The 53,169-nt window shown below is 55.8% G+C and overlaps 1 protein-coding gene across 1 annotated transcript; it reads right to left on the bottom strand.

Moving 5' to 3' along the window:
• Window positions 1-2,639: 2,639 nt before the first annotated feature.
• On the bottom strand, window positions 2,640-43,216 carry WNT3A (Wnt family member 3A). The gene is made up of 4 exons (XM_044261805.1): window positions 43,138-43,216; window positions 29,207-29,448; window positions 8,431-8,696; window positions 2,640-3,119 (listed from the first exon to the last, which is right to left on the bottom strand). The coding sequence occupies exons 1-4, from the start codon at window positions 43,206-43,208 to the stop codon at window positions 2,640-2,642; spliced, it is 1,059 nt and encodes a 352-aa protein (XP_044117740.1). The 5' UTR covers window positions 43,209-43,216.
• Window positions 43,217-53,169: the final 9,953 nt, after the last annotated feature.

Here is a 53,169-nt window from a genome sequence, read left to right on the forward strand (position 1 = left end):
CCTCAGCGTCCTGGTCATCTTCCTCCCCTCCCCCATGGAGCCCAGCCTGTCCCCCCCACCCCTGACTCCTCAGCCCTCTCCCTCTCTGTAGGTTGGTCTGAGTGGATATCAGGGCAGAGCACAGAGCTGGGGCACTGAAGGGCAGAGAGAAGAGCAGGGACCCTGCACCTGGCTTGGAGAGGTGACGGTGCGGCCTCAGTTTCCAGAGGCTGCAGTCAACCCTGTATACTCCACATACCCCTGGATCACCATGGAGGGGCCGTGGGAGACTTCAGCCAGCAGGGCACCTTGCTTGTCCTGGGGGCTCTCCCTGCCCAGCCAAGAAAGGCAGGTAGGGGGCTCCCAAAGGCAGGGCTAGCCCATCCCCACCCTGAGGTCCTGAGCATGGTGCCCACCATACACTTAGAGCCTGCTGAGCCCTGCCAAGCCTTGCACACTAGTTATGCCCTGCCACAGAGGGAAGGCCAGGCAACCTGGCTCGGCTCTGACCACAGGCCTGAGCTGGATGAGAACAGGGAGGAGACCCTGTGAGATCCTGGCCTCACATGGTGGCTCTCTCCCAGCTACGGATGTCCCTGTGACCTTCATGCTGGATTCCATGACATGAGCTATGACTTCTGTTGGCCTTGGTCAGAGGAGGCCAGGCCCAGAAGAGCCCCCTGAGACCTAGGCTCTGTCTGCGCTGGCCAGCCCTGGGTTGAGGGGCTGTGTCTTACCTCCCAGCCAGGCCAGGCTCTTGGAAAACCCTGGGCAGGACCACGAGGGGGACCCCATCTCTGTCCTTGGTGACCCTCCCCCTTCCCCTGGACTTCTGGCCTCTGCGGGCCATAGCAGAGGCCCCAGGGGTCCTCCCGTCTTGGCCCATGGACATCGCCCCTCCCAGAGGGCCACCACCGATCCAGCCCCTGCACCTCACCAACCCCCTGCCAAAAATCCAGTACAATCCAGTCTTGTTTCATAGTTTCTTCTTTGTTTTTTACTTTCTCCCCAATTGTTTGTAACTCACAAGCTATGACTGCAATGATTTCTTTCATAGAAAGAAAAGGAAAACAACAACAACACAGCTGTTTGTCTTGCTCCAGTGTATGGTGGCTGTAGCAGCATTGGAAAACATTAAAATCACAAATGCAGAATTCCAGGCCGAGGGAGATGGTGTCCCCAGAGGTGTGCAGGTCATGGTGCCGCACCGTTTGCTCCCCCTGCCTGGGCAAGGGCCCTCCGGCCGGGGCTGGGAGACATTTCACAGTGGCAGAGGCTGGGCGAGGAGAGGTCTCTGCCTGGCAGCCCCCGGGGGGAGGTCCCTCCGCCTCCTGTTCCCAGGCAGGGTGGATGAGTCAGAAGGACAGGAGCCACCAGCCAGAGGCTCCTGGACACCACAGCCACAGCAGCAGGCCTGGCGGGGGGTGTCAGTCCTGGCCATGGGGGGTGGGAGGGTGACCACCCCTCTGGGGACTGAGGGGCCTTCGCCCGCAGCATGGGGGTGTACTCACCCTCCCCTCCCCAACAACCCAGCCCAAATCGAAGTGAGCCTCTGAGGCAGGGGGAGGGCAGGCCAGGCGGTGAGACTTTCCATCAGTGCCAAAGTAGAGATCTGGGCTGGTCAAACCGACGGTGGGGCCTGGGGGGTGCTGCGCCACAGGAAGAGGGCCCAGGGGTCCGAGGCCAGGGCGCACAGCAGCAGGGGCAGGGCCAGGCCTCTGGGTCCAGGCCCCTCTGCGGCTGGGCCCCACGTGCTTTCCCCAGGCAGGACTGGTTCAATCCTGTCCAGGTTCCTGGGACTGGGCGGGGTGACGGCTGTCTGGTTGGGCTCCTGGTTGGGGCTCCGGCAGACGCCTGGCTGACGGAGGGGTGCCACAAGGCCTCCAGACCCCTTAACTGTCCCGGAGCATCCGACTTGGAGGTTGGATCACAGGGCCCAGAAGAAGGGCTGGGAGGAGATAGGCCAGCCTGCCGCGTCTCTGCTCCGCGCAGGCCAAGTGGCTTGAAATCTCACAGGTGTGCTGGTGGGGAGTAGGACGGCCGCTGGGAACTCCGCCCCCAGAGATGACCCCGCCCCACGCGGAAGCCCCACACACGGAACCCCGCCCTCCATCCAGAAGCCCCGCACCCGTGTAGAACCCCAGGGCCCTACCACAGGGGACTCTCCTCCCTTACAGGAGTGCCAGTCCTGGAACCCCGCCCCCAGGGAGAAGCCCCGCCCCATTCAAGGAAGAAACCAGAACCAGTCTAAGGACACGGTCCCCATACAGGTACTCCTCCCGCCACCCCCGCCCTACTAGGGAGGAGCCCACCCCTATCCAGGAACCCCACCCGGAGGCCCGCCCCCAGAGAGGAGCCCCGCCCCATCGAGGAAGAAATCAGCGCTTTCAGGGCGGACCCGGGTGCCCCACTTGGGGGCCCCGCCCCTGTCAGGAGGACCCCCCGCCCCCGTCCAGGGAGGATTCCCGCCCCTGTCCCGGGAGGAGACCCTACCCCGTCCAGGACCCCAGCTGGGGACCCCTGTCCCTGTCCCGTAGGAGCCTCTAACCCGTCCGGGACCTAGCTAGGGACCCCGCCCCCATCCCGGGAGGAGCCCCGTCCCCGCCCAGGACTCCCGCTGCGCACCCCGCAGCCGTCGGGGCGGCCCCGCGCAGGGCGCGCTACTTGCATGTGTGCACGTCGTAGACGCGCGCGCACTCCTGGCAGCTCACGTAGCAGCACCAGTGGAAGACGCAGTGGCACTTCTCGCGGCGCCGTTCGGTGCGCGCGTTGTGGCCTCGGCCGCAGCACAGCAGGTCGCAGCCGTCGATGCCGTGCGAGCTCACGTTGCACGTGCGGTCGCGCGTGCCAAACGAGCCGGTCTCGGGGTTGGGCTCGCAGAAGTTGGGCGAGGCCTCGTAGTACACCAGATCGCGCTCCGTGGGCACCTTGAAGTAGGTGTAGCGCGGCCGCAGGGTTTCCACCCAGCCGCGCGACTCGCGGTGCTTCTCCACGACCATCTCCGAGGCACTGTCGTACTTGTCCTTGAGGAAGTCGCCGATGGCACGGAAGTCGGGCTGCGACCACCAGCAGGTCTTCACCTCACAGCTGCCCGACAGCCCGTGGCACTTGCACTTGAGATGCATGTGGCTGGCGATGGCCTGCAGAAGCATGCCGGGGGGCGTCAGGGCGGGCCCCACGCACCCCCCTCTCTGGCTCTCACCATCCGTGCAGGGGCCTGCTCCCCAGGGGTGCGCTCCCTGCCTGCACCGCCCCACCCCCCGCCCCATGTGCTCCTGGCAAGCCCAAGGCAACCTGTCTCCTCCATAAAGGCCCTTCTCCGCGGGTTCCCGGTGCCGCCTCTTCTCTGCGCTGCAGGTGCTCTTGTGGGTCCGCACCCTGGCTGACACCAGATCCCCGGAGGGCAGGGCCTGGGAGCCTCCCCTGTCTCCTGGCTGGGTCTATACAGGCAGCCTGTACGACTGCGTGAAGGAAGGAAGGGACAGTGACAGTAACTGATGGTCTGGTCTGGGCATGCAGGAGGGTGACATTAATGCTGACTGGGAGAGCCTGACACCACAGCCCAGAGGATATGTACCTGGTGGCAAGGCCAGGGGCTGACCCGTACCTGAGCACGACTAATGGGAGTGGCTTGAGCAGCCCACCTTCAGGGTCTGGGAAGCTGGGTTTATGGGGCTGGACGAGAATTCCAAGAGGAGGGAGGTAGTGTGGAGGGAGGAGGCTGGGGGACTCTGGGGCCCTGAGGGCCAACAGCTGAGGGATACATTTTTTCCCTCCTCTATTGGAGGGAAGGGGTGGGGTTGGGGGAGAAGGGGCGTGTAACTCAAACCTACCTGTCCACCATTGCTTGGACCACTGTGGTGGATGCCTGCCACCCATGAGCCCTGGAGATCCTCAGGCAAGAGGATGTAAACTACCTCCTTCACCAGTTCAATAGTGATGGTGATCACTACTGCAATGATACCATGTTGGTTGGTAGATCCGCCTTGATAAAATTTAATGTTAAAGCTAATACCACCCGTTTCCTCCTTCATTGTGGCTACGGGGAACTGTACAGCCAAGTGCGTGAGTCCCATTATACTCCTGCTGGCCGGTGTACAGTGGGCTCTACATCCAAACCCTGCCTCTCTCCTGTTTCTTTTACATGTCCCTCTCATACTGGCCCTTTCTGGGCATCAGTACTATCTGGCATCCCTTCCCCCAGTTCATCTCCATCTCATATCTATGTTCTTCTCTTCTCCAGAGGACAGACCTCTTCAGTGTCTTCAGGTCGACTTTTATCAAAATTACATATGCTTATACCTTGAGGAGTCCAAGAGTCCCTGAGACTCGCTCCCACACCCACTTGTGCACAGCACCTTCCTGACCAGCCAAGGCAACACCGTGCCTCTTGCATGTCCAATGGAATGTTTGTCTGGCTGCTTCTTGAGCATTGGGGGCTCCAGCAATGTGTCCCCTCTCACCATGGAGGGTGGGAAGTCAGCTCCTCACCATCACCCACCGCTCCAGCACACAACTGCCCAGCCCCCTCCACCCTAAAGTGGAAGCATAATCCAGCTAGAGTGATATCCAGGACTGGCGGTATTGGGACTGTGTTAAAGTCATACCCAGCCAAACCCCACGACAGGGTAGGATTCCTTTCTTTTTCTACAGAATTTTATTGTTGCTGTTTTTTACATACTTATTACAGATTCAGACTCAAACCCTCCCTAAATCATCTGAATATCCTCTTTGAGATGTTCAAATAGGCGGCATATACTGCGATTTCAGCTTCTTGGAAATATCTTTTTCAGAGGCTATCTGGTATATTTTGTGAAGTGTGCATGCCCAAACGTGCTGCATATTCTGTGATTTCAGCTTCTTGAAGACATCTTTTTCAGAGGCTATCTGGTAGATTTTGTGAAATGTGCATGCCTGAAAACATATCTTTTCTATGTAAAAAGTGGACAAGAGGGTTGAGCTGGATATAAAATTCTTGGTTGAGAGTCTTATTTTCTTTAGGACTCTGGAAGCATGGCTCCATCTTTCTTCCAGCCTCCATTGCTATTCTTGGGAGCTTGAATGCCACTTTGATTCCTGATCCTTTCCATGAAACCCACAGCATGGAGGGCTTCCCTGTGAATTTCAAGGTGTGATAGGTCTTGATATGGGTCTCTTCTCTCACGTGCCAGGGTCACTTACTGGGTCTGTTTGGTCTGAAACTTGTGATTCTCAGTCCTGGGAATGTTCCTGCCTTCTTTGCCAACATTCTCTTCTTCGTGTTCATCATTGTCTCTCTTGGAAAGATCCTCCTTGTTTTCCATTCTTTTCCTATTTTCCATCTCTTTGTCTTTTTCCTTCTGTTCCATGGACGCGTGTCTCAAGTATCTGCCAACCTTTGTGTGGGGAGTTTGGTTTCTGCTATTCTACTTTTATATACAGCAGCTTTTTTTTCTCTTAATAGCATTTTCTTTTAATTTAACACCCTATTTCATTTTTATGGAAAGAGTATTTTATCTCTCTGGGGATAGTGGCAGTTTTTATTTTCTTTCCCTTTTTTCAATCATTTAAAAAACATTTAAGTAATCTCTGTGCCCAGTTTGAAGCTCAAACTAATGACCCTGAGTCACACACTGTACAGCTGAACCAGCCAGGCACCTGGACTAGTGGCAGTATTTGAAGTTTTCATCTCTCCTTACAGTGTCTCTTTCTCACAAGTTCTGTTTTCGTTTGTTTTGGTCTTCACTTTTGTGGTTGTGAGCGGCTTTCCTCAGATGTCCTGGGATCCTTGGCTGGCTGCTCATATTTAAAAGGAGAACACTACACATCCTGTTGGGGGCTCATGTGCTTGGTGGGGGCTTATCAGCATAGGCCCTCATTGTAGAGTGACCTGGCCACTTTACTTCATGGGGGAACCCCAGGTCAGTTCATTTGAGTCTCTTCTTAGGTTGATCCAACCCCCAGGGGAGAGGGTCATCAAGATTCACTGTGGGATACAGAGACTAGGAAGAGAAAGATGTGTGCAGATGGAGACAACTTTCTCTCAGGAAACCTTACCTTCCCCAGGCTGTCCTTGGTGTCCCTCGGTCCAGACACACTGTGATTTGCCCTTCCTGGAGAACAGACCTCCAGACTTCCACCATGGTAAAGGGTAGGGACTTTTCCTGGTTGCAAGGAGTTGGACAGAAGATCTGGTGGGTTATAAACTGCTTTTAAAGTGGATTATCAGCCCATCTTCCCATGTTTAGCCCCATTATTGATCTCTAATTTTCAAGATACCTGATACTAGTAAGTCCTGGGTTGGTTCTCAGAGTTCTCCTCTATTGGTTTAAGATTCTACTTTCTCCTAAGACCCAAGTATTCATGGATTAGTTTATTAGTCTGAAAACTTTTGCTGCCACGTTAGTCCCTGGTTTCCATTGTCAGGTGTGATTTTGTTCTTATGTGTTGTAATATTCATTTGCTGTCATTTTAGTTGAGTTCCAGGGGTGCAGAGGGATGCTTCTGTTTTGGGATTCCTCATAGACCCTTCAGTCCTACAATGGCCATGTGATTCCTTCCCAATTACATTCTATGACTTACAGTTTCTGGTTCCCTGCTGAGACATTCACACTTGCAGTTTGGCTTTATAAACTTAAGGAAGCATATTTCTTTGTTTACAATCTGTGTCTCCTAATTCCAGTATCTGGAGTCCCTGTGGACTTGTCCCTGTGGGTTTTGCCAATGATCACTCATTGTATCACTAGCTCACGTGACAGGCTATCCTTGTTGATTATGTGCTGAATGCTGTGTTTGAGAAATTAGTTGTAGAAACATTTTTCTGACTTGAAAAAGGCGATCCTCCTCCAAAGAGGATTTGCCTGCCTTTTCCAGGTGTGTGGAAAACCCAGCAATTTGGGTACACCATAATCTGCTCTCAGATCCTGAGATTTTTCGAGCCTGCACATGTGATCAAGGGCTGGTCTCCTTCTGGTTTTCCTTTACTCCTCAGGGTCCCAGCCTAAACCGAGGCATGGTTTCCTAGAGATAGCACTCTTGGTGGGGCTGTTGGCTCTGGGAGGGTTAGGGTTAGGGTTAGTATATATGCTGTAAATGCAAAATTGGACAAAAGTTCACCATTTGCCAGCCATTGAACACCTGCTCCCCAGAAACTCCCATCGTGTTCTCTTCCAGCTGCATGGAGTCCCCTGTTCAGCCTCTGACACCCTTATACCCATCCTTTTATGAACCCAAGTTCTTTACTTTCATGTGGTCCACATTATTGCTACATGTTTCTTTCATTGTGAAAGATTTTTGGTCCTGTTTGGGAAACCGTTGCCTACTCCAAGGTCACAGAAATGTTCCCCTATGCTTTCTTCCTACCATGTTTCTTTGTTGGCTTTACCTTTGCCACCTGGGTTCATAATTGACCTTATATATGGTGTGAGGTAGGGGTCAAGGTTTTTTTTTTTTTTTTCCTTCCTACATACGGTGATCCAATGGGCCAGCACCCTTCACTGAAGACCCTATTTCTTGTCAGCACTGCAGTGTCGTCCCCGGGATAAGTCAGGTGACAGGCAGCCCATGCTTTTAACAGTACACATCCCACATTGCGTCCTGTATTTGTCCTGTTTCTGACAGAAAGATGAGTCAGTCTCCTCATCTTCTGTTGCTGGCAGTCAAGCATCTCAGTCCCCTGCGGTCCTGGGTCCTAAGGCCAGCCCCTCATTGTACTGCGGAATCTGCTCGGGCTCTCTGGGCTCCACCAAGTGCTCAGGGCTCCATCGGCTCCCTGTGACCTTCAGACGCCATCCTTCCTGCTGGGCCCCATGTTTCTTCTTCCTCTGCTCTCCTCTTGCTGTTCTACCAGATGACCTCACTCACAGGCAAGCACTGGGGCTGCCCCAAGGCTCCTGGCTTCCCTCCACCTAGGGAACTGTGTTCCTTTGCATACACTGTTTTCAGCACCACTGCCGATAGAAGGCTTTTTCTTGAGATGCCAGCCTGGGGTGTGGTCCCTCTGCGGTGCCCACGTCACTTTGTGTGTGCCCTTCCTTATCACACAATGTCCCACGCAGTGCCGTATGGACCTCGCTGTCTTTCTCCTGGGACATGCAGGCACTCCTGCAGGGCAGGCCTTGAGCCCACCACCCTGCCACCCTGTGGGACTACCCTCGACCCTGGTGCAGCAGCTGGACTGGGCCATTTCAGACAGCCCTGGCACAGGGGAGCAGCTCCCTAGCCTGGCCACCACCAACAGCCCTCCCTTCAGGGGACCAGGGCACATGTCCAGCTCAGAGAGCTTCTGGTTCCCCAGGACCTCAGGAATGTTGTCAGAAGGTGCACCCCCAGACCCCATTGTGTCTGTGCCCCTGCAGGACGCACAGGGCCTGGACAGATGACCCCTCTGCACCCGGAACATGCAGGCCAGGAGCCCCAGGACACTGCCCCACTCCACACACCCCCAGAACCCGCCAGGAGCTGCCATGGTACCTGGCGGCCGGCCTCGTTGTTGTGGCGGTTCATTGCGGAGCGGGCGTCTGGCCGGTTCTCCCGCGCATCGGCAAACTCCCGAGACACCATGCCGCCAAATTCGATGTCCTCACTGCAGCCGCCCCACTTCCAGCCCTCGCCCGGCAAGCCCTGGTGCCGGCTGCTGCAGCCACAGATGGCCGCCGAGCCCTCAGCGCACGAGCGTGTCACAGCGAAGGCCACGCCGGCAGAGGCGATGGCGTGCACAAAGGCAGACTCCCGCGTGGCTGTGGAGAGAGGCGACCAGGTTGGCAGGCCCAGCAGGGGTTGGGTGCTAGAGCCTGGCCCGTGGCGCCGCGGCCCCTTGCTGGGCTGGGCCTGGGCCCCCGGGGTGGGCGTGCATCCTGAACTCACAGTCACCGAGCGGCCAGGCAGGTCTGCCCCTGGTGCAGAACACCCATGGAGGAGGACGAGTATCAGGAGAAAGTCCCCGGGGGCCAGCCAGCCCAGGAGTCCAGGAGCAGTGCTGGACAGCCCTCCTTGAGACTCCGGCCATCTACGGGCCAGCTCCCAGCCAGTGCTGGCCAGGACATGCAGGATCTGAGCCCTGAGCACCGCTGGGGGCAAAGGGATTGGGGCTGCGCCTTGGACAGTGTGTGACCTCCTTTTACAAATGGACGTCTCCCCTGTGGCCAGGCCATGCGGCTAGGTATGTACCTGGGAGGACACCCAGGTGCTCGCGGGGCCCAGGAAGCAAATGGCACGGCCACTTTATTGGTAAGAGCCCCAGTGGGGAGGCTTCAAAATATCTCTCTGCAGGTCAATGAGTAGAGATCTGTGGCCTGGAAAAAGTCTGTCCTGGGGATGTGATGTGCAGTTCCCCAATCGAGGGGGACTTCTGGGGACCTCTGCTAACACATCTGTCTCACATGTTTGGAAGCTGCTGAGAGAATGGGGCTTCGGAACTCCCACCCCAAGACTGGCAACGGGAACCCTGCGGGGGGATGGATATCAACCAGACAGTGGTGACCATTGTGCAATGCCCACATGTACCAGACCCTCGCGTTGTGCACCGGGAACTGAGCGTCTTGGGTCAGCAGTAGTGCACTGCCAAAGGGAAACTGGAATTCGGCCCAGCAGGGACAGAATACAGAGCATGGTAGATACAACCAGTAAACCTCCTCCTTGGACCCCAGCAGTGCAGAGTGCATCTGACCCAGATGTCCAAGCCCAAAGCGTCTGGCAGCCTAATGGCCTGTTTGGGTGGCAGCTCTGGCCCATACACTGTGCACTGTGCCTCTCGTTCTGTCTGCACACCTTTCCCTTCTTCACCCCAGCTCCAGGAATGGCCACCTCTTCTGGGACCTGCTCCAGATCAGTGGCCTCCACAGCACTCAGTGCCCTGTACCAGCCCCCTGCACCCAGTCCTAGAAATGCTGAGGGCCTCAGCATCCAGGTTCCTCCAGACCCCAGGGGCTGGTCTGGAGGCTACCCAGGCCCCCAGAGGCAGGGGGAAACTGAGGCTGGGGAAGCGGTTTTGCAGAAGAGCAGTGGAGAAGGGCTGGAGCTCGGGAAGGAACTGGTGAGGTGGGCCAGGAGCGGACAGAGGCATGTGGGGGGCATTGAGGGAGGCCTGGAAGCACAGAGCATGTGGGGGCTCTGCAGAGGCTGGACCCCAGCCAGGCCTCCTCAGACTCTGTGAGTGCACTGCACCTGTGGGTCTGTACAAGCCTTCCATGCTGGGCATGGGGTGGGTGACCTGCATGTCCCCAGATTCCTCCTAGGCAGCAGCTGGGACAGTGCTGGGGCACCCAGTGGCTCCTGACACAGGGTGCAGCTGCCTCCCCATCCCCATTCTTGCCCGAGAACTTCTGTTTTGGGACGGGGATGAGTGGGTGATCTTCCTCCTGCGGAGGGAAGAGAGGCTGTGAGGAGCGGCTGTGGGCTCCTCCCCATGCCTCCTCAAGCTTGCGAGCTCCAAAGCCAAGGCAGGTAGAGAAGGGGAGTATCGAAACGGGCTCCAGTCAGTAGCATATACACACTTAGACTCACTCAACAACCAACACACCTGTCACCAAAAAGCGCACATTTACCATCCCGTGCCTCCCCCCACCACCCCCGCTCCCCTCAGCCCTTCCCTGAGTCCAGCCCTCAGCATCTGTCCCTGCACCATCAGAGGCTCCTGGAGGGAACCCAAGGCCCCAGCCTGCAGCTTCCCCCACCCACATGTCTGCACACACACACACACACACACACACACTCACAAATATACATGCACAGACAGGTGCACATATATGAACACGCATGCACACACCAACACACACGCATAGGCAGGTGCATGTGTGCAAACATGCGTGCACAGGTATGTGTACACACAGGCTGAGGGCACAGCCCTTTGCTTCATGACCACCTAGCCCTGCCTGGGCCCCTCTGAGTTCTTGGGGTTATGTCCTTGCTTGACCTGCACACAGGCCTGTCCCACCTGCTGCCCTCCCAGCTCTGGCAGCTGCTCCCTGTCCTCCAGCCACACTCAGCCCCTGTCCTCCCCTTAGGCAATTTGCAGCTGCTCCTCTGTTCATGTGCACCTGCCATTTCCCCTGTCTGCTCCTCAGGCTGGGGTCCAGGCCCTGGCATCTGGGTGTGGTCAGTGCCTGGACCGGGGAGTTCTTGCCTCTGTTCACTCCCGATTTGTCCCCTCCCCAGCCTGGAAGCTCCCTGAGGCGGGGACTGTGTCTTGTTCATCTTTCGTTTCCAGTGGCCCTGGGCTGGGACAGGATCTGCAGGATCTGAGCCCATGGGGCTGGCTCTCCACCCCTCCCTACTCAGCAGCCTTCACTGCCCCCTTTCTCAGAGGCCAGCAGGCAGCCACTCCCCCAGATGCCGGACCCCTTGCCTCACTTTGCTTCTGTCACACAACCCATCAGTTCTCAGGCAGGCATGGTCTAAGGCCTCCATGAATAAATGCCAGTGTGCCCTGAACACGGAGACCTTGTCCTTCTGTCCCTCCCTCCAGCAGAGCCCACCTTTATTTTGTCTTCCCAAGAGAATGTTCTTCTCCAGGTGGGCTTGGCTCCTTGCTTGCTCACCCTGCTAGAGTCCCGGCCTACAGCCTCCCCTACACTCCGTGCAGGGCCCTGCAGTTTCCTGGGGCAGACTGGCATGTCCTGGGCATGGCTGGAACCCAGTACCCACACCAGTGCCTTTCTCCCTGAAACCTCGGGCTGCGCACGCTGGCTGGAGCCCCTGATGGCCCTTCTTCAGGCCCTAAGTGCCTGATCCCAGACCAGGGGGCCAGAAGCACTCCTACTGGAGGAGGCTGCTTCTGCCTCTGCCCGCTTTCCCTCCTCTGAGATAAGGGGAGAGCCAGTGAGCCTGGGGCCTTGCTCCTTCCCCGAACAAGGGCTTGGCTGCTTATCAGGCTCCGCAGACAGGCCAGGGTGCTAGACACATTCAAGGGGAAGGGCGTGCTTGGGGTGGAGTGGAGGGGCGGGGCCTTGAACTTGGAGGAAGCAGAACTTGGTCCTGCCCTGTTCTGTCACCAGCTGGCTGTGTGACCCTGCCCAGGCCTCCCTCCCCCACAGGCCTCCATTTCCCCTTCTGCCCAGAGAGGAAAGGGCTCATCACACACGGAGTCCCAAAGGCCGAGGACACCTTGTCGCCTGCCTTCACCTTGCTCCAAAGGAAAAGAACCCTCTGAGGAGAGGCCATAGGACCCATGGCCAAAAAAGTGTGTGGCAGTTTGTTCTGGCAAAGGAAGTCTGCTTTCAATGGAGCACGCAGCCTCCACACAGGTTGGGAAGGCCGTGCCCTAGCGTGGCAGACACCTGGCCTGCCCTACCTTGCTGGAGGGGTCAGGGCTGTGGACACCCCAGGAGGAAGGTGGTGGATACCAACTGGCCTTGAGCAGATGCTCCAGGGACACCCATGGAGGCCCTCTCAACAAAGATTCAGGAAACATCAGGCAAACCCAAAAAGCCTGACCAAGCTCCTCCTAGTCTCGAAGGCATGAGAGGCATGGGCCAGGCGGACCTAGGACAGGATCCCAGACAGGTGGTAAGACGGGTGAATCTGGGCAAAGTCCAGAGTTCACACTGGCAGATCTTTGTTCTGACGGATGCGGCTGCATCTGGGGCTTGTCAGCCCTGGGGGTGGGGGGTGGGAGAGGAGATGGACTCGGTACCGTGCCTGCGATGTTTCTGTATGTCTACAGTTCTTGCAAAATACAACATGGAAGTACATGCTAGGGTCGTGCAGAAGGAAGACCCCCCAGTGTGTCCAGGTGATACCCTACAGTAGTGGGGCTTCTGATGTAGGGGTCTCTGGCAGCCTTCCTATGAGCAGGAATCACAGGGCATGCCAGAACACTTGTGGGTTGTGTGTATGTGCGTGCGCGCGGGTGCTTGGGTGGAGAACCCACAGCTTTTATGGGATTTCCACAGGGGGTTGAGATAAGAAGGTCATGATCTGACTGGCTGGGGCAGCCTCAGGCTTTAGAGGAGGTGGGACAGGGCTCCCCTGAGGCCATGGATGGGGAGGGCACAGTGGGGACTCAGACCAGGGTCTGGAGCCCTGGCAGCCGCCCCAGTCACAGCAAAGCTCTTAACCACCAACACCAGCTTTGTCAGAAGTTTCTGCTTCTATTTATACAACAGAGGCAGCCAGGGGGCGGGAGAGGAGCCCTGACACTGTGGGAAGGGAATCACATCTTTGAAATGAGATTGTAAACACCCATCGAGGTCACGGCAATGGACTCCAGCAGGTCAAGAGAGGAGGAGAGCATATGGGTGCCTGGGATAGAGTCAGCCAGAGCCCTTGGAGGTGCTCAGGACTGCCCTGCTGGCTCCAGGACATGTCTTCACACCTGTGAGATGGGCTTTGTCTCCCTGGGTCTCTGCACTCCAGAACTAGACCGATCTTGTCTCCAGACTTGGATGTCACAGGCTGGCCAAGTAACCGAGATCACTGGAGGACTGAACTAGGACTGCCAAGGGTTGTCACTTTTCTCTGAGAGGATAAGACACACGGAAAATGACTGTCACAATTTTGTAATTGAGGTTGGGGTTGGGAAAAGAAAGAAGAAAGGGAATTGGGTGACAAAGTCGTTTTGTGAGGTAAGCATCCTCCTTGGGGAAGGCCATCTTTGCCAGAAACTTGACATGGTTTCATTACCAACTATTTATTGAGATCCGCAAAGTATCAATAATCTATCCCTTCTTCCATTCATCTACCATCTTCCCATTTATCTTTCCATCCAACCATCCACCAACGATCTATACATCTACCATCTATTTATCATCTATCCATCCACCATCTCCCCATGCACCCATCCATGCATTCACCCATTCATCCATCTGTCCAACCATCCACCAATAATTTTTCCATCCACCTTCCATTTACCTATTCACCATCCATCCATCCACCATCCATTTATCCACTCACCATCCATTCATCTAGCCATCAAACCATCCATTCATCCATTTGTCCATCTATTCATTTGTCTATCCACCATCCATTTATCCATCCACCATCTTTCCACCCTTCCACCCATCCACATCCATTTATCCATCCACCCACCCATCCATCTACCCTTCCATCCAGCTACCCTTCCATCCATCCGTCCATCAACCCTTCCATCCATCTGTCCATCAACCATCCATCCATCATCCATCCACCCACCCACCCATCCATCCACCATCCATTTATCCACCCACCATCCATTCATCCATCCATCCATAAAACCATCCATCCATCCACCATTCATCCATCCACCCTTCCATCCATCCATCATCCATCCACCCACCCATTCATCCATCCATCCACAATCCATCCATCATCCACCCACCATCCATCCACCCTTCCACCCATTCATCCATCCATCCACCCACACCCACCCATCTATCCATTCATCCACACACCATCCATCCATCATCCATCCACCTACCATCTATCCATTCTTCCACCCATTCATCCATCCTTCCTTCCACCCATCCATCCATCCATCATCCATTTATTCACCCAACCATCTGTCCATCCATCCACCCACCATCCATCCATCCATCCATCCAGGATCTGAGAGTCTGGGCTCAGATCTAGGAATATGAGGTGGGTAAGATGTAACGTATCCATTCTCAAGAACATAGGTAAGAAATCTGCAAGACAATGGATTGCTGCTCTATCTGATGGAATTTCTAACAACTCAGGTTTTCAAAAGTTGAAGGAACTACCCATCTGATTGTCAATTACAGAGAATCTGGATGACCCACTCTCCAGTGGAAAGAATCCCTGTAGTGGAAATGAGGAGAGTGAACCAGGGGAATCCTGCCTCTAGCGAAAGAACTGCCTCCTTCCAGAACTTGAACTCTGCTGTTGTGCATCAGGTTCTCGGTTTTGAGCTGTGTCAGGACATCTGCCTTATAATTCATGAGAGATAGAGTAGGGGAAATAATGATACACAATGAAGCTTCCCAACCTGAACTTGGGCAGGATAGAATGGATGGATGGGTAGATGAATGGATTAGTGAGTGGCTGGCTGGCTAGCTGGGTGGCTGATTGGGTGGGTGGGGGTGTGGATGGGTATATAGATAGATGGATGTGTGGATGGGAAGATACATGGATGGATGGATGGTGGATCATGTGTAGATGGGTGGATAGATGTATATATGTACGGATGGATGGGTAAGTGGATGGGTGAGTGGATGAATGGATCAATGGATGATGGATGGTGGATAAATGAATGTGTACATGAATGGATGGGTGTATGGATGGGTGGATAGATGGGGGGATGGGCAGATGCGGGATAGATGGATGGATGGATGAATGGATAGATGATGGATGGTGGATAGGTGAACCTGTAGATGGGTGGATAGTTGGATGGATGGATGGTGGATAGATGAACATGTAGATGGGTGGACAGATGGGTGAGTGGGTGGGTGGATGGATGGATTGATCGGGGTAGAAGAGTGTGTCAATGGATGGATGGGTGAGTGGGTGGTGGGTAGGTGGGGATATATGGTGGATGGACGATGGATGGATGGATGGGTGGGTGGGTGGATACATGGTAGATGGATGGATGAGTAAAGTCTGGGACAGCTGAGGGAATCCTGACTAGCAAGAATGGGGTGTCTGGCAGAGGGCAGGGAGAGCAGTCCCACAGTGTTCCATCCCAGCTAGTCTAGTGGAACCTTAGGCGTCACCCATGAGATAGGCTTTGGCAGTAATTTTGCCTCCTTTCCGAACTTGAAAATTAGAGGGATCTTAACAAATTCCTGTTTCCAGATTTGAGTTTCATGGGCTTGTCAAGTACCAGAGATCATCTGAGGACTGAATTAGGATCACCAAGTGTTGTTACTTTTACTTTTTTTGTGGGAGAATAAGACATATAAAAAGAACTATCGTAATTTCAGAAAAAAAAAAAACCATTTAACGCACAAAAAAGATATATTTCCAGGGTACTTTGTGTTGAAGAAAGTTCATCTTTCACATTTCACCATGACGTTGGCAATTGGCAACTGTTAGTTGAGCACTGACTTTGTTCTTAGTGGACAGAAGCCTGCGGCTTCTGTTCTGGAGCTGACTGTCCTGCAGGGAGGTCATCCAGGAGGCTGTTTCAGCCTGGACCAACAGGTCACCCTGCCTTGGGTCTGGTGCATCTTTATCACTGCTGAGAGAACTGACCCAGACAGGAAGATGGGCACTCCTCTCTGCCTAGCACTGCCATGGGTCCTGCAGGCCCCCTTAGCCCCAGCATGCTCAGAGTGGGTCAGTGGCTGACCCACAGTTGACCCACAGTAGTGAATGCTGAGCCCAGACAAGGTCCAGGAGATGCTCCTGCACCCCCAACAAGGGGTCCTAAGACTCCACCAGGTATGTTTGGTGGCCTACCCTTCCTCTCCTGGGGGAGGACTGTGGGGTCCCACACTGGATGAGAAGGATGAGACTAAGGGGGTACTGGAGTGGCCTTTCTGAGAAACACGTGTGACCTCCAGCAGCAGAAGATCCTGGAAGGGGGCTGTGGTTTAGATATGACCACTGATCAAAGAGATGGAGTTCCTGGGTGGACCACTCTGAGAGCTCTGCAGAGAGGAGGGATAGGGGCTGCTCCATCAGCAGTCACCCCAGGCAGTGTATCACTGCATACAGAAGCTGGGCCCTGGGGCCACAGTTCTTGGAGGGACACCTATTTCTCCAAGGGGTCCCCAGATGATTCTGATGCAACCCTGAGCTGAACCCCCAGGTTCTACTATAGCCCAGGGCACCATGACTGGCAGACCCCCCCCCCCAAGATGGAGGCCAGACCCAGGAGACCCCCAAATGGTACCCACCAGGAGAGAGGAGGGAGCATGGGGAGGGGGAGAAGCGTCTCTGATACAACCTCCTTAAGATGGGTGTATGAGGGTCGTAGCATAGAGAACTTCCATAAATCCTCCATCAGAGTGAGAAGGGGGGGTTGATATGGGGAATCTCTGATACTTTACCCATCAGAGATACTTTACCCAGAGGGACCTGGGGGGCTAATATGGGGGCTCTGATTCCTCTCCCATCAGGAGGACACGGAGGGGGCTAATATGGGGGAGTTGACATCTCTCATAGCAGAAGGACAGAGAGGGGGCTAATATGGGGGATCTGATTCCCCTCCCATCAAAAGGACATCAGGGGGCTAAAATGGGGGAGCTGACACCTCTCACATCAGAAGGGCACTTCTTGCATCAGAAGAGCTGACACTTCTCGTATCAGAAGGACATAGAGTGATTATTATGGGGAGGTGAAATCTCCATATCAGTGGGGCATGGGAGCTGTGTTGGGGGATCTCTGTCATTGCCTCCTTCCTGCTAGTGTCTGCAGACCATTTGTTGGCCCCTACCTGATGGCTGGCCTCAGGCCCAAGCTTTAGGACTTGGGGGCCTGTCTCTAGTCAGCTGGTGGGAGGCAGAGACCTACACCCGTGCTGGGTAAGGGGCAAGCTCCCCTAAGAGCTGCAGGTCCAGTACCAGAACTTTTCTTGGCTGACCAGTGGCTGCAAAAGGACTGTCCCTCCACTGAACTTGCCTCTGTAAGGCACCTTGGGACCCCCTGCTCAGTCTCACCTCTGGGCAGTCTGACCTTGGGGCAAGATGTACATGACACTGAGGCGACTGCAGCCTCAGATCTGCAGAGGGTTGTCAAGGGCGGGGGTGGGGCACGCTCTCCTTCCTCTGTGGAGCCCCTTCTTTGGCCTCCATGGTATTGCGCGGTAACCACAGGGCCCTGGCCAGGGCGTGGGTTTCCAGTCTGCAGCCCGTTCTTCCCCAGCACCTTGCAAGGAGGCTGGCTGGACATTCGGGCTGTGGCTGCTGTGGCTGCCCTCCCCCAAGGCGTGTGGGAGTAAGTCCCCAGTCCTACAGGCCAGCCCTGCTGGCCCGGAGCCTTTCTGAGCAAAGAGCACGCTCCTGTGGCAGCTGCAGTGCCCAAGGCTGGATGGGCCTTCCGGGCTCTGGGCTCCTGCGGATACCAAGCCCCCAGGCTTCTCTGCGCGCCTGCCCACCGCTCCTAGAGCATCCTAGGGGTGCTCTCAGCATGCGGCAGCCCCGCACACACGCAACCCCGACGACAGGGTGGCCTCAGCCTCCCTGGGGCCTCCCATCGCACTCCCGCTGGGCAGGGAGGGGTGGAAGGAGGCGGCTGCAGAAGCAGGGGCAAAGACGAGAGCTGCGCAGCTCTCGCAGGGGCAGAGGCCCGCAGATGCTGGCCGGGGAGATGGGGAAGGCTCTTCCAGAACTTTCTGCAAGCTGGCGCTCCCTCCGCCCTCGGGGTCCCCAGCGCGGAGCTGCCGGAGGAAGGCCGAAGCCCGGGCCCGGGGCTCGGCCCCAGGAGGACGCCCGGCGTCTGCGGCCCCAGAGCTGGCAGAGTCCGGGAGGGGAGGCGGCGGTGGCGGCGTCGGTCCACCCCCGGCCGCGCCCCGCACAAAGGCGGAGCCCTGGGAGCGGAATGCCGCCCGCGCCCCGCGGCGGCCGCGGCCCCTGGCACCGCGCGGCCGGCGTCCCGGTCACCCGCTGGGGCTAATGAACCCGCCTTTGTGCGGCACTGTCACGCCGCGTTAGGCCCACAATGGCCCGCGATATTCTATATGAGCTTCCCCCTGGTCGGCGATTAGGCCGTGGCCCGCCAGTCATAGCAACCGGGAGGTATGCACTGCCGAGGGGCCTGCGGCGCGGGGGAGCGCGCTATTCACACGCGGCGGCGCGCGGCTCTCCCGAGGGCGTGTGAACCGCCCGCGGCCCCGCGCCTCCCCTGTGCTTAATCTTGTCCTGGTCGCCAGGACATTGTGCTCCGAGCCGGGAGCCGCGGGGCGCCGCCGGGGTCTCTCCTGGCCCCTTACACCCCCCCCCCCCACCTCCCCGCCAGGCAGAGTTAATGATAAGCGGGGAGGCCCGAGCCTGGCCGCGCCCCCCCAGCCGCCTGGAACCGACACACTTTCGGACGGGGGTCAGGGGTCGCAACCTGGATTCGGGACGCCGCTTCCCCCGGGGCCTGCGTCCCCTTCGCCGCCCTCCCAAGCCCCTTCGCCGGCCTGTGCCGTCCTGGCCCCCGCACACACAGGGCGCCTACAGACCACCCCCCGGGAGCCCGGCCCGGGAAGGGGCTCTTTCAGGAGCGTCCCAGTGCAGCGGGTCCCAGTGAACTCCTCCGCAGGGCAGGCCCTCAAGGGGACTGACCAAGGATAGTGGCAGGGGGCTGCAAAGGAAGGCCACTGTCTGGGGGAGGGCACAGCCCTGCTGAAAGCTTGATTGACACCAGCGAACCCCGCCCCAGAGACTCAGGGAGTCCTGCAGTAGGGACCAGCACTGGGACCCCAACTCAGCTGTCCAGTGGGGTGAGGTCCAGGAGTAGATCCCCCGCGAGGATTAGCCCATCTCTCTGCACGGGCAGTGAAACCCTCTCCCCACATACTGCGAGGGACACCTGCTCCCTGTTGCAGAGGGACAGGCCCAGCATCTCCCCAGCACTGAGACCCCACGGTAGTGGAGGGAGTACAGCCCTGTGGCTCCAGGGCTCTGAGGGAGTGGACAATGCAGGTTGGGGGTCAGGGCCTGCACTCAGTGCCCTGCCCTGCTGGGGTGCTACGGGGAGAGGCCGCATGGATCCACATCCCTCTTCCTGCGGCTACATGCTGCCCAAAAGCCCATGGGCCTAGACCTGGGCCACGGTGGCCCTTGAGCTCCCTCAGGGCCTGGCTGGGCCTTCTTCAGGCTGTCTGCTGGGGCCCGGAGCCCTGGGACCAGTCTTGCCTGCCCTGGGTCTTCCCCACCCCCTCACCTCCGGAACGGGGGGTGTCAAGAGGAGGTGTTGGCCTGCTCTTGGGGAAAGCAGGCCCTTCAGGTGCCTGGGGGCCTGCCTGGAGGGACAGATAGCTGCCATGCACTCCAAATTCTTCAAATGCTTTCTGCCCCATGATGCAAGTTACATCAGCCTGCTGCCTTTTGGAGCAAGGGCAGAGGGCCTTTCCTCCCAGCCTGGACTCACGTCTAGCGCCCAGCCCTGTGTTCTGCAGCGGCGGCTTCCAGAGGTCTACCCCAACGAGCCAGCCCCAAGCCCCAAGCTGGCCAGCCAGCCTCTCACGTGTGCACGTGCGCGCACGCGCGCACACACACACACACACACACGTGCACACGTCCACACACGGCTGGGCCCCTCTCCTCCCTTGGCTGGGCAGCATTAAGCTCTGTTCAAGAGGCCGCCTCAGCAGGGGTGGCCAGACATCCTGTGGACCCTGCCACAAAGCCAGGGTGACCTCTGACACGATTAGGGTCGCCCTGACCCTAATCCAATCAGATTGATTACCACAGGCGCAGCCGGGCAAGCAGGGGGTGGGGGGTGCTCCACAATGGCTTCCCAGAGCTGGATTCTCTCGGGCACCTGACAGCTCCTTCATCGAGGGCCATTCAACTCTTGGGCCACAATGAAATCCGCCATTTCTCAGCCCTGCAGTGGGCAAGAGGGACAGGGGCCCTTCTCTTCCCATTAAAGCCAAGTGGTGAGAGCCTGGGGGCTGAGACAATTTTCACCAGGCAGAAATGGGAGAAGGCTGAGGGCAGAAGGGACAGACAGGAGGGGCAGAGGCAACAGAGGGCAGAGAAAAGAGTGTGCATACAGGGAAGCGACAAGGAGGTCGTGGGGGAGTGGATGGGGGGAAGGGACACAGGGGAGTGGACCTGCGGGTCATGGAGTTGTAGGGGTGGGAACGTGGAGGGGGGACATGGAGGACATAGGTATAAGTGGACACCTTACAGGAGAGGGGCCAGGACTCAGGCTTCTGAGGAATAAGGAGGTGCAGGGGAGGACAGGGTCTCTCTGAGACCATAGCCCAGAAGACAGGGGATTGTCTGCTCCCTGGGTGCCCACTCCCTAGGCCCCGGTGGGCCTGCTGTGCCCAGCAGAGAGCTCTGCTCTCCTCCCAACCCCACCAGGTATACTCGGTACCCTGCAGACTCCCACACAGGAGTCCCGGCCTCACCTCTGCACCCCTGTAACACTCTCCAATGTCCTCACTTGCAACCAGAGCAGCAGTTTGCTGGATGGGTGTTATGTCCAAGCTCTTGCTGTGTGTAAAACACTCAGCACAGCCCCAGAAAGCACCATACACATGTTCTAAAGAAAGAGAGAACAGCAGCTTTGGAGATCCAGCTCAGGCACCACCTCTCCTGGGAAGGCCACCTGTCTGCTTGGCACCTCTTTCTGAAGCACCAGAGCAAACTCTTGGCAGTGCCCTAGCAGCCGCCTTGCCTTCATGCTGGACACACCTGCTGTGCATCTGCTGTGTGTGAGAGGGGACCCCAGCGGATGTGAGGGCACACTTCAGGGCCTGGTGCTTGTCCTGGGAGAGTGATGGTGGGCACAGAGTCAGGAAACTTGGAGCTGCTCCGGGGCCTGGGAAGAGGGCTGAATGGAGAGAACGAGGATTGCAGGAGCTGATCCAGTTTCAGACTGTGGGGAGCAGTGAGGATAGCGTGCAGAGGCAGGCAGCTCTGCATGGGCAGGGAAGTCTGTGTGCAGCAGTGAGGTTTTAGGCAGGCGGGGAGTGGATAAGTCCCCAGGAGAGTGCCCGTGGAGGGGGTGGTGGTCATGTGAAAGGGCAGAGCAGCAGGACTGGGTGCAGAAGCCAAGGGCCCTTGAAGGTCACCCTGACTGAGGAGATTGTGTCTGAGCATACCTGGAGGGTTGTGATTTGGGCTCTGAGATGATGCAGCCCAATGTATGAACATAGGGGGAAAGGACGGAGCTTGTAGCCAGGGAGGGTGAGGCTGCATCCTAGTGGGAATGATGGCTTACCCCAGTGGTCTCCAAGTCAGGTTTGTGTATCCCAGGAGGGTGCATGGAAATGGGCCAGGATCCTTGGACAACATGGGTGGTTCCAAGGCACCCTCCCTTTCTCCCTGCCTGCACCCCTACACCCACCATTTCCCACTTTTCCCAGGTAGGGACACACAGGCTTCCAGGCCATGTTGATAACAACTGGGCCATGGAGCTCTGTGCAAATCAGGTCATCGCCAACTCCTTGTTTTCCACAGAGTGAAAGGAGGACCCAACTGAGACATGAGTGGACAGATTTTTAAACTTTTTGATAGTAGATTATTATGTGATTTTTGTCATATATAATTCAGAAAAAAATCAAAGAATTGAGAGTCACATCATATCAAAATTCTCCCATGTCATGTATTCATTGATATGAATGAAGACCCTGACACCTGAATCTTTAAAAGTTAAGAACTGTATACCCACTGGTAAAAGACTGAAAGCCACTCCTGAGATCAGGAGGAAATCAGGGGTGCCCATTCTGCTCACTGCCACCCAACATTGTCCCAGAGGCTCCAGCCAGGCAAGGAGCAAGAAAAAGAAAGAAAGGGTATCCAGATTGGAGGGAAGAAGAAAAACTGGTCCTGTTAGTCAACGATATGAAAATCCTATGGAATGCACAGAACATCCATCAGAACTGATAAACCTTCAGCAACATTACAGAGTATGAGCTTGACAATAGAAACCAATCATGATTTTCTAGGCACCAGCAATAAACAATCCAAAAGTGACATTAAGGAAACAATTCCACTTACAACAGCATCAAAAAAGAGTAAAATACTTGGAATAGATTTGGCAAATGAAGTACAAGGTTTGTATGCTGAAAATTGCCCAATGTCATTGAAAAAAGCCTAAATACATGGAAAGACATCCCATGTTCATGGATTGGGTGACTTAATATCATAATGGCAATATTCCCCAAGGTGATCTTCAGATTCAACACACACTAAACATGCAAGCTTTTGTTTTTGCAGAAACTGATGAGCTGATCCTAAAATCCATACAGAATGGCGAGGGGTCCTGGATAGTGAAGACAGTCTTGAAAAAGCAGAACAAAGTCAGAGGACTCACACCTCCTGATTTCCAGCTGTACAGCAGAACAGGCAGAGAACAGACATGTAGACCATGGGGCAGAGTAGAGCCTAGAAGTAAGCCCAGGCTTCCTTCCCTGGCTTCCAGGTGGGGTGGACCCTGCCTGACACTGCCTTCCTCCACCACCCAGCTGGCAGCCTCTTCAAGTAGGTCAGGCTTCTGTGTCCTTCCTGAAGTCCCTGACACTTCTTCTCACCTGGGGGAGCAGGAAGCCTTCAGGGGTATCTAGGGGCCTGATGGACATGCCTCCTCAGACCACAACACCACTGGCACAGCAGAGGACTTATATGGATGGCAACCACACCACACGAGTGTGTTCACATGTGTGCACACACACCTGTGCAGATAAATGTGTATATTCGCTCACATACACTTATGCACACATATGCATATACCACACATGTACACCCACCCACCACATAGATGCACACACACATTCATGCACACCATACCACACACACTCACAAACACACATACACACATGCAGGCCCTCACATAGCTGATATACCACAGTGTCCTGTGACCCTAAATCTTCCCACACATGGCAGCAGCTGTCCTTGTGGGGACTACCATGTAATTACCCCAACCAGCAGCTCTGTGAAGTCAGCTGAGTGGCAATTAGTCTCCCATTTTATAGACAGGGACGCTTACACTCCAGGAAGTCAACTGACTCACTAGTCAAGGTCACATGGTGTGATCTCCCTCCCTTCCCTACATGGCCTGTGGGCATGGCTATGACCACCTTAAGTGGGGGAGCCTCAGGCACTTGAAAAAATGTAATCTGGCACTGTCAACTCTCCATGCAATGCTTGGTTTCATTCTCAGAACCCCTCCTCAGCTATCTTCCCCTCCATGCACACCAACAGTCCTAGGGGCCAGTGTCTCTTCCTGCCAGACATCTCTTGCCCCTTCCTCTGCATTCCAGAGGCAGCTGAACCAGTGAGTTCTATCCTCACTGAGTTTGTCTCCCTAGGGTACCTCGGTATGCCCTGAGGGGTGGGGTCTGGGTCCCCTACCTTAGAACCCAAGCGGGCCTTCGTAACTACCTCCTCTAACAGAATGTGGCACTGCATGGCCTCTGAGGCCAGTTTGGAGAAGGTGGTATGGAGTGGCATTGGCAAAATGGCCAAATGAGGAGCTCCAGAGGCCCATTCCTTCACAGAAACATGGAAAGAATGGAGCAGAAACTGTCAGAGCCCTGGAAGGGAGTTCAAGGTTTTTAGAAACCAAGCAAATGCTGAATCAAGAAAAGGTGTCTCTGACAAGTTCTAAGATCTTGGAGGCATTTTCACCTGGTCACACCACCCTTCCTGGCCTAGAGAAGTCTTGAGGTGGCAGTGTGCATTTTTCCCATGTGGGTGGATAGTTCCAGAGGGAGCAGAGTATATGTTGTTCCTCAAGAAATTGTCTGTTTGACTTGAAAAACTGATGCCTACCTCAGAACTCTCTCAAGATTGAACAGTGGCTAACCTAAAGTGACACTGAAAATCAAATGAGCAAGTGCTGCCAGGTGGAACAAAAAATTATAGCGGCCATGTGGGGGAAAAGTGTTGGGGAAAGTTGCTTTGTGGGGTTAAGGGTTTGAAAAGCTGCTGTGTGTACCAGGAGAGTTAAAGTCATGTTCATGCCAAGGGCAGAGAGCATGCTCAGGAGAGATTGTAAGCTTCTGTCCACAGCTGATCATCAGGCCCAGTGCAGGCAGGAAGTGAAGGCTAAGGCAGGGCTGTGGGCAGACTAGCTGATGTTAGAAGACTTCACTTCATGACACAGCCAATCTGCAAAGACTAGAGGAGTTTTCTTCCTTTCCTTTGTTTCCTTTTTCCTCCTCCAAGACATTAAGGAAATTTTTGCCAAATCGTTGGCTGACCACAAGCTAAAGACAAGTCACTAAACAAACAAGCAACTACCGCCCACAGTAAGCACACCAAACTCTGAGGAGGGAAAGATTTTGATTTCTTGCATGACCAACTTATAATGATCAAAAGGCATAGATATCAACAAAAAATTACAAGGTATACAAAGACACAAAGAAGTACAGGCCTTTCACAAAAGAAAGAAATTAACAGAAAGTATCCCAATGAAGTGCAAATACTGGATGTACCAGACAAAGACTAAATCACCCATCCTAAATATGGTCAAAAATAATAAAAGAAACCAGGAGAACAAAGTCTCAATGAAGAGAGAATATCAGTAAAGAGATAGAAATTACAAAAAGTAGCCAAATAGAAATTGTGGTGCTGACAAGTATGATAACTGAAACAAAATATTTGGTAAAGGTTCTCAACAGCAAAGCTGAGCAGCAGAAGAAAGAATTGGTGACCCTGAAGATAGTTCAACTGCAATTATGCAGTCTGAGTAGCAGAAAGAAAAAGGAATGAAGAAAAATGAACAGACCTGTGGGACACCATCAAGTGTAGCAACAAACACCACACTGTAGGTGTCCCAGGAGAGGATAGAGGAGAGAGAGTCAGAAAGAATATTTGAAGAAATAATGATCAAAAATGTTAAAATTTGATAAAGCACTTGAATCATTATTTCCAGGAAGCTCAATAAACTTCAAGTTGGATAAGCATAGAGAGATCCACACTGAGGCATATTTTAATTAAGTCTCAAAAGACAGAGAAAGTGCTTGCTTCGGCAGCACATATACTAAAAAAAAAAAAGGACAGAGAAAAAGAGAATGTTTAAAACAGTGAGAGAGGCAATTTGTCATGTACAAAGGGTTCTGCATGGTATTAACAGACAATTTCTCATCAGAAACCAGAATCAGATGGCAGTGGGATGATATATTCCGGGTACTGAAGGAAAACATTCTCAACCAAGAATTTTACCTTTGGACTATCCTTCCAAAAAGTAACATTGACCTAGATGAAATGGATACATTCCTACACACGTGTGCGTGCGCGTGCACACACACACACACACACACACACACACATCAGAACTGACTTAAGAAGAAATAGAACATCCGAACAGACCTATAACAAGTAATGAGATCAAACCGGTAATTTAAAACCTCCAAAGAAACCAAACCTTCACTGGTGGATCCTACCAAACAATTAAAGAAGAATCAACACCAATCCTTCTCAAGCTCTTACAAAAAGCGGAAGAGCAAGAAATATTTCCTAACTCATTCTCTGAGCCAGTGTTGCCCTGATACCAAAGTGAGACAAAGACTCAACAGGGAAAGAGAACTACAAACCAATGTCCTTGGAAATATCGATGCAGAAATCCTCAACAAAATGCTTGCAAACCAAATCCTCCAGCATGTTAAAGGGATTATTTACCATGACCAATGAGGATTTATCCCAAGAATGCAAGGGTGCTTCAGTGTAGGAAAATCAACCAATAATAACACATCAAGTTAAGAGAATGAAGGAATAAAACTGCATGGGCATCTTAATTGGAGCAGAAAAAGCATTTGATATAATCCAACATCCTTTCAGGATACAAAAATTCAACAGATGAGTTATAGGAATGAATTTCCTCAACCTGATAAAAGGCAGTTTTGGAAAACCCACAGCAACCCACTTAGTTGATGGTGAAAGACTGAAACGTTTCTCCCTAGGATCAGGAACAAGACAAGGGTGACCTCTTTCACCACTGCTACTTAACATAGCGCTGGAAGCAGTAGAACAATCAGGCAAGAAGAAGATATCAAGGGTGTACAAATTGGACAGGGAGAAGTAAAACTGTCACCATTCATAGGTGACATGATCCTCTATATAGAAAACCTGAAGGAACCTACAAAAAACCTCTCGGAGCTACCCCCAAATTAAGCAAAGTTGAAAAATACAGGATCAAAACAAAAATTATTTGTATTTTATATAGTAGCAATGAATAGTCCAAAAAAGAAAATAAGAGAACAATTTCATTTACAATAGCATCAAGAAGGAAAAAATTACTTAGAAATGCATTAGTGAGGGAAGTACAAGACTTATATGCTGAAAACTAAACAAACAAACAAACAAAAAAACCCAAACCAAACAAAAAAAAAACATTGCTGGAAGAAACCAAGGAGGACCTCAATAAACAGAAAGTCGTCCCGTGTTCATAGATTAAATGAATGTAATGCCCATGACAATCCCCAAAGCCTTTTCTTCGCCCCCAAAAGCCCTTTTCACAGACATGGAGAAATTGATTCTAAAATTCATACGGAATTACAAGGGTCCGAAATTGTCAAAACAATCTTGTAAAGGAAACCCAGAATGGAGGATTTGATTGGCACTTCCTGAGTTCAAAACATAGTATAGAGCCATCAAAATAGTGTGGAATTAGCAAAACGATGGTCATATAGACAAATGACTGGCACTGAGTCAAGAAACAAATTTACACATCCATGGCCAGTTGATTTTTGACAAGGGCACTAAGACCATTCATTGGGGAAAAAACCAATCTGTTCAACAACAGATGGTGTTGAAATAACTGGATTTCCACATGCAAAAGAATAAAGTTGGACCCTGACCTCACACCATACACAAAAATTTATTCCCTATAAATCAAAGATTAAATGTAAAAGATTAAAGTATAAAACTCTTAGAAGAGGGGCACCTGGGTGGCTCAGTGGGTTAAGCCGCTGTCTTCGGCTCAGGTCATGATCTCAGGGTCCTGGGATCGAGTCCCGCATTGGGCTCTCTGCTCAGCAGGGAGCCTGCTTCCTACTCTCTCTCTCTGCCTGCCTCTCTGCCTACTTGTGATTTCTCTCTGTCAAATAAATAAATAAAATCTTTAAAAAAAAAACTCTTAGAAGAAAACATAGGTTCAAGTCTTTGTAACCCTAGATTAGGCAGTGCTTACTTTAATATGATGTTTCAGTAGATAAATTGGACTCTAACAAAATTTAAAACTTTTGTGCATTCTAGGACACTGTCACAACAATGAAAAGACCACCTATACAATGGGAGAAATTATTTGCAGATCATGGATCTGATAGAAAATGCAGCATCTAGAACATATAAAGAGCTCTGACAATTCAACAACAAAAAGACAAGCACCCCAATTAAGAACTGGGCAGGGTTGCCTGAGTAACACAGTTATCTGGGCATCCATTGCCCAGGTTTTGGCTCAGGTCATGATTTCAGGGTCCTGGGATTGAGCCCAAATTGGGCTCTGTGCTCAGTGTAGAGCTGTTTAAGATCCTATCTCCCTCTGCCTTTCCCTTCCATGTGTGCTGTCTCTCAAATGCATAAAGAAATACTTTAGAAAAAAATGGGCAAAGAATATGAATAGGTGTTTCTCCAGAGAAGACATATGGATGACCAACAAGCCCACGAAAAGATGCTCACCATTATCAGTCACAAGGGACACACGAATAAAAACCACGAGATATCCCTTCATATCCACTGGATGGATAAGGAAACAGGCAGAAATTACACGGTGGTGAGGATGTGGAGAAACTGGAACCCTCAAGCATTGCTTGTGGAAATTTAAGACAATGCAGTCCCTGTGGAAAACTGTGGTGTTTTCCCCAGATCTTACACAGAACAATTGCACTTCTAGGAATATATGCCAAAGGTTTGAGAACAGGTATTCAAACAGATACTTGTACAAAAATGTCCACAGCAGCCACAAGGTGGACATAAGCCAAATGTCTGACAGCAACAAATGCATGCATTATAAAATGCAGTGGGTCTACACAGAGGAATACTATTCCGCCTGTGGGAAGGCAGGAGGAGCTGAACCTGCAGCATGTGTACCAACCCTGAAACCATCCTGCTGAGAGTAAGGAGCCTTTCTCTCTCCACAGCCACCATATTGCAGAGGCCACCTGCAGGTGTTCCCACTGAGTGGGAGAGAGCAGAGACCAGCCAGGCACATGTCCCTGATGCCCTCTGATTTGCAGATGTTGGGAAACCACTCTCTTTGGTGAAAATCTACTCTTCACCCCAAGTTCACCCACGCCCGACCCTCAACTTCTAGCTCTTCCTAAAGTAAAACCCTGCCCCTAGCACCCTGGGCAATTCCTGAAATTCCTGAGGTATGCACCTACCCTCTCCTGTCCCCTGTTTCTTTTTTTTTTTAATTGTATTTTCTCTGCAAGATGTCCTGAAGGTCTGGTTCCTGTGGGAAGCCTGTCCCCCTGGAACAGCACAATTTCTCCTGGGGAAGGGGACACAGGAGGACTCTTTCCATGAAACTATGGCATTCCCAGCTCCAGGAGCCCCCCAGGATGGGTGAGCATGGGAGATGGCCAGAGAATGAGGTCTGCACAGCTGGCGGAGCTTCCCGTGATGCGGTTCCCAGGCCAAGCATCAGGGACACAGCGCTGCGGACCCCCGTGGAGCGGCCCCTGATCCTGAAGGGCACAGCCTGCACCTGCAGCACCCATGTCCAGCTTGCCACCTGTCCCTGAAGGCTGGCGAGCGAGCCCACGTACCTCTGTCCAGCACAGGGCCAAAGATGGCCAGGCTGTTGTCCACAGTGGTACAATTCCAGCGGCGGCCGCGGAACTGGTGCTGACACTCCTGGATGCTGATCTTCACGCCCTCCGCCACACTGGGCATGATCTCCACATAGTTCCGGCAGAAGCGCAGCTGCTTGGGGACCAGGCCAGGGATGCTGGCACACAGGATGGGCTGAGTACCCAGGGACGAATACTGCGGCCCGACGGCCAGCGACCTGGAGAGGAGGAGACCGGTTAGCTTGGTGGAGGGAGTGGCCATGGCCCGACAGCCCGGGCAGCAGCCAACCCATCAGGGGATGACCGCAGCATGGGGATCAGCCAGCCATGTCCGCACACATAGGAGCAAGAGTGGAAAGCTGGTGTCCCCCGCCTCCCCCTGCAAACCCCCGCTGACTGCACTGCAGGTGCAGGAGCCCGAGATGGGGCAGAAGCCAGGGCGCAGGATCCTCCTGAGCTCAGGCTGGAGACTGCCTGAGGGGACGGCATGGGAGGAAACATCTCCCGTCACTGTTCCCACTCACTGCACGCGCCTGTGACATTTAAATTACGTGGAACGGCAAACGAGAGAGAGAAATTTGGTTTTTCAGTCCATCAGCCAAAAAGGCCACAGCTACCGAGGCGGCTGGTTAGAAACAGGACTTTCCATCCCTGTGGAAGGTTCTCGGGGCTGCGTGGGCGGGGGGATGGGAGCGCTCTGCGATGCATGAGGCTGGTAGGCATGCACATGTTCATGTGTCTGGAGCGGCCAAACCATGTCCATTTAACTGTATGTAATTCCACCTGGATTCCAAAGAAGAGGTGCCAGGTAACTCCAGCCGGCTCCCCTGGTGATAGTGGGTCCCACGGCTGTGGACCCCCCCACCTGTCTCCCAGGGGATCCCAGATCCTGTCCCCTGTGGACACCTCCACCCACTCCCCCATGGGACCCCGGATATCACTGCCTGTGGATGCCCCCTGCCCTCTCCCCCGGGTAATGGAGGATCCCACCACCCATGGACACCCCCACCACCCCCACCTGCCCCCCAGGTTATCTCATATACAGCCGCCATGGACAAGCTCCCCCGCTCCCCACGTGACCCCAAGTCCTGCCCCTGTGGATGCCCTGTCCAGAGCCACCCATAGCCTGTCTCCCTGGCACTCTCCTCTTCCAGCCTGGGGAGCCCGTTTGTCTCCTCAGCCTCGGCTGCTGGGTGTGCTGCCTCCCAGGCCCTGGGCGGAGATGCAGAGCAGCCCCTCAGCCCCTGAAGAAGGTCTCTGTGTGGTCGGTACTTGGTCTGGTGGCCTCCAGGTGGAAGGCCTGTGTCTCCTTTGTTTGTGGGGAGAAACCAAGTCCATGCCAGCTGTGTTAGCCTCTGCTGGACCCCCAGAGGCTCTTCTGGTGGCCCTAGGAGGTTAAGCCCCTAGCGAGAAGGAGGGACAGAGGCTTCTGGGTTCTTCAGCAGCCCTATCTCTGTGTTTCCACACAGAGGTAAGTCCTTAGGTAAGTCCTACCCGGAGTCTAACCCAGTTTCATCCAGCTGTGGTAAGAGCTGCTGGACACGGGGATTCACCGTCAGAGAAACCAGCCTACCCTCTGGACGTCCAGAGAAAGGAGATGCTATCATCCTTCTGCCCTCCTTCCCCAAAGTCTTCTAGGCCAGCCTGCCTGGAGGCTCCCAGCCCAGCCCTGCAGCACCTGGAGCTTCCTCATTGCTGTTCTTCTAGAATCTGGCTCCGGTGGCTTTCCCTGCACACCCTGCAGGCCCCAGGCCGCTACCCCACCTCCCTGCACCTTCATCCCCATCAGCGGTCTCTCCACCGACACAGGCTTCATCTCCCCATCCCCCTGCAGCCCCCTGCAGCCCCCTGCCCCTGGGCAGGTCACCCTCCTGGCCTTCCCTCTGCGGCAGTTCTGCCTTGCTGCAGAAAACCAGCTGGGGTGTGGGCGGTTCCCCCCTCTGTGCATGCTCTTCTGGCCAAACCCCCCAACGGCGTGTGGTTCCCCACATTCCTGGGCATGCCACCACGTCCACCATCTCCTAGCCTTCCCCTCCTCCTGCTCAAGAACATCTCTTAAAAATTAAAGCCCGTCTTTCCCCAGGACTACGCCACACCTTGCAGCCAGGTGTGTGAGTCAGGCCGCCTTCCTGGAGGCGGTGGGCCTGTGTCTCTGATCATCCACACCCTTAGACCATGCTCCTGACATCGTGGGTCTCTCCCACACAGGCCCCAGTATCTAACCCCCAGCCCTCTGACAGTCCCCATAAGTCCCATTTGTCCACACTCTGGTGCCTTGACAAGCCGCCCCAGCCAGACCTGATCTCATATAGGAGACCGGAGGCCTCCCCACTCCCGAGCGAGTGTGTGTCCCCGGCGTGGTCTGGGTTGGTGGGGCTGGTTCCTCCTTAACGGGGTTGTTCCCTGGCTGATTCCTTTCCTACTTGCAGACCCTGATGAGTTCTGCGTGCCAGGCCAGACCAATGCTCCCCACATTTCCTCCACACCCGCTCCACTGTCCTGTGACTGCCACAGTTTCCAGAAAGACCAGGTCCCTGCCTCACCCACCGGTGGGGCCTCACTTCTCTACAAAAGATCCTGTGGTCTGGGCCTTGCTCCCCTCCCCTGACCTACAGGGACAGCTCTGAGTGGAGACCACAGGGGCTGCCCCCATGAGGATCCCCGCACTTCTCCGTGGACCAGCAGAGCAGGAGGGTGGCAGGATGAGAGGGAAGCCGGGCCGTGGGCTATGCGTGGGCGGGGAGGTGGCAGGAGTACCAGCCCGCATCAGGGTTCTCTAACCTTGGGGGCCAGTGGGCTGAAGTGAGGCATCCGGGTTGAGCAGATGGGCCCCCCTGGGCTGGAGCACAGGGAGGGGCAGAGGGGTCCGGGGAGGCAGTGAGACAGTGTGGGGGGCGACTGGCCGCATCAACTCTCTGGGACCTGCTGTGACTCTGGCTGGAGCTCCTGCCGAGAGCCTGTACACACAGGGCAATCCCCCAGCCCCACTGTCCTTCAGAATGTCTAGAGCGCCCTGCCAGGTGAAAGGCCTTCACCCCCCCAAGCTGCCCCTGTCATGGCCCCAGGAACTATGGCCTGATGCATGGGCCACGTGTGGAAGGCTCTGCCCCCACCAGGCCAACACCAGGCATCTGCCTCCCCCATGAGGTCTTCCTGGAACTGAACCCTGCTAGCCTCTCCTCGGATATCCACCCAGCACAGACCAATGCTGAGGACTCCTGGCCCAGTGCTCCGAGCGCACACACCAACCCAGGCCGCGTATCCCCTCCCCACACTGCATGACCAGCTGTGACCTGGAACAGGTGGCAGGAGCAGTTGGAGCGACACCCCTCTAATGAATGCAGGGACCCAGGGGGAGGGTCCCTGAGAAGCGCTAGCTGGGTGGCCTAGTGAGGGCCAGCACTGGGCAGGGTCTGGAGGTGGTGGAGTTCGGGATTCTTCTGCAGCTTCTATGGCCTTTCCAGATAAGAGTCCATGTCTGCCTCCCTCCAGGTGGCCTGACTGGTCACTCGCCATACTCCTTTCTGCCTCCGACAGAGATAGGGCTGCCATGGCCGGTCCTGGAGGCCACACCAGGCCAGGGAGGTGACTATGGGGCCAGGCCAATGCAACTTCGAGCATTGAGAAGCCCCAGGACAGGGGCTTTGGGGGATGGCTGGTGGGGCGAGGCTGGGGGCCAATGGTTCCAGTTTGCATGGGAATATGATCTGGGTCACTCCTGTGAGCCTTCCCCAGGCTGCTTGGGCTCCTCTGCTCTGTGAGCCAAGAGGCCTCATTGGGGTCCCGCAACGTGGAACTCTCCTGGCGAGCCAGCCCGCATACTCAGGGGCGTGAGACTGGGAGATGCAAGGGTGGGTGGTTGGCTGTGGGATGACCGGGCAAGGAGAGGTGGGCCCACGGATGTTCCTGGCCAGGCCCTGTGTCTGGCAGCAGGACATTCCGGGATGGCGCAGGGTTGGGGGGGGGTCTCCTGTCACGTCTTCCCCGGGGTTCTGGCTCCTGGGGGGCTCCCTCAATGCCTCCCTCCTCTTGTCTCAGCCCCGCTCCACCCCTGAGGGGACGGAGAGCTGACCCAGCAGGAAGTCCACGCATGTGATCATTTCTCTCTTGGCTGACGGTGCTTGTTGACTTGCAGACTCAAAAGGATGGGAAAGAAGGATCATGTCGTCAGTGCGGAGGGGCTGGCTCCCTGGCTCCAGACTTGCCCTGGGCGGGGGCTGGCAGGGGGGCAGGTGAGCCCAGAGCCCCACACATGCAGCAGGGAGCGCAGAGCCCGGCTTGGGGGGCCCTCAGGGTCCAGGTCACAGCAGGGAAGAGCAGGCTGGTTTTCTTCGTGGCCCCAGCCATCCACCAGGTGGGGACTTCCAGGCTCCCAGCCCCTGTTCCCAGTGCTGAGTCAGCTCCTGCGTGCCCCGCCCCCCAGCACCTCCACCCGGCCGGCCCTCCTCCTGGGCAGGCCCCAGCTCGCCAGCACCCCACCTCCTAGAGACAGCAGCCAGGCCATCTCAGCTGTTCCTGTCCCCACCAGCCCTGCTGGGCTCTTCTCACACCCACTCCAGTCCCGACGCCTGACCCCCCCAGCCCCATGAGTGGCTTCGGAGATGTTCCTGTGTCCCAGAGCCAGGTGCCCAAGGGGGCCTGGGTGCTGCAGATCCTGCCTGAGGAGAGAGGTGAGCCGGAGGCTAGGGGGCCGATGTTGTGGTCCAAAAGAGGTCGAGGGGGCTGGTCGGGACACTGGCTGTGGCTTGGCCTCAAAGGCACAACGGAGCCAGTAAAGAAAAATTACACGAAAACTCCAGCTGGTGCTCACCAGCCTTACCGTGGGGATCACAGATAACATCCACGTATCAGGTCATCACGACATGTACCTTCACATGCTGTCACGTGTCAACAAAGCCGGGGAAAATCCAAACAGTGCACTATTCCCCCACACCCCCAGGACCCAAATTCCTAAACAGAAGGTAGATACCCCAGCCTGACAGCACTGGGAAAACCAGTCTGCAGCTCCCTCCTCCCACATCCCTATGGGAGCAAGTGGGGGTCCTTGGGGAGAGTCCAGGCGCAGGACAGGATGGCAGGGAGGGGCTCCAAGCAGAGGGGCTGCGGCTGCAAGGGCCACCTCTGGGGGACGGTGATGCACAGGCCCATCCACGGGTTTTGACAGGGACCGGAGGCATGGAAGAAGGGAACGGTGCCATTGCCCCTGTGTCCTGAGTGCTGACTGGGCTCCAGAGTCATGTGCTGAGGAAAGGACATCACCGTAGGGACGGTCCCTGGCCTACAGCAGGTACCACCCTACAATGTGAGCCCCACAGGCTGGGGACAGGTGGAGAGCGGACAAGACTTCCCTGGCCAAGCAGAACCATTGGAGGCAATGGGACCGACACAGACACGTGGCAAAGAGCCAAGGAGGGAGGGCACACCATGGCTATGCAGGGTCCCAGCCTGAGACGCGAGCTCTCTGCCTTCTGTGGGTGACGGTGCCCTTGGTCGTCATTGCTCCAGCTGCTGCCCCGGGGGTGCCAACAAGGGCCATCTCTCCCTGTCCCGGGGGCCCCCAGAGCACCAAGCCTGCTCAGGACCTTCCAGGAGGGGACATGTGGTGCTGAACCCTGGGAAGGAGGCCCCCACCAGGCCCGGACTCTGCCTAGCCCCAGGACTGTCCAGGATGACAGGACATGCTTACAGACTGGAATCCGGGTCGCCGAATCCTATCACGCTACCACACGTGTGCCTTCCTAGCACGGCCTGTGCTGGGCGCACAAGTCAGAGACATGGGCGCCTGCTGGACCTGAGCTGCCCAGACGTGCGAGCACAGCCCTCGGTGGGCGTGAGCCGCCGGAAGCCCTCCAGCGCGGCCACTAGTCAGCAGCCTAGACCCCATTCCGGCCACTACTGGCCCTTCTGGCCGCTGCCCCAGGGATGGGCCTCCCTGCTGGGCTGAGGGTCCAGCCCCTGACCCCACGGTCCCCTGCAGCCTCTGTGCGCCCCTCCTGTGCTCCTCCTGGGCCCAGGTGATGAACCCCACCTGCCCCCACCGCTCCTCCCCTGACCCCACCCCACCCCGAGGCCCTGCCCTCCACCGCCACTCCTTCTGCCCTCCCCCAGCCCCCGTCCCACCCCTCCCCTGCCTCCCATCCCTCTCCTGCCCACCCTCCTTGTGGCGCGCCTCCCCTGCCCCCGCTCTGCCCCCTGTCCCCATGCCGTGTCCCCTCACCACTCTCCTCCCCCGTCTGCGGCCTGTCCCTTGTGCAGCCGGCGACTTCCCCGTCTAGGCTCCTGCCTCTGCCTACAGTCAGTCACTGCCATCTTCCCCGCCCTGCCCTGCTGTGTCACCTGTGTGGCTGTGGGCTCAGCTGGCCACTCCCTGACTTGCTCCAACCCACATGGCCTTGTGGACGGAGCCCTGGGACCTCCTGGACCAGGCATCTGGGCTCAGGTGAGGACACCCGGCTGGCGTTCTTGTTGTTCATAGAGCAGTGGTCTTGTTCTCCTTCTAGGGATACCACTCCTGTTGCGGGACCCCCTCCTAACACTCTCGCTGTGGGGGTCAGGGTGCCATACGCAAGTCTAGGGCCACAAACGTGGGTCTGTGACAAGTCCCTGGTGTGTCCTCTGGCCAGCACCAGCAACCCCAAGCTCCACAAGTCTCCCAGGCCCCATATAGCCCCAGGTCCATTACTGACAGGTCTTGGGGGTCAATGTGAGTGGGCGGCCTGCGCCTGCCCCTGGCCGGCTGCATTAGGGCCCTTTGTGTCCCATGACCCCACTGACACCCCCAGAGTCCCTCCAGAGGTGGCCGGAAGGGTGACGCTGCATGGGGGCTGCTCGCTCCCAGGCCCCATGGAGGTGGATGCAGAGCCTCCTGCCCTATACCGGCAGGGAGGTCACTGGAGGGTGTCCCAGCGCGGACCAGGCCTCACAAACCCTTCGGAGCCCACACTGAGCTTCGGGTCAGTCCCTCCAGCGCCCCCTCTGCCTCACAGGCTTCCCAGGTGTCCCACGGTCCCAGAGAGGGATGGGAGGCCCTGGCTTTGGGCCACTCCCTCGAGGGGATGTGGGACTTGGGCTTGTAGCCATCATCCATCTGCCTGGATCATGGTGAGGTCTGACCCTTCTCTATGGCTGTAGGGAGAGCATGGCAGGGGCCTGTAGTCCCTGGGGGGGTGTCCTGCGGGTCTGGGGAAGCAGGCCCGCCCCACCCTTGCTGCACCCACTTCCTAACCCTGCACCTGGCGTGGTGACTCAGCCAGTGAGGAATCCAGTGCACTTCTCCACAGAGCAGAGTGCTGTCCTTGCACTGGCATCCTCCGCCCACGCTGGGCTGGACGCCTCGCCGGGCACCCCGCAAGCCCAGAGCACACTAGCCCTCCAGACATACCCCCTCCATGGCCCTCTGAGCCCCAGCCCCAGAGTCCCAGCCCAGAGAGACCCAAGAGTCCCCACAGCAGGGTGGCCCACATCCGGAGCTGGGGCTGTGGTCTCGCCTGGGGCCTGGGAGAAGGCCCGACGTGCCGACCACTTGCAGCCGGGAGGCGAGGCAGGCAGGATCCACCTCTGTGCATGGCACTGCTGTCACCCCAGGATATGTGTGGGGGATGCAGGTCGTCATCTTCCACCCGAAGCGTGCACATCCTCAGCCCGGAGAGTGGTCCCGACTGCAGCCCCAGCCTGTGCCTGCATCCATGTGCACCACACCCGCTGCCTGGTGGTTCTAATGGTTTTCTCCATCCCCGGGAGCACCCTGCAGGCGCAAGGTCAGGCACAGTGCCAGGCCATCTCAGTCAAGGTGGAGTGGAGGTGCCGGCCGGACACGCCAGGGAAGGAGGTGCCCAGGACCCAGGCTGGTAGCTGCCATCGCAGGGGCTTCACCGTGACTGTGCGGCGAGGGGCTGGAGGTGGCCCTCTGGCCTGGCTCCTGGGCACAGAGCCGCAGATGGAGGGGACACCTGGGCACTGTTCGCCCAGGTCTCAACGGGGCGGCTGGCTCTTAGGTGTCTGTGGACCTGGTTCAGTTTCCGTGGCAGCAATTCTCAGAAGGTGTGGGGCTCCCGTGGGATCTGGGCACCGCTCTGCCCTCCCGGTGGCCACACCGGGGCTACTTCAGGCTGTTCTCGCAGGAAGAGGGGTTCTGTGGGTAGAACCTTGGCTGGCAGGGGCAGGTGGGCAGGGGGCTGGGCGGAGGGCCTGCTCAACTTGGTGCCTGGCACCCACAGCCCTGCCAGCTGCCTGCTCTAGGCCCCAGAGAAGCTTGCCCCCTCTTCCTGTGTGTCCTCTTACTCCTAGGCCACGAGGTGCTACACCCATGGGGCAAGACCCCCATCTTGTCCTTCAGGGACACAGAGTGGGCACAGAGCTGCACGCAGGCCCCAGGGGAGCAGGGAGGTCAGGGCCCACCCACCTCCCGGGGTCTTGGCAGAGGAGGGCCCAGGCCGGTCCCCCTTGGGGACAAGGTCTGAGGTCTCACAGAGACATGGGGCTCCCGTCCCCAGACCGGAGCCCTGAGTGCGGGGCTGGCTGGTGGTCCTGTGGATGGAGGGCTGCCCAGCAGGATGGGCGGACTCCGTCCTTCCAGACAGGGGCCGAGGGCTCCAGCAAGGGTGCCGACCTGCCTGCCCCCCACCCTCCCAGGGCTCTTTCTCTCTCCAGCCTCCGATGGGGGGCCCAGAGGGAGGGCCCAGGCCTCCAGGCTCCTGCCCCTGGCGGCCTGAAAGAACCCTCCTGGGATCTGGTGCACCCTGGGCCCCAGAGGGCACGTGCTGGCCCCCCACCCCACCCCCCACGGCCCCCTTACGCCTGTGCTGCCCCACCGGCTGAGCTGGGATTACTGACACATACTTCAAGCGAGTCCTGGCAGGTGGGCAGAGGCTCCTGTGCCCGCGGCCATGCATTTGCCCGGTTCCCTGGGCGGCAGCGGCACGTTTCGTTTGGGAAGGAATGTGGACGCGCCAAAGCGTGAGACACCTCCAGGGTGTCAGCTGGGGAGGCTGGGAGGGAAACCAAGGCTCTGCTGCCCCACATGTCGTGGGGACCTGGCCCCGGACCGGGGAGCTCAGCCTGGGGAGCAGGCGTGCTCCGCGGTGTCCTCCCGTCCCTCCTGCCAGGCTCTGTGCTTCACAGGAGAGACACCATCGTTCATTCCTCACTCCCTCCTTCCTCACTCCCTCCTTTGCTGGGGGCGGGGTCTTGCTGAGCAGCTGCAGGGCTGACAGGAGGACCAGGGGCAGGACAGACCCTCATGGGATGCAGGCACCAGCCTCCTCCTGGCTCTGCAAAGGGAGGGTCAGGGCCTGGGGCCCCTGCAGCCCGTGCCTTCTTGGGGCTCCGCTCCTGCCTCTGGCCATGACGGGGTACTCACCACCTCTCAGCACCATGTGGGTTTCCTGTCACCCTCAGGAACCCGACCCAGAGCCCACATCTGCCTCCCGAGTCTTCTCGGTCCTTCTACTGAGCTTACAAGGGGCAGATGCAAACTCTCCATGTGGCCAGCCCGTGGACAGTTGGTGGTCTGCGGGGAGGTCCCTGCTCAGGCCGGCTGGCTGACGTAAAGGTGTGTCTTGACCTCACAACATGGGTTTTGGGATTATAGGTTTCCAGTCTAGTATGACAAAGTATGTAAAGAGGTTGCATGACAAAACACAGAACACCACATCACACCCAAGCGTCCCCTGTCTTCTGCTTCTATTCCTATTCTTCATGGACAACGGTCCCAGGACGGCTCTGGCTCGGGGGCCATGTCCAGTGTGACTGGGACTTTCATGGCCAGTGTGGTTTCCAGGCTCTGCTTTCCCATGCTGGGACGGGGACAGGGCACCTGCCGCCGTGCAGGCCTAGTCTGCACGCAGGACCCACCATAGGAAGTGTGGCTTTATAGCCCTTTGCTAAGGGAGACTGTTTCTTCCCCAATTGTGTTAGCTGCCTGGTCCTCCCGCCTGCCACAAAGGACTCTAGCAGGGTTGTGCAGATGCCACAGAAAATCATCTTACGAATGAGTGAGTCCAGTGAGAAGCAGGGACCCAGGGGGCTGGGAGACATGGTCTTGAGAGTGTGGGCAGCCAGGCCAGGGGGACCCAGAAGGGTGGGGGAGACAGGTGCGCTGTGATCTGGAGGGACAAAGATGAAGCCTGTCTGCCTGGGGGTTCTGGGAAGCCGGTGTTCTGGCCATGTCCCCGATACAAGAGTGGCCACGGGTTGCCCTTGGGGGGACGCGGCTGCCAGCACCCGGAGCTCCGCCAGCACCGGAAGGGTCACCTGCAGTCTGGAGTCCTCTGGTCCTGTGACCTAATGGCTGTCCCCCACCAGCCTCCGGGATGCAGAGAGACACAGGGAGACAGAGACATGGAGACAGAGACAGACACAGACAGGCAGGCAGAGGGAGCAGGGCTGCCCTGAGGAGGGGCATAGGGGTGCAGACTCACTGAGGGCAGGGCAGCTGGGCGGGGGTGGAGTGGGGAATCTCATGCATGGGCCCCTGCTCTCTGAGAAGATCAGATCAGAGTCACCTGACACAGGTAAGCCCTCACCGAAGCAGCTCTCCCTTCCCCTCGCCCCCTTGGGGCTGGGGCCACAAGGGCACACCCCCACCCCGAGAACTCGAGGTGCACCTGCACCCCACAAACAGTGGGGGACAGAGGGGTGGCACGGTTGGGGGGAGGGCCAGGCAGAGAGGAGGTTCTGGGAGGTGGGAGCAAGTAGGGCCTGGGGTCAGGCCCTGTCTCTTAGCTGGGAGTTCTCTACTAGTGAGGACCTATGCAGAAGGTGGTAGGGAGGGCAAGAACAGGAAGCAGTGCATGTGGAGCACGGCCCAGGCTGTGAATCTGATCTGGGGTGACCTTGCAGGGGTAGGTCTTGGGCCAGCCCAGGCAACATCTACACTCTGTGCTGGGGAGCCTGGAGTCCGGCTGCGACTGGCAAGGGGACAGGCAGCTGTAAGTCCAGAGCAGCGAGGGTGGACTTACACTCTGGACAGTGTAGGTCCAGAGCAGCGAGGGTGGACTTACACTCTGGACAGTATAGGTCCAGAGCAGCGAGGGTGGACTTACACTCTGGACAGTGTAGGTCCAGAGCAGCAGAGGAGACGACGGCCAGAAGGGGCAGGAAAAGGTAGGAATGGGGCAGAGCTGCCGGGTGGGGGGAGCGAGGGGGGTTGGGCAGGACAGAAGCCAGCTTGGCCTGCAGGGCCCAGGCAAGGCCCAGGGGGTTACTAGGTGCTCTCAGTCCAGACTCAGACACAGAAGGAGGGGCTCAGACCATGTTACAGGAGCCTGGAGCCTACTGGGTTCTGTTCCCAGTGCTCAGTGTGTGGCAGCCCCTGCTGCCATCCTGTGTTCCCAGGGGCCTTCCAGCGTGGCCTGCCTTCCTGGGGGACAGGTGAGGGACCCACCACACGCCGATCTGTGGCCTCTCTGGTCCCTTCTTTGGGGAACCCCTCATCTGCTGCAGGAGGGGCCCCCAAGTTTCACTGTCTACACAGGGGTCTTGGGACTGTGTGTATGTCTCTCTGAGGCTTGGCTGGGACCTGCCCTGGCAGGGCGAGGGACGTTTCCCTAGGCACAGGGGAGCGGGGAGCAGGGGAGCGGGGGAGCGGATGGCCCTTGGAATTCCCGACCGGCAGCTGCCAGCAGCGCCAACCCCTCCCCCTGCCCCCTCCCACTGGGAGACACACCAACTTCAAGAGCCTAATTACTCCTGATTTGGGCTGTTTCCTCACTGTTGCCAGCGGCGCTCCCGCAGGTGAGAAGGCCCCCGTTACTTTCACTTTTATATGCAAGGTGTGGGGAGAAGGCCCCCCCCCAGCTTTGTCTGGGGGTGGGAGGATGAAACAGAACAGCCAATTAGGGAGGCTGGGTGTGAAGGTGAGAAGTTATAAAGAGAGGGTCCCTGGCCCCAAGGGGGGAAGGGAGGGCAGTGGAAGGAGGAGCAGCAGCGGAGGGTGGCTCCGCCAGGTAGGGCTTGAGGATGGAGAGGCCTTCCCCTGCTAGGAAACAGGTAGGCTTCTCTGTGAGCCCTCCTGTGTATTCTGCCTGCATGAGCCGTGGGGACATGGCTCCTTTCCATCCAGCTGGTCTGCGGGCACGGAGGAGGGCAAACCACCCTCCCCAGTGGGCCCTGAGGTCCTGTCTGCTAGACACCGTTCCCGCAGGAAACAGAATCACTGAGTGGGGGTTCCATGGCACCCCTTCTCCATGGGGCCAAGGGGCTGCTCTAGACTCTTACTTGGGTGGATTGCAGAGCCGAAGGGCCCTTCCCAACGGACCTGGAAAATGAGGGGTTACCTCCGAGCATGTGCGGGTCCATTCACACGGACACAAGTGGCCCAGGTGCATAACTGTGTGTGTCGGGGGAGGTCAAGGCCAGGGAGCCTCAGGGCCAACAGGACAGAGATCCCGAGGTCTGGGGTAGCCAGGAGGCTGGGGGCAGGGCCCTTCCTTTCGGGAGCAGCGCGGGGGCGAAGGGCGCTTCCTCTTGCGCCCAGGAACGCGGCGGCGGCGGGTTCTAATTAGAAGCCTGCGCGGAAGCCGGCGGCCGCTGCTCTCTCTCGGACATGCCTCCAGGCTCCCCGCGACCGGCCGGGCGGGCGTCAGTGTCCTCGCGGCCGCAGGCACTGGGGCCCTGCCCGCGCCCCAAGGCGACAGGGCGCTGCAGGTGCGGCGCGCGCCGGTCGGGGCGGCCGGGGTCCCCGAGGTGCGGCCCAACTGCCTCTCCAGGTCCCTGGACCAGCCCCGGCCTCCCCTCCCGCCCCGCCCCGCCTGGCTGCGCCTGGACCTGCGTCCCCACCCGGGCGCCCATGCTCCTGAACCATGTCGACGAGAAAAATTATTATCGGATTAGATGTACTTCAGCTCGCTCGGTTCTCCCCCCCTTCCCCTCGGCGTAATTATTATGATTCCCGGCAAGCCGTCGGAGAAGGTTCCTGTGTGTGCGTGTACGCGCGCGCGCCCCCGCAAGCATGTGTGTGGAGAGTCTGCTCTCCTACTCCGGGTCTTCTGGCTGCATCCCCCCCCACCCCGACTATGTTGGTCAGATCGTGGGCTTCTCAGAGCGCAACCCCGCACACCGACTCCCCCGCTTGCCCCCGTCCCCCAGCCGGTGACCTTCGCCGGTGGGGGCTCGGTCACATTAGACACCCTGACTGCCCCCCACTCTCCCAGCCCCCTGATATTTGTGTAGTGGCCCCGCGGGCCCCTCCCTTCGAGTTATCTGCATTCCCATCGTCAGATTTCCAAGGGTCTCACTGAACCGGGCCTCCTCTGCGGAGAGGAGGCAGCCCCCATTATTCTCAAACGTGGGCCTCACCCAAGAACCTTCGAACTGGATGCCTTGTCTGTGTTCCGCGGCAGCCCCCCTTTGCCTCCCGCTGCAGAAAGGGGCCTCGGAGAGGGCTCCCCCGACACCCACCCACACGAAGTCAGTCCGAGAGGCGGTAGGGACTTGGGGCGGCGGGTCCCGCTGTCCTTACATAACTGCGCTGCCCCAAGCTGTTTGGTCTTGTCTCACCGACTTTGTTTTAAGGTGTGCGTGTGCGTAACATACGGTACTCAAGGAACGTCTCCCTCTCCCCCGAGCTGCACCCGTTGGCCCTCCCCCGCGTCCTTTGGCCGTAGGCACCCTGGCCCTTGGTGCCATCTGTGCGTACCATATTCCTACCTCTCCCCAGCTGCTGCGCCCCTTCAGACGCCGGGGGAACCTCTAGGCCCGGGACACCAGTGTCCCCGGAAGCTCCGACACCCGCGTCCCAGCCCTGGCCCCAACAGGTCGAAAGTGGCCGCCAAGGAAAACAGCCTGCCCGCGCCCCCGGAGCCGAAGGGGCAGGGCGCGGGCTCCGGGCCACCGTGGGGCCCTGCCCGAGGGGACGGAGGCTGGGGGCCTCTCGGAGCGAGACCAAGGCGAACGCGAGGGAGACTCACCACCAGATCGGGTAGCTGCCCAGCGCCTGCTCCAGGCCGTAGAGGAATAAGAAGTATCCGAGCAGGGCCATCGCCGGGCGGGAGAGCGCCGAGGGCCGGGAGTCCGCCCCGAGAGCACGGACGCCGGGGCGGGCCGGGCCGGGCCGGGCCGGGCCCTGGGAGTGGGCAGGCGGCGGCGCTGGGCCCTCCTGCAGCCGCGAGGTGCGCGGGGTGCGCGGGTGTGCGCCGGTGCGCGGGCTCCGAGGGCGGCGCTGCGCCAGGTGGGCCGGCGGCCGCGCGGCGGGCCGGGGCCCGGGGCGGCGCGGGCCGGCGGGGGCGGGGCAGCGCCGCGGGGGGCGCCCGCCGGGGCTAGGGCCAGGGCCGGGCCGGGGCGGGGCGGGCCGGGGACGGGCGGGGCCCTGGAGCTGGGGAGGCGGCGGCGGCGGCGGCAGCGGCGGCGGCGGCGCCGGCCCCTCCCGTGGCTGCGGGGCGCACGAGGTGCGCAAGGATGCGCCCGCTCTAACGGCCGCGCAGTGCCAGATGGGCTGCTGCTTGGGCGGCTGTGGGGCTGGGATGCGCGGCTTGGGGCAGCGTGGTCCTCAGGCGCCCCCTCCGAGGTCCAGGGCCGCGTTGCCCCGAACTCCTGGGCCGCGAGGCGGTGTGGAACCCCGCGCGCCCTGCGCTCACCGTGGGAAGCAAGGTCCCGCTCTCGCTCCCGCGGCTGCTCTGTTCTGCGCTCGTTCTCTTGCTCGCACCGCGGCGGGGCTGCTCTCCCTTTCTTCCATCTCTTTGCCTGGGAGGTCCGCTCGTCTGGGGCCAATCCCTCGAGCCGCTGCTCGCTGGTCCGCTGGGAACCGAGCTGTCCGATCCGCTCCTCTGCGGAGCGCGGCGGTGGTGGAGGCGGCCTGCGGTGCGGACAGTGGCTGGGTGGGCGGCTAGGCTGCGGCCCCTTACCTGAAGGTAAGGGTGTGGACTGTCTGGAGCGCAGGTGTGGACGCCTCCACTTTCTTCCGCACACCCCTCCAGGAAAGATGGGCCCCAGTCCCTGGCGCTTCCTAGCCAATGCGGTGCAGCCTGCATCCCTCGCTCTGGCACCTCCAACCTCCGGGTATGCCCAGCGCCGCTAGTCTCTTCATCCAGAAGGGATTTCTGACCGTTTAGGTAAGCCATATGATTTAGTCGATGGGGAAAGGGCAGACCCGAGAGGGAAGGTGACTTATCCAAAGTCTCAAGGAGCAGCTAGCCAGTACCCACCCTGGGGTCCACCTTGAAGCCCTGCTTGCACATTCTGGGGGTGGGCGAGTGGGACACCAAGGGAGTTTGACTGGGGAAAGGAAGACCACACCCTGAAATCTCCCCAGCTTCCCTATGGCACATGATAACAGGTGAGAGAATCTGTGCCTGCCTTGACGGTGGTGGGAGAACAGTCAGTCTCAATGGTGCCTTGTGATAAACACAGCAGGAATTCATGACATGGTTTTGGAATTGAGGGAGCAGAGCTGCAGCTAGAAATCCCAACTCCGGGTTCTTCTCTAGTATCTCTTGTCTTGTGGACCACCTGCTCCCTCCACGGGTCCCCTTCAGCCAGTCATCGCTACCCGGTCTGCAGTGTGAGGGGACCCATGGAGAAGCCGTGAGGTAGGCATGTGACCCCTTCTCTGTGGGCAGGGGTGGCGAGCCTTCAGGCTTGGTGCTGAGAACCAGAGGCAGACCGCACCCATGGCATGCCACCCCTGCCTGCTGTGGTTTCCCTGTCTGCCAAGGGAGTCAGCCTCAGGGGTGGGTGACCCGTCAGGATCGCTTCCTGGACCGGGAGCAAGAGCTCTTCCCTTTAAAGGAAACTTTCCTCCACACCTCCTTGGGATCCAGTTAAGTCTATGCATGCCTGGACCCTCTGCCCACCCCTCTCCCCCAGTCCCCACAAGCCCCCCACCTGCATCGGGAAGGAGGGAAGTTTCTGGAATGAAGTGGGGTGGGCTGGTGGAGGGCTGGCTCATCCTACTCTGGGCTTCCCCTCTCTCTCTCAGCAAAAATCCCACCCAATTATCGCATTACCAGGGCCCTGGGCTGTGTTGTGTTGGGGGGGGTGAGCTGAGGCAGCAGGCTCCCACCCCCTCCACCCCAGCTGTGGGGCCAGGGGTTAGGGCCTTTATGGGGAGCCCCAGAGGCTGGTGGCTCTGTGCACACAAAGGGGCTAGCTACCCAGCCAGCTGGGCTCTGCACAGAATGGAGTCAGTGGGCACAGTCTTCTCATCTGCCAGGAGCCTTGGGGCTCCCTCTGTTTCTGTCTCTGCTGCACAGGGGATGGGGAGGAGGGATTGAGCTAGGCAGCCCCCTGTGCTGCAGGGGGAGAGAGAGGGGGAGAGTTCCCTGAGGATGTGCATCTCAGCATGTCTTTGTGGTGGTCCTGGGCTGAGAGCTTCCAGAGCCCTTCCTTCCCCTGCTGTGGTCTTGGTGAGAGTCTTGGCCCCTCTCTTTGAATGCAGAGACGAGGGGATCAGGACTTTGGAGGGAAGGCTGGCCTGCAGGGGCATCCTGGGTCCGATGGCAGTGACTACCGGCCCTCCAGGGATCCTGGGAAGCTGACATAGAGGGGGAATGGGGTCCTGCCCTATTTTTTGGGCGTCGTCAAAACCCAGGAGTCTGTTTCCCCTGGTTTCTGAGACCTCAGAAGCATGGGGTTGGGGTGCTGTTCTTTCCGGGCTCCTACTTTTCAGCTGGAAATTCTGCCTCCTGGCATGAAGGTAGAGGGCAGCCTCGAGCGTGTCTTTGCTCGGTGCCCCGGTTCCAGCCCTTGCGGTCTGGGGCCTGGCTCCCTTGTGCCTGGCAGCGCCCCCTGCTGTCATGCAGGGCAAGCTTCCTTGGCAGACTGCAAAGCAGGTCTGCCAAAGTACTCCCCGTTTATGGATGATCTGGAGGGAAGGGGCCCACAGGGAGCTCCCAGAGACCCCAGAACATGTCCCCGAGGGAAGAAGGCACAGGCCCAGGAGGTCTGGGAGGCCCGATGGGAGGGCAGTTTGCTTGTGAGGTAGTGAGTTCCCTGTCGGTGTCAGGTACTCATGGGCTCGTCCTTCCTGTCCTGGGGAGCGGGCACCAGGATTTCAGACCCCTTCCAATCTATTCAGTTGCTTCCTGGAAGGGGAAAGACTGGGCAGCCTGTAGGGTTGTGAGCTCAGAGGGGCTGCAGGCAGGGCAGGAGGAGGGCCTGGGGTCCTGGTCTATCCAGGGATTGCTCAAGGACAGCTGCTTTTCACAGTGGGGGACTGGGCCTCAGAGCCAGACCTTCTGCCCATCGCCAGCTTCCACAGAGCCCAGGCCCAGAGGAACACCTCACCGCTGGGCTTAGCAAGCGACTCAGGCCACACAACAAATGTGGTCATCAGCAAGTCTTTGAAAAAGTCTGATTTGTAATTCATTCTCCTGTCACTTCAGGAGCACCTCTGGGGTGTTGCTGCTGGGGACCATGGGTCTCTGTCCTGCAGATGACACGAACTGCTGTGTTGGGAGAACAGGAAATATCCCTTAGCGCCTGGGGATTTGCTGGTGCAACCCAGGGTGCCTTGGCACACTGTTTGGGAACCATGGCTCTAAGGACTGCGGTGGGAGCTGGATGAGATTGAGGTCTGCCGTCCCTGCTGGCCAGGACGGGGATGGGAGTCCCTGTGGGTTACGTGTGCCACAAGTCCCTCCAGATCTGAGTGGGGGGCAGAGAGGGTGTGCATGGGGTGTTCTCCCCCGGGGAACATGCAGGATCCGTGTGGTTTGTCTCTGTGTGCTGGGGTTCTCTGGGATAGGAAGCTTGCAGGTGTTGGGGGCAGTCTATCCATCTATCCATCTCAAGCTCTCCCCCACAGTGGGGTCTCCCCCAACCCCCGGCCCAGGCTAGACCTCTGGATCAGCCCTCCATGCATGGAGGAACCTGGTGCAGGGTGGGGATAGGGAGCCAGGGGTGTCTGGACCCCTCCTCCAGGGTCTCCATGCCCTTCTGCTGGGGGAGCATCAGCCACACAGCCTGCACCTTTAGGTGTCCCATGGGAGGCTGCCATCAAAGGCCTGGAGAATGAACACCCCCCACCAGCCAGACTCCTGTGTGAATTCTGGGGTGTGCAGCCCTTGCTCATGTGGCTCCCTGACCTCCTGCCCTGGCTCCAGTTAGGGCATGGCCACCTAGCAGGTGTGGCAGACCCCATGCCCTTCGCAGCTTCTTGAGCCCACTGTCCCAGGTCAGTCGAATGGACAGAAGTGGGTTGGTGATGTGGGAATTTGGGGGGGAAAGGGTGGAACCCTAGAATCATGGAGGGGGCACCAAGTTCTAGCTCCCCAAGTAAGAAGCTGTGCATTGTCCATGAAGGAGCAAGCTGGCGTCACCCAGCCACAGAGTCATGGGACCCAGAGCAGCTGGGAAGAAGAGCCACTGGGTCTTGGCATCGTCTGATTCCTGACAAAAGAAGCCACGGATGGAGAGTCTTAGAACCATAAAGAAACAGAATGTGGGGGTAAACAGAAGCACAGTGGAGTTCTGTCATCCTGTCTCCACCACCGTGGGGACAGTAAATTAGCTGTTCTGGAGTTTTGGCCTCCCATGGGGAGGCACTCACTCACCTGTAAAATGACTTTGGTAGCCCAGCCTTTCTGCCTATCATGCAGATTGTGACAGCTGTGATTCTGGGCCAACAGTGCCACCACGTGGAGAGGCTGAGGGAGGTATTGTGGATGAGGCCCCAGGGGTCACTTCTAAGGCTCCCACCTGAAGGTGTCTGGGATCAGCTGTGGGTAGAGCATGCCCAGCCCCTTGTCAGACCTCAGCTTGCCTTTCCCCAGGTGCAATGACTCCTCCTGGAACAGTGGTCTCCACAGCCCTGGCCAGTCTGCGTTAGGTGCAGAGGGCAACCTGCTTGATCCCGAGATGACTCAAGATGTTGGTATCACTACCCTCAGGGCGTGAATCACAGCTCAGGCCCCTCAGGGGCCAAGATTGAGGTTAATGGGGTGGGTGTTCAGAGCGTCCAGTTAGGATATGGCCTGGGTGGTGGCGTCCTTCCTGCACTGCCCATGACCTGCCCACAGTCTCCAACTCCTTCCACACCAGGAACCTCACTCCTCTGTGCACCCCCAGTGCCGCCTGCGGGCTCCATCAGTGAAGGCAGAGGAAGCATGCATCCCTCGTCACCCCTCCCCAGACTGAAGAAATGGGGTGTCAGCTCCCCACATCTCCTTCCAGCTTCCCTCCTGCCCAAGAGGACAGTGTTTCCACCACTGCCGCTGGTCCAGGAAAGCATGTGTTCTCATGGTCAGGTCTCATGGTCAGGAAAGCATGTGTTCTCATGTCCCAACTCAGTTGGCATCCCCTGTCTCTGAATCTTCCACTGCTCTACAGTCCAGTTCCTTCCTCATAGTCTAGAAGCTAGGTGTTACTTTAAATGGACTTAGTTCTTCTCATTTCCAGTTCCATTACTTGTTGATGCTATGAAGAAATACCATTGATTTTAGCACATTGAATATGTCTCATTCCTAAACTCACTTCTTAGTTCTAGTGTTGTTTGCTTTCCTTTTTTTTTTTTTTTCATAAATTCTGTAGGATTTTTCTACGCAGACATGGTGAATAGAGACGCTTTTACATTTCACTTTCAATTCTGGATACTTTTCATTTCTTTTTCTTGCCTTATTACATTAGCTAGAAATGCCAGGACAATGCTGAATAACAGTGGCGAGAGTCAATAACATGGTTTTCTTCTTGGTTTGGAGGCACCAGCATGTGCTGTTTCATTTAGTATTATGTCAGTGGCAGGTTTTCCTTAGATGTCCTTTATCAGGTTGAGGAAGTTCTCTTGTGTTCCTAATGAGCTGAGTTTTTATTCCAAATGTCATAATTTTCCACTGATTTTCTTCGTCTATTGAGACAATTGATGGTTTTTATTTTTTTAGTCTGTTAATATATCTAATTGTACTAACTGATTGTCAAAATATCAAACCAACCTTGCATTCCTGGGATACATCCCATTTCGTCATGAAGCACTGTAATCCATTGGATATGCTAAAACTTGGTTAAGAACTTTTGCATCTACGTTCATGAGGAATATTGGTTTGCTATTTTCTCTTCTTATAATATCTGTCTGCCTTTGGCATCAGGATATTTCTGGCTACATGGACCCCTTAGGAACATTACAACCTCTTTAATGTTCTAGAAGAGTTTGTGGAGAATTGTTAGTATTTTTCCTGAATGATTAGCAGAACATGGGCCAATCAGCCCTCAGGGATGACTTGAGGGAGCACACTGCAGATCTTAGGAATGCCGTCCATGTAGTTCTGTCCTCTCTGGTGCTCTGTCTTGTGAGTTCCAGACAACCTGGATTCCTAGACTCCCAATGCTATCTCCCTAGTTCCAGGAAGGCTAAGCTCCTTCTGCGTCCTCTTCCCTATCTCAGTGGGGACTCTCCCCAGTTGGCCTTGCAATTGTAGGGCTCACCTTGCTTGTTTTCCCTCTTTTAGGGATCACTGTCCTGCATTGTTTGACCCTTACTCTCTGTGGTTTCATCTATTTTGCCTGTTCCTTTTTTGTTCTTTGTTGTTGTTTTATATAAGAAGGTAAATCTATTCCCTATTACTCTGCCTTGGAAGGAAGCAAAATTCTCGATGTCAGTATTGATTTTAGTTCTGCCAGTGGATGTGAAGTGGTATCATTTTGGTTTTCAGTTGCACTTTTTCTAATGACACTTGTGTATTTTCTTACTTTGAAGTATCCATTTGAGTGTTTTACATATTGTTTTATTGAGATTTTTACCTATTTTTTTTTATTTGTAGGAGTTCTTTATACATCCTGGATGCCAGTCCTCTGTGTGTGAGTGAGTGTGTGTGTTTTTATGAAATCTTACCACAGGTATAGAACCACCACTATAATCTTATGAAACTACTCCATCACCTTAAAAAACTCCCTATGTGGCTCCATCACTGATGTGTTCTCCATTCTCAATAATGTCCTTTTTAAAAAAAGATTATTTATTTATTTATTTATTTGCGAGAGAGAGATGAGAGAGAGTGAGCATGAGAGGGGGAAAGTGAGAAGAAGAAGCAGACCCCTTACTGAGCAGGGAACCCAATGCGGGACTCAATCCCGGGACTCAGCAGCACGACTTCATGCTGAAGGCAGATGCTCAACCAACTGAGCCTCCCAGGCATCTCCATTCTCAATAATGTCCTGTTAAGAACATCAGTAAGCGAAGTCATGTGGTATGTGACCCTTTCAGGCTGTCTTCTGTCCTGCAGCACAAGGCCTTTGAGCTTCATTCACATTATTGGATTTATCAATAGTTCATTCCTTTTTGTTGCAGAAAATATTCCACCATATGGACGCACCATGTTTCTTTACCCATTACCTAGTTTGTTTATCTGTTGAAGGAATTTGGGGTTTTACCTGTTTGGCAGTCATAAATAGAGCTGCTATAAACTTTAGTGTACATTATTTCTGTGTGAACAAAAGTGGTTTTTTTTCTCCCAGGAATAAATATCTAGGAGTGGGATTGATGGGTCACATGGTAAGTGATTCTTTAACTTTCCAAAGTCTGCTAAACCATTTCCCAGAGTGGCTGCGCCATTTTGCACTCCCACCAGCACATATGAGTTTCAGTTGCTCTACATTCTTGTTAACACCTTGCATTTCATTGTCAGGGTTTGCTTGTTTTTATTCTTCACTGCTTTAATAGATGTGTGGTTATCGTTCCTTGTGGTCTTCATGTCCATTTCCCAATGGTTAATGCTGGTGAGCATCTTTTCATGGACCAATTTCCCTTCTGGGTATCCTCTTTGGTGATGCATCTCTTCAAATCTCTTACTCATTAAATATACTTTTTATTTAAAAATAAACATAGGTTGGGGTGCCTGAGTAGGTCAGTCTGTTAAATGTCAAACATTTGGTTTCAGCTCAGATCCTGATCTCAGGGTTTTGGGATTGAGCCCTGCATCAGGCTCCTCACTCAGTGGGAAGTCTGCTTTCACTCTCTCGCTCCCTCTGCCCCTCCCCCACGCATGCATATGTGCACACACACCCGCACACACACAAGCACGTGCGTGCGTGCGCGCACACACACACACACACACACACACTGTCTCTCTCAAATAAATAAATAACTCTTTAAAAGTAAATAAGTAAAAAAATAACCATAGATCCACAAAAAATAGTACATGAGGTTTCCCCATGCCCTTCATTTACTTTCTTTCCAAGGCTACATTTTACATAATTTGAACACTGTGTCAAAATCAGGGAATTGCCATTGGTATGATGTCTGTTAGCTTTTCTCATTTCATCACCACCGTCACAACCAAGATATGAACCTCGTCCACCACCACAAAGCTCCTCTTCAGGTTACTCATTTATAGACCCACCCACCCCTCCCCTCAAATCTCTACTCTGGCACCAGAAGTCTGTTTTTCATCTCTATAATTTTGTCATTTCACAAAATGTGCACGTGGAATCATATGGCATGTGGCTCATTCAGATCAGCTTTTCCATTCAGCATAATGTTCTTGAGATCCATTAAAGCTGGTTTTTTTTTTTTTTTTGTATTGGTAAGTAGTACGTTGAATGGGTACACTAGAGTCTGATTAACCATTCACCTACTTAGGGATTTTTTTCCTTGTTGTTGTTTGCATTGTTTTAGCTATTACAAATAAATTAGTCCATTTACATTTAATGTAATTGTTGATATGTTATGGCTTATGTCTGCCACTTTGTTTTCTTTTCTATTTGTTCCCTCTGGGTCTCTGTTTTCTTTTTCATACATTCCTGTGGGTTACTTGAACACTTTTTAAAATTCCATTTTAGTTTAGCTACTGTGCTTTTGAGAGTATGACTTTGTAAAGCTTTTTTACTGGTTGGTCTAGGTATCACTTTTTTGTATATAACATCACATTCTACTGGAGTAGACATATTTCCAGTTTGCATACAGTGTAGAATGAAATAAGTCAAGCAGAGAGAGTCAATTATCATATGGTTTCACTTATTTGTGGAGCATAACAAATAGCATGGAGGACAAGGGGCGTTAGAGAGGAGTAGGGAATTTGGGTAAATTGGAAGGGGAGGTGAACCATGAGAGACTATGGACTCTGAAAAACAGTCTGAGGGGTTTGAAGTGGCGGGGGGGTGGGAGGTTGGGGTACCAGGTGGTGGGTATTATAGAGGGCATGGCTTGCATGGAGCACTGGGTGTGGTGAAAAAATAATGAATACTGTTTTTCTGAAAATAAATAAATTGGAAAAAAAGAGAAAACTTACATTCCTTTACCAGATATTGTACTGGTTCAAGAACATCCTTTTGCCATCCTTCATTTATGATATTAAATATTAAATATTTCCTTTTCAAACATTGAGAATCACACCACACAAGCTTCTAATTTTTGCTCAAACCATCAAACACAATTTAGAAAACTCAAGAGGGGTTGGAAATCCTATTGTATTTGCCAAATTTTTACTCTTTCTTCTTTCACAATATTCCTTGATTCCTTCCATCATTTCCTTTATGTTCCATGAACTTCTTTTAACCATCTTTCAGAGTGGGTCTACTGGGGACACATTCTTTTCATTTTCCTTCCCCTGCAATGTCTTCATTTCCTCTTCATTACAGAAGAATTTTTTTTTTTTCTGACTAGAGAACTATAGGTTAACAATTCTTTTCTCTTAGTGCTTGGAAAATGTACCACTTCCTTTGGCTTCTGTGGTTTCTAATAAGAGATACACCACAATGTGAATGGTTTTCCTTGGTTGGTAAGATGTCTATTTCCTCTTGATGCTTTCGAGACTTTTTCTTTGCCTTTGGCTTTCCAAGTTTGACGTTGATGGGTCCTGGTGGGCATTCTTCCCATTGATCTGGTCAGGGTTTGCTCAGCCTACAAATCTGTAGGTTTTTGTCTGTCACCAACTTTCTCAGTCTGGACCTCTTTTCTCCTATCTTTCCAGGATCCCAGTGACACAGGAGACCTTCTGCTGTTCACAGGTCCCTTGGTGGCTCTGCTCTTTCTTTTTCTGTCTGTTTTCTTTCTGCTGTTCAGATTGGGTGGTTTC

The sequence above is a fragment of the Neovison vison genome, chromosome 1, assembly GCF_020171115.1.
Source record: "Neovison vison isolate M4711 chromosome 1, ASM_NN_V1, whole genome shotgun sequence".
Taxonomy (NCBI): Eukaryota; Metazoa; Chordata; class Mammalia; order Carnivora; family Mustelidae; genus Neogale; species Neogale vison.

What these genes read in the sequence shown, in the direction of transcription:
- WNT3A (XM_044261805.1), bottom strand. Translation starts at nt 43,208, where the DNA reads ATGGCCCTGCTCGGATACTTCTTATTCCTCTACGGCCTGGAGCAGGCG. An exon ending in GGCAGCTACCCGATCTGGTG is followed by an intron (nt 29,449 to 43,137) that starts GTGAGTCTCCCT and finishes CCTCCTCTCCAG; the next exon opens with GTCGCTGGCCGTCGGGCCGC. An exon ending in TGGCCCTGTGCTGGACAGAG is followed by an intron (nt 8,697 to 29,206) that starts GTACGTGGGCTC and finishes CTCTCTCCACAG; the next exon opens with CCACGCGGGAGTCTGCCTTT.